Source organism: Gracilinanus agilis, chromosome 3, assembly GCF_016433145.1.
Source record: "Gracilinanus agilis isolate LMUSP501 chromosome 3, AgileGrace, whole genome shotgun sequence".
NCBI classification, from domain to species: Eukaryota; Metazoa; Chordata; class Mammalia; order Didelphimorphia; family Didelphidae; genus Gracilinanus; species Gracilinanus agilis.
The window spans coordinates 358,724,995-358,797,083 of record NC_058132.1 but is presented as its reverse complement, the minus strand read 5'-3'; the positions used below and the strand labels follow the sequence as shown (position 1 = coordinate 358,797,083).

Below are 72,089 nucleotides of genomic sequence, written 5' to 3'. Positions count from 1 at the left end.
TTTGGTAAATTTCTCATTGTCCCACTGTGTTCAGGCCTCAAATGATCTCCTTTTCCCCTCTCCTAGCACAATTCTCAATTGAAAGTTGATTGTATCCTCTTCTTGACCTTAGGATGCTCCTTTGGGATACTGGAGATTATGCAGTTTCAATCCTCCAGTGGGGATTTCCCAGAGTGGGATCCAGACCCTGAGTTGACCCTGCTTCACATAATGCTAAGAGAAATGCTTGACAAGATCCTCTTTTCTCATGTACTAATCTGGGTTAGTGGTTCTATCACCTGCTTATGTTGTTATAGACCAGGATTGAGATTTGACTTTAAGAACCCAATTATTATTTTTTCAGACTACTGACTGGCCTCAGGTCCATATGCAAGAGTTCATACCACTTCCTTCCTCATCCAGCCTCTGCTAGATTCTTTGTGCTTGCTTGGGTTCACGTTGTCATTACTAGCATGACTTCTAGGGTCTTGGCCTTGGCTGATTTAGTCTATTCTTGACTTGTAGATGGCTTCTCTAGTCCTATTTCTCTGTCTACCAACATCCACTTTCTTTTGATCCCATTTTTGTGGAGTTTTAAAATGACTGGACCATTTTTATTCTACTTTGTTTTGGATTGCTTAAGTATTTTGTCTTCCTGGAGGCATTTTCAACCATTTGTTGGAATTTATGGGGCAGATAGGACTTCTCTTTGACTTTTCTTTATGTCATCTTAACTAGAAGGCATGACCTTTTCTATTACACTATACTATACTTGTCTCTTTGAATATTCAGACAGGATTGAGTTACTTTTAAGGCATTTATTTCTTTTTACCCAATTATATGTGCTATACATATACTTATTTTTCAAGTGCTCTAAACATCTTAAAAAGAAAAACACAGAAGATACACACCCACGACAAGATGCACTTTTTGCAATTTTGTACAAGAAATCTGTATTAAATTCTGTTGTTTTTAATTTTTCCCCCAAATTAAAACCATCATGTAAAATACCACTTAATGTATCCAACTCAATCTGTTTGAAGACTGTCAGAACAACTCAGGTTTTGGTGCCAAAAAAGGGACATATTTCTCCAACACCTCTCTTCACTCAGTTAAAATGTTTTTAAAAAATCACATAGTTATGATATAGGTTTTGGGTGATCTTACTTAATAAAATTTATTGTTTTTATATTGTAGAGAGAACCTGCCTATGGCTTATTGCATATAAGTAATTTAACCCATTGTGAATAGTGTCCATTGTGCCATACTGGAGTAAGGAGAACAGGTTACAAATCTAGTCCAAGATATTTGCTAGCTATATGTTTGATCATTGCTCAATCATTTTTGTAGCTTCTCTTTTTTCATCTGTGAAATGGGGACAATCATACCTACTCCCCATCTCACAGGATTATTATAAAGAATTCACTTTGCATATCTTAAAGTGGCATGTGATTATGTAGCATCATTATCACTTGATACCTAGTAGTTTGGGTTGCAGAACAGATTTTTAATTTGGAAAATTTCTGGGATTTATGAGAGAAATATAACATGATCATTCTTAACTCTGATGGTAGATCCTAGCTGAAGTAATTTAAACTTAATTGCCTAGCCCTTGTCACTCTTCTGCCTTAGAAATTATATTAATACAGAAGGTAAGGGTTTAAAAAAACTTTGATTGTAGATAATGATGTATGTGTATGTGAGGGGATGGTTCCTTTTTTAAAAAAATGTTTAAAATTTTTTTCCAGATTACATATCATTAAAATTTTAAATAATCATTTTCTGACATTTTGTGATCCATGTTCTTGCCCTCTCTCTCATCCCTCCCTTTTCCCAAGACAACAGGTATTATGAATTATAGGTGGTACATGGATTATCATACAAGTCATACTTCCATGTTTGTCTTGTGAAAGAAGACACATATTGCTCATACTAGAGAAAAATTTATGGGGGAAATAAAGTGAAGAATAACAGGCTGCAATAGGCATTCAGACTTTGTTAGTTCCTTCTATAGTAGTGGAGAGCCTTTTTCATCATGTGTCACGTAACATTATCTTGGATTGCACTGTTGTGTTTGCTCCCCCCACCTCCCCATTATCCTTTAATAAAAATACACTTTGTGGGTAAATTCTTTTTTTTTTCTTTAAACCCTTACCTTCCTTCGTGGAGTCAGTACTTTGTATTGGCTCCAAGGCAGAAGAGTGGTAAGGGTAGGCAATGGGGGTCAAGTGACTTGCCCAGGGTCACACAGCTGGGAAGTGTCTGAGGTCAGATTTGAACCCAGGACCTCCTGTCTCTAGGCCTGGTTCTCTATCCACTGAGCTACCCAGCTGCCCCCTGTGGGTAAATTCTAAGTGCAACATGTGACTAGATTGAATGAATTGGCTGGTGCTTGCATTACCATCTATGGAAGTTATAGAGTTAGGTATGCCATATTATATTTATTTAACATAGAGGTTAAAGGTACAGTTTGACTGAGGCCATAGGGTTGATGACCTGCATCTTTGTATTCATTGCTTAAGCATTGTTGTTTGCTCAGTTCCAGATCTGGGGTGCCTGACTTCCCAATAGTGGAAATAGGCTCCCCATTCTTGCATTCATTGACTCATCACTTTGCACCCTGGAATCCTGTGGAAAGTTGCTAATTTTAGTAATATTATAACCCACCCAGGCTAAGAGGTTCCCAGAATTGGGGGCAGGAATAAATGTACCCTCCCAAAATGTGAGTCAGGTGGGTTTGGAACAAGCTAGTTATTCTCACAGAAAAAAGATAATGCCAGGAATAAAAGAATCATAGAATATATTATAAATGATTAGATTTGAATTCAGTAAGTTATTTCTGCCAATATAGTCAACATACATTAATTAAGCAGCTATTACATACCAGATACTTGTGAAGATGGGATTAACTCTATCCTGCCCAGTTTTAGATTTAATCACCAGAAGCAGGTATATACCCCATTTACATTTGAGTGGGGGAGGTCTGTAACCCATGTGTATGAAAGTGGGTGACGAATCAGAATCGACTGAGTGCCCCCTGGGAAGTCCTAAGCAAAGCTTTAGCTGTAATTGATACACATAAAATGGAAGAAAGGCACAGGAAGTGACAAAAGGAAGGGTCTTTAAAAGTGGCCAGAACTTCCTGGGACACTCTTTTTCGCCTCGAACTGGACCCTGGAGGAGTTCTGGCTGAGGACCTTGGACTGCTTTCCTTTTGAACTACCACGTGTGTGAGTGAAAAAGGCTGACTCCTTCCTGGATTTTCTGAAGGAACTATCTTCAGGAGAGGCCTCTCCTCTTGGGAGAGGCTTCATGGCTGAACCCCTTACTTTATTCATCACCAAGCCTTCAGCTCAAGGCTGAGACCCCTCCAACTGAGGACTCATTAGCCATGCCTGGGTTGAGCCAGCGGCTGGAGCAAAATACTTAATGTGTTAGGTTAGATATCTTGCCCTATCCTCTCTCTGATTTTCTTACTTTCATTCTCTCTTCCTATTTGTAAATAAATGACTATAAAACTCATTCTGACTTGAGTCTTTCATTTGGAATTAAGTACTTAATTTCTGGTAACCCTACTCTCTTAAATAATTTAGTCCAGTCATAATTTTACCCTTTAGACACTGTGTCAACCATGCGACATTGAGTTGAGATTAATATTCAAGTATTTTTGGCATAACAGTTCTCTTGTAGGTCTGATAATTAGCTATGTTATATTCCATCTCAGTTGGCATTGTCCAATTCAACAGCTACATGTGTTCTTTCTGGTGGCCTCTGTTGGTACCTGAGCTTCTTTGGCATTCTCTCATTCCTGATGCTCAGCTACTAGGAGAAGAAAAAATCTTAGATGTCATTGCTGAAATCTGTTCTCATCTTTAAATGTTTACAAAGTCAATGATAATGGAAGGAAGCACATGAGGAGAAAAGATAGCCAGGTGCCATGTTGCAAACCTGGATTACTGAGGTTGTGCTTAGTGTAGGCAGTGGTGGTCCTTATTACCTTTATTTTTGGAGTAGCAAAGGACCATCCTTCCACAGCATTCTGTGAAATTAAAATGATAAAAGTGCCACCAGAAGTCATCAGGAAACCACCTTTTCTTTTACTCAGTGTGACACTCTGAAACATTAGATCTCCTACCTAGCTTATAAGCTAATTAAAAGATTTAGAGGGCGAATTATAGATGGCTAGAAGCTGGCCTCCAAAGTTTCCTTATTTTGACCCACTCTGGGGAGTAGAAAGTGGAACTAGAAGAAGGAGGTCATAGAAGGGTCCCATTGAACAGAGTTAATATTTAAATAAATAAGAGTTAGAGTATTAAAAAGCTAAAAACAGCTTTAATGAATGTTCTATCTTTGAACTTTAAAATGAACACTTAAAAGGCTTAACAGAGTACTTGGCTCTATGAAGAACATGGTAAATTAGATATTCATATCTAGGAATATAGAGGTAAAAAACTGTAGATGTCTTCATGAACTATTCATAGGATTATAGATTCAGAGCTATAAGGGATCTCAGAGACCTACCCATGTTCTCATAGGGGAAAAGTTGCAGAGCTAAGGAGTCTTGGATAGAATTTCTCTTACTCAGAATCCAGCATACTTTCTAATATGCCATGCTGCCTTCACAATCTCTGTTATCTTTATTGAAGCTGATTACATGAAATCAAAGGACAACAATGAAAACATTATTGGGCATGTGTCTTGTTACAGAATATGTTTTTGAATTAATAGTTCAAAAGTCTATTGAGTAAAAATTTTCAGTGTTTTCCTATTGTTTGCTAAATAATGGCCAAGTTCCCTAGCTTTTCATCCAAAGCCCTCCATCAAATGCTCTCCTATCTTTATAGTTTTCTTTTATATTTCTTTCTTCCACACACTCTATGAAACAGATTACTTTATGTTCCAAACATCCTATACTCTCCCGCTTCCACATCTTTGCTCAAACTCTTCTACAACTACTTAGACAGCCTTGACTCTAGCTTTCTTTCTTCAGAATCCAACTCAAATGCCACCTTCTCCAGACAGTCATCCTTGACTTTCTATACTGCAAATTATTAACCACCTCTCCTTCGGACGTCACCATTGCCCTTTTGTTTAAAATTCTCAAATACTTTCTATCTGTATCTCCATTCATCCATCTATCTATCTATCTATCTATCTATCTATCTATCTATCTGTCTCTCATCTCTCTCATCTCTCTCTCTCTTTCTCTCTCTCTCTCTCTCTCACTCTCGCTCTCTCTCTTTCTCTCTCTCTTTTTGCAGAGATGAAGTGGCTAACCCAAGATCACAAATCTAGATTTGAACTCGGCTCTTTCTTACTATAGACTCATAATTGTAGCCAGTGAGCCACCTGGCTGCCTCCAACTAAATATTTTTCTTTTTAAATGAATATTATATAAAATGCATATATTTTATATAAGTATATAAAATTATAAAACAAGTATATTTATAGAAATACAAATAAATATAACATATAAACATGTATAAGCACATTACATATCTATATCTATATATGTATATGTATATATCACATATACGCATTAAAAACTGTGCTTATTTCTTAGAGGTTCTTAGATCTAGAGCTGGAAAGTATCTGGAAAGTAGTAAGTAGTAGTCAAGATTTGAATTCAGTTTTCCTATAGATTCATTGTTCTTTTCATAATCCTACCACTAATACATGGTTTCTTAAGGTTTTTGTGCTATTGATCATCCTCTGACATAGCCAATGAATCTTTTCTTATAATGTTTTTAAATTTCATAACAATATAACAGATTGTTGAGGAAATCAACCTTATTGAAATAAAGATGTAATTTTCTCATGCAAGTCCACAAAAATCTGTTAATAGTTCTCTCAGATATTCATGGACTCTAGGTAAAGAACCCCTGAACTAGACAAACTCAATAAGAATAAAGACTATATCTTATCTAAATATCTAAACTTTGTATTTTCTTCAGCATCTAATACAATGTTCTTAATATGCACTTAATAAATTTTTGATTGGTTGATAGGAACTTTTGGCATTTTAAAAATAAGAAGAGACAGAGATAGACATATAACATTCTCGGAAAAGTACCTCTTGGTAGGCATTATGAGAATTTCCTCAATCTATTCTGTTGGTGAAATTCAACTTTGTATTGACACAGATTAATTTCAAGAGCTCTGAAATCAAAGCCCTAAGTCAGAAGATTTGGATTAAGATCATGATTAAAGAATTTCCTAAGTGTGATTTATGGGCATGAAATTTCTTTATCTGTAAAATGGGAATGAAATGTAAAATTATTCATATTATCTGCCTCATAGAGTTGCATGAAAGAAAGAAACATATACATGGTAATGATACTTATGGGGGTGACATAGTTAATCTGCCTTTTTCTGAGCATCATTTAGCACTTCTTTTTGTATAACCGATAAGTTCTTAAATGGAGCTCAAATTTCTAGTGAGCTCACTTAAATAGAAGGTGGCTCAAAAGATAGAAATAAGTTAAAAATATATGAAAAGAAGTCTGTAGATATTGCAATAACTATCACAAACCACTTAAAACTATTTACCCTTATCTTACACTCAATTTTAACATTCTAATTTATTGAATTTTCTTGCTAATTCACAAATTAGAATAACAGATTTAACTGCTGCAGCACTTTTCAAATTCTTATTACGGTAGACTATTTAGAGTAGAACCAAACAATCCTAGAGCAGAATCAAACAGACCTAAATACTTCAATATCTCCTTAAAACATTATAATATATATGACTAATATTGATTGATTGTATTCATAGTGTTGCTGCAGTCATCAGGAAAAAATGTGTTCAGCATAAATGAAAAAGGTAACAATAGATATAGCATATTTTAGAAAGAATTCCATATAAATAACTAACATTTAAAAACTAAAAAAAAATTGGTTGGAGGCAGCCAAGTGGCTCCTCGAGTAGAGTTCTGGGTCTACAGTAAGGAAGATCTGAGGTTTAAATCCAGCTGTGTGACTTTGGGTTAATCACTTCATCTCTGTTTGCCATAGTTTCCTCACCTGCAAAATGAGATCAATCTTTGCACCTGCCCCCTAGGGTTGTTGTGGGGACCAAACACAATGCAGTGTCTAGCACATAGTAGGTGCTTAATAAAAGCTTGTTCCCTAGTTTAAATTATTTGAAAAAATCACTTTAATGAAATCAATCATTCTCCATTGGTTTAGAGAGTTGAGGTACTATCTCTATGTATCTGTGAGTAGTGAAGCTTGTAGGGAGAAAAATCATAGTAAAAATATTTGCTTTTTTCCCCTTTCCATTATATTTACAGGATTTTTGCAAGTGATGCTTTTTCCTTTTCCCTGACAGAGGGAATGGAAAATGCCACAGGAGTCTATTCCAAAGACTTGCATATATTCTGTGTAAATGTGGATGAGTAGAGAACCAAGACTTGGATTCAAATCCTGCTTTTAGCAAATCCTTGCTGTATATCCCTGCCAAATACAGTATTTGAAAGCAATTTCTATGTAACATCTAGAACATATTTCTGGAGGTTTTAAGCAATTGTATTAGGTAAGTAAACTGGGCAAGTTATTTAACTCCCTGTGATGCCCTAAGCAGCTCTCTAAGATTATGAATTGCAGAAAAGTTACAAACAATTTAGTTGAGGGATTTTCCTTATCATAGAGCTCCCTATGCCAATGAAATCATAGCTCTAGTCTCCATACTCTTTATGAATTTTGGTGCCATATACATATACATAAATATCTGTATATATATGTATATATATATATACACAGATATATATATATACCTATAATAAAATCCAGGACTTGTAAATTTAATCCTATCACTTATCCTGCTTCATGCACATTTGTTTTGGTATCTCTTTCTTATGAGGGAGTTAAAGATATTTATATTTCTTTCAACCAGGTGAACATTTGTTGGACTACAAGAATTACCCACTAAGTTTTGAGTGGAAAAACAAACCCACCTTTGAACTCTGCCTCTCCTGGTTTACAGGTAGAGATATTCCAGATTGCTATCCAAGTTTTTCTCTAGTCAAATGCATTTTAAGTATGTAGGCTATGAATTAAAAAGAAGCTTGACTAAATTTTAAAAAAATCTGTATTCAAAGGATGTATGTATGAGATATATAGCAACAAAGAAAGAATGTCTTCTCACTTGGAAGGAAGCCTAGGGAGCAATGTTCTTTGTCAGTTGTTACTTTACTTTTTTCAACAATAAAATCCTTCAAAACACACAGCGTATCAATTCTTTTTTTAAAATTAATTAATTAATTAAATTTAGAATATTTTCCCATGGTTACATGATTCATGTTCTTTCCCTCTCCTCAAACTCCCCCTATCTCCCCCCACCCGTAGCCTACATGCAATTCCACTAGGCTTTACATGCATCATTGATTAAGACCAATTTCCATATTATTGATAGTTGCACTACGATAATTGTTTAGCGTCTACATCCCCAATAATATCCCCCTCAACCCATGTGTTCAAGCAGTTGTTTTTCCTCTTTGTTTCTACTCCCAAAGTTCTCCCTCTAGATGTAGATAGTTTTCTTTCTCATAAGTCCCTCAGAGTTGTTCTGGATCATTGCATTGATGCTAGTACAGAAGTACATTACATTCGATTTTACCACAGTGTATCAGTCTCTGTGTACAATGTTCTCCTAGTTCTGCTCCTTCCACTCTGCATCAATTCCTGGAGGTCATTCCAGTTCACATGGAATTCCTCCAGTTCTTTATTCCTTTTAGCACAATAGTATTCCATCACCAGCAGATACCACAATTTGTTCAGCCATTCCCCAATTGACAGGCAAACCCTTGTTTTCCAGTTTTTGCCCCTATGAAGAGTGCAGCTATGAATATTTTTGTACATGTCTTTTTCCTTATGATCTCTTTTGGATATAATCCCAGCAGTAGTATGGCTGGATCAAAGGGCAAACAATCTTTTTAAGCCAATTGGGCATAGTTTTAAATTGCCATCCAGAATGGTTGGATTAATTAACAAATCCCCCAGCAATGTTTCAATGTCCCAATTTTGCCACATCTCCTCCAACATTCGCTACTTTCCTTTGCTGTCATGTTAGCCAATCTACTAAGTATAAGGTGGTACCTCAGAGTTGTTTTGATTTGCATTTCTCTAATTATGAGATTTAGAACACTTTCTCATGTGCTTATTGATAGTTTTGATTTCTTTATCTGAAAATTGCCTATTCATGTCCCTTACCCATTTGACAATCGGGGAATGGCTTAATGTTTTGTACAATTGATTTAGCTCCTTATATATTTTAGTAAATAGACCTTTGTCAGAGTTTTTTGTTATAAAGATTTTTTCCCAATTTGTTGATTTCCTTCTAATTTTGGTTGCATTCATTTTGTTTGTATAAACCCTTTTAAATTTAATGTAATCAAAATTAATTTTTTTACATGTTGTAATTTTTTCTAACCCTTGCTTGGTTTTAAAATCTTTCCTTTCCCAGAGATCTGACAAGTACACTAGTCTGTCTTCACCTAATTTAATTATAGTTTCCTTCTTTATATTCAAGGCATTCACCCATTCTGAATTTTCTTTGTGTAGGGTGTGAGATGTTGGTCTAAACCTAATCTCTCCCTTATTGTTTTCCAATTTTCCCAGCAGTTTTTGTCAAATAGAGGATTTTTGTCTGAAACGCTGGGCTCTTTGGGTTTATCATAGACTGTCTTGCTGATGTCACTTACCCCAAGTCTATTCCACTGATCCTCCCTTCTGTCTCTTAACCAGTACCATATTGTTTTGATGACCACTGCTTCATAGTACAGTTTAATATCTGGTACTGCTAGGCCACCTTCCTTCATGTTTTTTTTTTCATTATTTCCCTTCATTCTTCCAAATGAACTTTGTTATAGTTTTTTTTTTAATTTAGTAAAAAAAATTCTTGGTAGTTTGATAGGTATGGGACTAAAGAAGTAAATTAATTTGGCTAGAAAATGTCATTTTTATTATGTTAGCTCATCATACCAATGAGCAATCAATGTTTTTCCAATTGTTTAGATCTAGTTTTAATTGTGTGCAAAGGGTTTTGTAGTTGTGTTCATATAATTCTTGTGTTTGTTTTGGTAGATAGATTCCCAAGTATTTTATATTGTCTAGGGTGGTTTTGAATGGTATTTCTCTTTCTAACTCTTGCTGCTGAGATGTGTTGCAAATATATAGAAATGATGATGATTTATGTCCATTTATTTTGTATCCTGCAACTTTACTAAAGTTGTTGATTATTTCCACTAGTTTTTTAATTGATTCTCTAGGATTTTTTAAGTAGACCATCATATCACCTGCAAAGGGTGATAGCTTGGTATCCTCATTGCCTATTTTAATATCTTCAGTTTCTTTTTCTTCTCTAACTGCAATTGCTACTGTTTCTAGTACAATATTAAATAATAGAGGTGATAAAGGGCATCCTTCTTTCACTCCTGATCTTATTGGGAGTGCTTCTAATTTGTCCCCATTGCATATGATGCTTATTGATGGTTTAAGATATATACTGTTTATTATTTTTAGGAGAGGCCCTTCTATTCTTATACTTTCTAGTATTTTCAATAGGAATGGATGTCATATTTTGACAAAGGCTTTTCAGCATCTATTGAGATAATCATGTGATTTTTGTTTGTTAGCTTGTTGATATGGTTAATTATTTGGATGGTTTTCCTAATATTGAACCATCCTTTCATTTTCCTGGTATAAATCACACCTGATCATAATGAAGAACCCTTGTGATCACTTGCTAGAGTCTTTTTGCTAGTATAGTATTCAAAATTTTTGCATCTATTAAGGAAATTGGTCTATAGTTTTCTTTCTCTGTTTTTGATCTCCCTGGTTTTGGAATCAGTACCATATTTGTGTCATAAAAGGAATTTGGTAGAACTCCTTCTTTGCTTATTATGTCAAATAATTTGTATAGTATTGGGATTAGTTGTTCTTTGAATGTCTGATAGAATTCACTTGTGAATCCATCTGGTCCTGGGGATTTTTTCTTAGGGAGTTCTTTAATGGTTTGTTCAATTTTTTTCTGATATAGGATTATTTAAGTATTCTATTTATTTTGCTGTTAATCTAGGCAATTTATATTTTTGTAAATATTCATCCATATCACCTAGATTGCTATATTTATTGGCATATAATTGGGCAAAATAGTTTTTAATAATTGCCTTAATTTCCTCTTCATTAGAGATGAGGTCTCTCTTTTAATCTTTTATTTTAATCTTCTTTTTCCCTTTTTTTTATTAGATTGACCAGTACTTTGTAAATTTTATTTGTTTTTTCAAAGTACCAGCTTCTGGTCTTATTTATTAATTCAATAGTTCTTTTACTTTTGATTTTGTTAATTCCTCCTTTAATTTTTATCATCTCTAATTTAGTTTTAATCTGTGGATTTTTAATTTGTTTGCTTTCCAGTTTTTTATATGTATGCTCAATTGATTGACCTCTGCCCTCCCTAATCTGTTAATATATTCACTTAATGATTTAAATTTCCCCCTAAGTACTGCTATGGCTGCATCTCACTGATTTTGGTAGGATGTTTCATCATTGTCATTCTCCTCAATGAAATTATTAATTGTTTCTATGATTTGTTCTTTAATAACTGATTTTGGAGAGTCATATTATTCAAATTCCAATTAATTTTTGATTTATCTTTCCACATGCCCTTACTAATTATTATTTTTATTGCATTATGATCTGAAAAGGTTGCATTTATTATTTCTGCTTTTTTGCATTTGTTTGCCATATTTCTATATCCTAGTGCATGGCCAATCTTTCAGAATGTACCATGTGCTATTGAAAAGAAGATGTATTACTTTTTGTTCCTATTTATTTTTCTCCACATATTTATTAATTCTAATTTTTCTAGGATTTTATTCACCTCTCTTACCTCTTTCTTATTTATTTTTTTGTTTGATTAATCTAGATCTGATAGAGGAAAGTTTAGGACTCCCACTTGCATAGTTTTACTATCGATTACCTCCTTGAGCTCCGTCGGTTTCTTCTTCTTCTTTTTTTTTTTTTTTAGACCCTTAACTTCAGTGTATTGTCTCATAGGTGGAAGAGTGGTAAGGGTGGGCAATGGGGGTCAAGTGACTTGCCCAGCGTCACACAGCTGGGAAGTGGCTGAGGCCGGGTTTGAACCTAGGACCTCCTGTCTCTAGGCCTGACTCTCACTCCACTGAGCTACCCAGCTGCCCCCCCTGCCAGTTTCTTCTTTAGAAATTTGGATGCTATACCTTTTGGTGCATATATGCTAAGTACTGATATTTCCTCATTGTCTATATTGCCTTTTATCAGGATGTAATTACCTTCCCTATCTCTTTTGGTTAGATCTATTTTTACTTTGGCTTCATCAGTCATCAAGATTGCAACCCCTACCTTCTTTTTCTCAGTTGAAGCCCAATAGATTTTGTTCCATCCTTTCACCTTCACCTTGTGTGTGTCTGCCTGCCTCATGTATGTTTCTTGTAGACAACATATGGTAGATTTTTGGTTCTAATCCACTCTGCGATTTGCTTTCATGTTATGGTAGAGTTCATCCTATTCACATTCAGAGTTATGATTGTCATCTGTTCATACCCCAACATTTTGAAATCCTCTCCTAATTCTGCCTTTTCTTCTCTTGCTATTTTCTTTTAAACCAGTGGTTTTCTTTTTTTTTTTTTTTAATATTTTTAAACCCTTAACCTCTGTGTATTAGTTCCTTGGTGGAAGAGTGGTAAGGGTAGGCAATGGGGGTCAAGTAACTTGTCCAAGGTCACACAGCTGGGAAGTGTCTGAGGCCAGATTTGAACCTAGGACCTCCTGTCTCTAGGCCTGGCTCTCAATCCACTGAGCTACCCAGCTGCCCTGAGTGGTTTGCTTTTAATCAGTTCCACCCTTATTTTACTTCACTTTTAGCCCCCTCCCTTTTTGTTCCCCTCTTGTTATTTTTTTTAGGGTCAATTAGATTCCCTCCCCCATCTCTTTCCCTCTTTTTATATACTCACTGCCCCACTCCCCTCCTTGGTTTTTCCCATCTGATTTTCCCCATAGTATAAGATAGAGTTTGTTACCCCAAAGGATCTAGCTGTTCTTTGCCCTCAGAACTGATTCCTCTGAGAGTAAGGTTTAAGTATTACCTATTAACACCCTCTTCCTCTCCTTCTAATTATAGTATTCTTCCCCTCCTCTTCCTATACTCCTTTTTGTGTGATATAGATTATCCTATTTTTCTTCTTCCTTTAAGTTTCTTTTGGTGCCATCTTCTATTCCCCTACCTCTTTTCTTTCTTTTATTTTTTGTGTATTATCTTAGACCACTTAGTACCCCAATCTTTCCCTATGTATAGTTCTTCTAATTACTATAATAGTGAATACAATTTTTGAGAATTACAAATAACATTTTTCCATAAAGGAATATAAGTAATTTGATCTAATTGAAGCCCTTAAAGAAGAACCTTTAATTTTTTTCTTTCCCCTCTTTTTCGTATTTACCTTTTCAAGTTTTTCTTGGTTTTTGTGTTTAGATATCAAAACTTTCTGTTTAGTTATGGTCTTTTCTTTCCAAATATTTGGAAATCTTCTATTTTTTTTTGAATGCTCATATTTTCCCCTGGAAGTATATAGTCAGTTTTGATGGGTAGGTAATCCTTGGTTGCAGACCCAATTCTCTTGCCTTTCAGAGTATCATATTCAAAGCCTTGAAGACATGTAGTGTGGAAGTTGCCAGATTCTGTGTGTTCCTGATTGGTGCCCCTTGATATCTGAATTGTCTCTTTCTGGCTTTTTGTAATATTTTTTCTTTTACTTGGTAGCTCTTGAATTTGGCTATTATATTCCTGTGGGTTGCCTTTTCAGGGTTTAGTGTAGAGGGTGATCTATCCTTTCAATGTCTATATTGCCCTCTTGTTGTAGAACTTCATGGCAGTTTTGCTGAAAATTTTCTTTTAGTATGGAGTCCAAATTTCTATTAATTTCAGCTTTTTCAGGAAGACCAATGATTCTCAAATTGTCTCTTCTAGACCTGTTTTCTTGATCTTTCATCTTCTCATTGAGATATTTCATGTTTCCTTTTATTTTGTCAGTTTTTTTACTTTGCTTTATTAATTCTTACTGTCTTGGGAGATCATTGGCATCTACTTGCCCACTTCTAGGCTTTAAAGACTGGTTTTTGTCTATAATATTTTTTTTTCATTCTGGTCTATCTGCCTCTTCATGGCTTCCAGCTGGTCATTTCTGGTCTTCAATTTGCTTAAGATTTCATTTGATTTCTGAACCTCAATTTCCAATTGTGAATTTTTGAACTATTTCCCACTTTTCTTGCCAAATCTCTTCTACCTTTCTCATGATCTCAGATTGTAACTCTTCAAGAGCTTGTGACTAATTTTCATTTTTTTGGGAGGGTTTGGATTTGTTTACTTGTTTGTCCTCCTCTGCTGTCTATTCTGTGGTCTGGATTTTTCATATGTAAAAATTATCTAGTTAGTGCTTTTTTCTTATTTCTTTTGTTGGTTTGTTTTTCTTGAGCACTGCTAGCCATTTCTCTGATGTTTCTTGCTTCCCTTAGAAGTGTGGATGAAGAGGGCAGGCTCCCTGTGTATGGAGCTACAGAGTGGTTATTGCCTGAGGCTACTTTTTGAGTCTGCATGTGTTTTCTGCTGTATGCCACCCTACTCCTGCTCTATTCTCCTCACCTAAGGTGCACACTCTTCAGCCTCCTGGAGTTTCACATCTAGCTGCTCTCAGGGGTGCTCTTGATCTGCTGCCAAGAACTTAGAGGTTGTTCCCCACTGCTTTAATTCTAGCATGCTAGCCATGCATCCTGCCCTTTAGGTGGGGTGGAGGAGGGTTTGATCATCTTGAATTTTGGTGGGAGCTAATTTACCCCCTTAGAGCATGGAAATTCCCAAATCCCATGTACCTTCAATGCTGCACCCAATTGTGAGGTTCTTTTGCTCATCTGAACTTGCCCTTTTTGTTCCTTTGAGGTATCAAATAGGTCGGTGGTGGTGAGGGTAAAAGTTCTGCAACTACTCTGCATCCATCTTAACCCAGAACACAGTGTATCAATTCTAACAATAATTGGTGTGGAGGAGAGGCAGAATTGGTTCATACTCTTCATGGTTCCTATCACATTGGGAGGCTACACATTTCTGTTAGTGATGCTGAAGTTGCTCAAACCTTTCCCAAATTCTGCTTTGGAATTGCCTTCAAATACTGTATTATGTTTTTTCGAAGAGAGGGAGCATACATATTTTATCACACAGAAGTAAATGTGACCTTCTGATATTACTGAGGCTTGAAGATATGAGGTTCATGTCTAGACAGTAGCAATGGAAAGATAAATCTTGTGCAAGATGAAGAGAATAGATATAAGGGGAGGCAGGATATAATTATGCATCAAGATGATATTTGACTTCTTAATGAAAAATCCATTAACCTTCAGGCAGAAACTTTCTGGACAACACTTGTAGGGAAATCAAAGGAGGGAGAAACAGAGGTGATAGAGTGGGGACATGCAACAAGCTTCCAAACTAATTGGAGGATATGGATGGTAAGTTCCTATAGATTTCAATTCATTCCAGTTCAATTTTACAAACATTTAGTGAGCAACAATTTTGCATATGGTAGATGACATTGATATCACCTTCAAAGGAACCTGTCATTTCTATCGTTCCACTTTAGAGCTCATGAGAGATAAGAAGGAGAATGGTGGACATAACCTAGCATANTTCCACTTTAGAGCTCATGAGAGATAAGAAGGAGAATGGTGGACATAACCTAGCATATTCACTATAATATTGGAAAGTAAATTTGAAAAGATTTCTCTTATCTGTCCAATTGCTTTATTTCTTTCTCTTGCTGGATTTTTATCCAAGCTTGATGACTGACAATGGGTGTCCTCTGGGTTTCTCCCTATACTATCTATTTTGTTGATCTCATCATCTCCCTTGGACTCAATTAGAATCTATGCAGATGATTCCCAAATTAATAATAAGGAGCCATTGTCTCTTGAACTCTAACCTCAAATCAACAACTGATTTTGGAAATCTTGGGTTGAGTATTCCATTGGCTTTTCAAATTCAACATGATCAAAACTGAATTTGTTATTTTATCCTTCCAAACATTCTCCTCTCTTCAACTTGCCTCTATTATGGAGGTCCATCCTCTCAATCATCCTCAACTCCTTACTTGAACTCACCTCACCTATCTAATCTAGTTTCATGTCTTGTTGCTTCTACATTCACAAAATCTCATATTATATTTTCCCCCATGTTTCTACTTAGGCAGCCAGCCAGCACCCTGGTACAAGCTCTCATTACATCACTCTTTGACACACAAATACTCTTCTTGTTGGTTGTCTTGCTTTGTCCAACATATCCTCTATTCATCCACTAAAATGATCTTCCTAAAGTATGGATATTTCCATGATACTGCCTACTCAATAAATTCCAGGGTCTTTTTATTACCTCCTATCTCAAATATAAAATCCTTTGTTTAGCATTTAATGCCTTTCACAACTTGGCATCTTAATATATTTCCAATCTTCTTAAATTTTACTCTCCTCCACATCTTTTGCTATTGAGCTAAGCATATGCCACTTCATCTCCAAATTCTATGTCATTGTATTGTCTGTCCCCCTCAGAATGCTCTCCTTCCTCACTTCCTCCTCTTTGCTTCTCTTCTTTCTTTTAAGACTCAGCTCAAATATTACATTCCATAGAAGGATGCTTTTTTCAGTTTGGTTCTTCTCCCCCCATTGTGCTAATGCTTTTTCTCTGAGATTACTTTCCATTTACTCTGTATATATCATGGATGTTATTATTTTCATGCTATCTTTCCCATTTGAAGGTTAGTTCCCAGAGTGAAGGGATCATGGGGTTTTGGTTTTGACATTTCTTCATATCACTAGCTTTTAGCACAATTTCTGTCATATGAAAAGCTTTTTATAACCTGTGTTCACAATAAGCAATATTTTATAATGATCAACTTTGAATGACTTAGCTATTTTCAGCAATACAATGATGTGTGAGAGTTTACTAGTCTGAAACCCCTATTCTTTTGGGGTTGCAATTCAGCTCCATCCTTTGATTGAGTTAAGAACAAAGCTTGAGTTTTATCTGTATAAGGGGGATGACAGCAAAAGCCTTGACTCCCTGGCGTCCAGAACATGTTTCCCTCTTGCCCCATGTGACTCCTGGAATCTGAAATACTGGCCTCTGACTCTACCTGAGATAAGGTCCATCCAATCAGAGAGACCCAGAAAAGTGATTTCATGGGGCATATAAGCCAGTCCCAGCAGTGATATACTCAATTTTGTGCTGAAGGAGAATGAAACCAGAGAAATGCCATGGTATTCCTTTTCCATCCAGGAACTCCAGAACTTCCTAACCATCGTGGAAAAAAGAACATGTCAAAATCTTGCAAGCACAAAGAAAATATGACAAGTTCAACCAAAGACTACAAGAAAATTTGAGAAATGTCCAGGGTGAACCTGGTTAACTCTGCTTGTCTACTCTACCTCCCTCATCCTGGAATGGCTCTAAAAGAGAATGAATTAGTATCCTTATTTTGCAATGACACTTTTCTAAGGACACATCTGGCTAGACACTCTTGTATTCACCCCCAGGTTGTTCTAGATGTGACAGTAACTTTTATGATGTGTTTTGCCCTGGGATTTTTTTCTCTCTCCCCTTCTTGTGTCACCCCTTGATCCATAGAGACACTGCTGTAGAAACAGTACCTGAGTTCTAAGAGAATCTTTCTTTTGCTCTATCAAAATACAGATCTTTCAGAAATCCAATAGAAGTTTGACACATCCTAAATGCAGGACCCATCATTCTGGTTTGCAAAATAAGACAGGAAAAACAAAGGAAAATGATTTAAAAGGGGTGAATATTTCTTCATAGATCTTTGTTATGTCTTAGTCCCTCTTCCTATGCTTCTCTTATTGAACAGCTCTATTTATTGAGTCATATAATAAAAGAGCTGAATGTTCAAACAAAAACAAAACCAAACAAAAAATAAAGTATAGGATTAGAGTTCTAAATCAGTGAGATTGTTCCTGGGCAAAATCTGAAATCTCCTCTTAGCATTTTTTTCCCCACATGTGCTCTCCACTCCAGTGAAAACCAAAAACTATATTGATAGTGTATAAACTCATTTCTGCCTAAGTTTGCCTCACTTCCAGACTCTATCAAACATGTGAGACTTAAAGGTAAAGAGTATTCTCCATCTCAGTTAACCATATTTACATCCCAAGATTTGTATGCTTATAATAACTGCCAGTTATTGCTTTCATGGACTCTTTTGTACCCTTCTAGTCACAAGGTAGGCAAAACTTCTGTTGGAAACCTCATGGGACAGAGACTATCTTACTGTCTTCTTCCTAGGCTTCTAGCTTCTTTCTCTGATGTCTTTATTTTCATAATGCCTTATAACTCTCTTTTTAAATGTCCCCTTGGTAACATGACATTTGAAGGACCTCAGACACTCCCTTTACATTATGTGCCCTAAAGCCTTCCTAGTCCTCCATTTCCTATTCTTTTTTTGTGCCTGAGATATCTAAGAAACTAGAGTGGGAAAACAACTTTCTTCTAAACCATAGGCTACTTCAAATAGGGGTTAAAAAAACAAGTTTAATTTGAGTTTGAGGACTAACAGGGATCCTGGGATTTGTAATTCAGGGGGGAAAGTATTCTCTTTCATCCCTACCAGAGAATGATTAGGAATTATTATGATCTTCAAGCCCAAAGGTGTACTTGAATCATAACCAGGCAATTTTATTTTTCAACTTAATTAAAATTTTCAATTAACAATATCATTTACTCTCATTTCTTTATACCCCCCATTGGAAAAAAAGAAAAACAAAAACTTTGTAATAAATATGTATAGCTCAGCAAAACAAATTCCCACATTGATCATGCCCCCAAAGTGTCACATACTATATATACCCTGAGTCCATTACTTCTCTCAGGAGGTGGCTAGTATGTTTTAACATCATCTGGAATTATAGTTGATCATTGTGTTCTCTTGATCATTGTGAACTACCAAGGGTCATGCAACAGTGCCGGGGAGGTGGCATCCACTGCTCTGCCCAGGAATTAATGAGCCAAAGTGGGAAGAATCAGTGGTTTACAGACAATAACCAGAAGGGGGAACAAAAAAGAAATCAGTAGGTAAAAACAAAAGTAGTACAGAATTATGGTAGAGGAGATAGAGATGGAATTGGACTAGTTGGCCCTACAGGCATGTTGGAATTGGGGACTTGGCTTGAATCTATTTTATTCACCTCATTAAGGACTAAGAGAAATTCCCCAAAGATCCGTTGTGACCTTAACTTTCCATTTCCTGTGCCTGTCCAGTAATAGAAACTGTAAGATACTGTTTCTTTATCTTAAATGTTATTTGAATCCTGAATTGTTTTTTCCTCAAACATAAAAAGGCCAGTGGTTAGCTAGAGATATACAAACTTTACATTATATAGGACCAACCTTTGTTTGAATGTTAGGATTTTTCTTAGCGTCAGGAAAGCTCTAGTTAGAATCCTGCATCAGACATTTATTAGCTACATGACCCTGGGCAGATTGTTTAACCTTTCTCCCTCTCAGTTTCCTTATCAGTAAAATGAAGTAGTTGAATTTGATGACTCCTAATATCCCTTCCAACTCTAAATCTATGATTCTATGATAATCCCTTCTCTAGGGGTGCTTTTTTTCTTCTCTGGGTTTTTATGAGCCTCTTTTATTATAGTTTTCTATCATGAGAATTAACATGACCCTGTACCTCTCTTTCCTTTTAAAAAGGAAAGTTTCATTTTGAATTAGGAAATCCATTTTAGTCTCACCCCCACTCTTTGATTAGTTTAAAAACAAGGCCTGAGGCTTTTTTGGGGGACACATGCATATTTTGGGAGGATGCCAGAAGTCTCATGGCTCTCTGGTATCCTGGAAGATGCTTGTCTCTTTTTCCAAGTGACTCTCGGCGTCCAGAAGATCAGCCTCAAACTGAATTGAAGCCAAGTCTACCCAATCAGGGACAGCCTGACTGCTAAACATGTACTAGTACAGCCCTGTATTGCTCCACAAACATGGCTTGATCTCAGCAGGAACATAGTGAAAGGCTCAGGAAATGAAGTCATCATCAGATTGGAGTTTGGTGACGGAATGATAATAATGATATACAATTAGCATTTATATATATATATATATATATAAGCACTTTAAGGCTTACATAGTACTATAAATCCATTATCTATCTATTTCTCTTTCCTTTTTCTCTGTCATCAATACCATATGATTGAACTAAGATCTCCTTGTGGATGACTCCAATACACATGTTCTCTCTTCCCCTCTCTCCTTCTCCCCCTTCCCTCTCTTCCTTTCTCTCTCTTTTTCTCTTTCTCTCTCTCACACACACACACATGAAAACTCATCTGTCTCCACCTATTATTTCAGAGTCATTTCAAATGCAAAATATCTCAAACAAATATTTAATTTTCCCATCAAACATATTAATTTATTTTTTTCTGTATAGAACTCTATCATTTTTTTTCAGTTATCTGCATTCATAAGTTAGGGGTCATGTTCAATGCTTCATCGTCACCCAGTGCCATGACTCCTCCTCCTTATCTACTCAGTTGCCAAGTCTTACCAATTCTATCTCCTTAACATTTCTCACATCCATCTCTTTTCTTTACTCAGACTACCACTACTCTTGTTCAACCTCTTATGACATCTACTTGGGCTGTTGTAATAGGTTTCTACTTGGATTCCCCCATTCAATCTCTCTTTATTTTTTTCCTTCACAGAACTGCCAAATGGACATTTCCAAAGAAGCTTCAGTGGCTCCCAGTGACTTCAAATATAAAGTAAAAATTTATCTGTTTAGCATTTAAAGATCTTCATAGTTTTAGCTCAGACTGAATGTATATCACTACAATTCCATGAATTTTGTGTTCCAATCATACTGATTCTAGAATTCCCTATATGGGGCTTTTCACTTACTAGCTCTGTGCTGTTTCCTATAGACTGTCCCATTTGTCTTGAATGATAATTTTCCTTATATCTGCCTCTTAGAAATCCTATCTTCATTCAAGGTTTAATTTAAGTACAAGCTGATCAAAGAAATAATTATTTATTCCCTTATTGTTAGCCACTTCTGAAATCATCTGTGTATGTGTGTGTATGTTTAAGTGTTATGATTAAAATTCTCTGGAGACTGTATCTTATTTAATAATTACCTATTAAATAATAATAAGCAGGCTGGATATAGAGCACTGACCACATTGGGTCAACAGTTCCCTTAGCAGCCTCTTCTGAGAGCCTGGCAGAGAGCAGGGAGAACCTGGAGCTAGCCCTGAGCACACCTTCTCCCTCTGCATTGGCAGCCAAAAAGTCCCACTCCTCCAGCTACTCCAACTTATGCTCTTTGTGACATCCCTTTCCAAAGCTCCTCCAATTGGAAGACTCTGACCTGACTCTGAACAAGAGGTAGGTCTTCTGGACCCCAGAAGTCAGGAGATTTTTAGAATGGCTGCAGAGTGCCCATGGCCCACTTTCTCTATTCACTTTCTTTTCTCCAGCCCTCTATTTTAAGTTTGCATTCTTATTCAACCTGAGGGTAGGGTAAGAAGTAAGGTGGTAACTTCCATCCTAATAGTAAACCTTTTTCCCATTTTAAATTCCAAAATTTGTTCTGGGGTGCCAAAGAAAGGGTACAGGTTAGTGTTAAATTTTCATACATGTATATATACACATAAATATAATCTTGACTTTACATATATATGTATATATTCTTCTGTGTGTGTATATATATATACACACATATATAAATATAATCTTGCATTTACTAATTTGTTTGCATGTTGTATTCCCTCCTCCTCCTTCTATCCTGTGGCAGAATGTAAGTTTGTTGAGGGCAGGGATTATCATTTTTATATTTGAAGCTCTAGCAGTGAATTTTGAGGTGGTGAGCTTCCCAGCACTAGAAATATCTGAGTAGAGTATAAAGAAGTACCTGTGATTCATTGTATTATATATGATATATGAAATATCAGACATAATGTATGACACATACACACACAAAAATGCATACATATACACATCTTAGCTACACCTATTAGATTTTGAACTCATTAGTGGCAGGATACATCTTTTAATTACCTTTGAATCCCCTCCAGAATGTGAGATGGTATATTACACATGATTAATACTTAATCAATACCCTGAGTAAGGGATTGGGCAAGATGACATCTTGAATCAGTGGGGTTGAGAGGCTCAAATGATATAATGGATGCAAAGCACCTTGTAAACCTTAAAGTGCTACAAATAAATGCTAATTATATTGCTATTATTATCATTAAGTCATCAAACCTCCAGTCTGGTGATGACTTCATTCCCTGAGCCTTCTGCTATGCTCCTGTTGAGTTCAAGCATTGCTTATAGAGCAATAAAGGATTGTGTTGGTAAATGTTTAAAAACAAGGCTCTCCAGAAAAAATTACACAAACACACACACACACACATATACATATATATCTGTACACACAAACATATATATAATTCAAAATATTATTTACTTTTTTACTTTAAAATAATCAGTTAATTCCATTCCTCCCTTCCCCCCCCAGTAGAGAAGACATTATTTGACAAAAGATCTATGCACATATAAAGTTATGTCTCACCTATTCCTATTTATCAGTTCATTCTTTGGAGGTGGATATACATAAATGATTCTTCAAACAATATTTTTATACAATGTTCTCTTGTTTCTGCTCTCTTCACTCTGCATAATTTTATTTAGATCTCTCCATATTTTTCCAAAATTAACCTGTTCATCACTTTTTACAACATAATTGTAGTCTATCACAATCATACCACAGCTTATTAACACTTAACCTGCATTGTTATGAACATATTTTTAAGCATAGGCTATCAACAAATTAAGAAAAAAATCCTTGATTTGTGGCATTTGCCAGTTTCTGAGGTGTAAATAAATGCTCACACTGAAAATGTAAAAATGACCACCAGTGGGTCTGAGCTGGATCCAGCACTCTGCCATCTTAAATCCAACTGTGAAATCTTATGATTGTATGCTTGAAGAATATTGCAGAATAAAAGGAATAGCCCAAAATGATTAGTGAAACTACTCACCACATCTGCTTCAGGATTCTATTGGGACAGTTTTGGATGACTTTCTGACAACAGCAATGATTTATTTCTACATCAAAAAAACCTCCTCTGAAATCTCTTAACCAAAGGCTTTATATAGGATCCAAGGAATGTCAAAAATCATATAGTTCAACCTTCCTTACTCTACACACAAAGAAGCTAAGGACCAGTGAAATGAATGGAAAGGCCCAAGATCACAGATAACAAGAGGCAGCATTGAGAAAACAACCCAGGACCTCTGATTTCAACTTCCTTTCTCCTTCCCCTTTTCCATGCTGTCTCCCATTTCTTACACGATAATGTATAACTTTGTGAAGCTCCTTATTGGCAAAGGGGTCTGACAGGAAATAGCTAAGTGGTATAGGGGATAGAATTTTAGACTCAAGAAGACCTGATTTCAAATTTGATCTGTGTCATCCTGGGCAAGTTACCTCTGCCTCAGTTTCTTCCACTGTAAAATGAGGCTAAATAGCACTTATCTCTCACAGGGCTGTTGTGACAATAAAAATGAGCCAATATGTGTAAAGCACCTAGCACAATGTCTAGAACATCATAGGAATTTAGTGTTGTTTCCTTCCTTTTCTTCTATTCACTAGCAAGGAGAGGTTCAAAGACTGTTAAATAGGAAAGCTTTTCTGAGAGAGGGGAGCCTTTGGAGTCCTTGGAACTTTCAAGAGAAGGGAGTTGCTACCCTGAAATGATTATAATCATGAGCAACTGGAGTCTTGTCTGACTTTCTCAAATGACCTGCCTAGACAAAATTTGCTGCCACAGTGGCACCTGGTGAATTTATTTATCCCTCTCTGTACTTCATCCTTTATCCTGCTCATCATTGCCTAGAGAACTGGTGTCTCTTATCCTTAAATCCTGTTTATTTGCTGTCTGTACTTTTATGATGGGTTTTGTTTTTGGATAAAGAAGTAATGACTTTCATCACATCTGGTACTTGCTCTAAATGAACAGGCCACACAATGACACAATGACAAGGACAAAGGAAAACTTCTGGACGTATTACCCTAGACTTAAATTATTTTAACTCTCTCACTCTCCTCTAGCTCTCTCTCCCACCTTCTCTATTAACATAGAGGGATTTCCTTTGTAACCATTCCTGTATGAACATTTTCCTTCTCTAAATAAAACTTAAATTTTAAAAAGGGTCTTGGCTTCCCTTCCCTTCCCTTCCCTTCCCTTCCCTTCCCTTCCCTTCCCTTCCCTTCCCTTCCCTTCCCTTCCCTTCCCTTCCCTTCCCTTCCCTTCCCTTCCCTTCCCTTCCCTTCCCTTCCCTTCCCTTCCCTTCCCTTCCCTTCCCTTCCCTTCCCTTCCCTTCCCTTCCCTTCCCTTCCCTTCCCTTCCCTTCCCTTCCCTTCCCTTCCCTTCCCTTCCCTTCCCTTCCCTTCCCTTCCCTTCCCTTCCCTTCCCTTCCCTTCCCTTCCCTTCCCTTCCCTTCCCTTCCCTTCCCTTCCCTTCCCTTCCCTTCCCTTCCCTTCCCTTCCCTTCCCTTCCCTTCCCTTCCCTTCCCTTCCCTTCCCTTCCCTTCCCTTCCCTTCCCTTCCCTTCCCTTCCCTTCCCTTCCCTTCCCTTCCCTTCCCTTTCCTTTTCTTCTTTTTTTGTTCCTTTAAAAAATCTTTACACCATAGAGGAGATAGATAGAAATGCTGAGGCAGAATTTAGTTTTTGGCTTCCTTTCAATCCATAATCTTCTCTTTCTTCCTGTCATACCCTTCTTCTCACCCACATAGCACTCTTCTACTTTCCTAGTTTTCACAGGCCTTTGTTCTCATTTTCTCATGATAAAAATTGTCTAAGGTATTAGTTGACAATAGATTAAGGCATAATCCTGCTTCTAGTTTCCTTACCATATATTCTGAGGGACATTTTAATAGAAGATTTTTAAAGACAGAAAAACTTCAAGAGCTAAAGGAATTCATACCTAAGAGTGGAATGTTAGGTGGTAAAGTTGTTGCTTTGAGGTTTATCCTGCCCTCCCTCAAATCACACACACATAGTCAACCATATATTAAGAATAGGGCAATAATGCTAAGGACTAGTCGGCATGTTCCAGTGTTTAATCTGAAAGCTAGAGTGGAGAACTGGAGTTTGGGCACAAACCTAACTGATATTTGTAAACTTACAAGAGGATGAACTTTGCTGCTAAATCACCAGATTTTGCATCAACTCTTACATCATTAGGTTTTTGAAATTAAATCTCCATCAGTCAGTAAGCATTTTATTAAGCAACTACTGTATGCGAGGCATATAGCATTGATTGCTGGAGGAAAAAAAGAAAGTCAAAAGACATTCCCTGTGCTTCAGGAATTATAATCTAATGGGAGAAACAACATGCAAACAAATGTATACTGACAAGCTCTACTGAAGGTAAAAAGGAAATAACTAACAGAAGGAAGATAATGGAATTTTTAAAAACCTTACCTTCTGTCTGAGAATTGATATTAGGTATCAATTCCAAGTCATAAAAGCAGTAAGGGATAGGCTTTTGGGATTAAGTAACTTTTCTTGAATCACACAGTTAAGAAGTGTCTCGAGTCAAATTTGAACCCAGGACTTCTGGTCTCTCTATCCACTGAGCCCCTTAGCATTTCCAGAAAGGCATAAGAAGTAAGAGGTCTTGGGAAAAGCTTCCTGTTTGACATGGGATTTTAGCTGGCACTTGAAAGAAGTCAGAGAAGCCAGGAGGTGGAGATGAGGAGAGAGTATTCCATGTATGGGAGACAGTCATTGAAAATGTTCGGGGATGAGGTGTTTTGTTCAAAGAACAGTGAGGAAGCCACTTAGATCACTAAGATTGTCATTAGATCTTACACTATGGGGTGTAAGGTTCAACAAGTTTGGAAAGACAGGAGAAGATAAGGTTATCTGGACCTTTGAACCATATCCCTGGCTTTCTAGAGATTTCTAAAGTTTTCTTCTGGCTTTTAAAAATTTTCTTTCTACACATTATTTTTGGAGTTAATTATTTATTTCAACTTAAATGACTACCAAATTTCAAATTCCTAGCTCAGTGTCTCTTGAACTCCAGTTGTACACTTCCAGTGTTCTTTGGTTATTTTAAGCTGGACATCTCATAGACATCTTAAACTTATTATGTCCCAAATCGAATTCATTGTCCTTTCCTCCAAACCCACCCTTCTTCCAAATTTCCTCACTTCCTATTACCAACTTTTCAAGTAGTCAGGACTGGTAGTTATCCTTGGCTCACCCCTCTCTCCCTCATTCTCCACATCTGAATAATTTCTATTCTTGTCTTTCCTGCCTCCACGTCATCTCTCACATCTGTCCTCTTCTCTCTGGTCAAACAACCACGCCAAGTTCAGGCTCTCATTTCTTCTTGCCTGGAGGGTGGAAATACTTTAACAAATGGTTTTTCATGCTTCCATTTATTCATTTGCCTTATATTTGGTCTCCCTGTCAAGTCTTTCCTCTTCCCAATCCACTCTGTAAAATGGCTAACTTTTATATAGCATTTAAATAGCACCTACTATTTGTTAGGCACTATGCTAAGCACTTTACCAATATTACCTCATTTGATACTCGCATCACCCTCGAGAGGTAGTTATTATTTTTATCCCTACTTTACAGATGAGAAAACTGAGGCAAACAAAAACTAAAGAACTTACTTGCCCAGGGTCACCCAGTTAATTTAAGCATTAGGTCTTCCTGACCCCAGATCTGCCTTTCTATCCACTGAGCTAACTAGATAGTAGAAACCGAGGCAAAAATAAAATAATCTCTGCCTTCCATCCCTATGCCACATTCCTATTTTACATTCAGTACAGGAAGCCAAAGATGAGCCTATAAGTAAAGCCCCATTTAAGCAAATATAAAATATCCACATAAAGTAAACATAAAAGCATTTTTTTTGTGGAGATGGGGTGGTGGGTGATGCTATCATCCAGGGATGGAGAGTCAGAAGAAGCCCCATCTAAGAAGTAGAATGGCAGTTGAGATTTGGAAGCAGCTCAGGCAGGATTCTAAGAGACAGGATTCCTAAACCAAAGTCTAGGGTCAAATCCAAACCTTTTTCATGGAGGCATTTCTCCTTCTTTGCTCTATCTCTTTCCTAACCCACACCAAACCTACCATTATCTTTCCCTCAGCCTGGCTGGGAAGCACTAATCTAAACTATTGTTGTCTCTTTGCAACTTTGGTTTTCAATCACAATAAAACGCAAAGTGGTAGGATATTAAAGACAAAATGAGTAATGCTAAAAAATTACAGTTTAAGTTCTCATTTATCAACATAATTGAATGTTACTAGTAGGGTGTGCTGTGCCAGTGTTTATATCAGGGCAGGAGTAATCTATTTATTCGGGATAATTCAACCCTCTGAAGTTCTAATGAGGGCTGCTTAATTCAGGTTTTAATCAAACCTGACAAACCATCATTGAATGTGGCAAAGGGCTTGGTTTGCAGGTGCCATGTGCATACTCATCTGATGCTAATCAGGTTTATCTAGTTCTTTGTATTTTCTTTTTTAAAAAAGCATCTATTTTGGTAAACTGGAAGTGCAGTGTCCCTCAACACCTCAAACTGACAGACATTGCTGGTCAGTTTTTTTTCTGGTCAGTTCCATTAGTGGCAATTGTTTTTTTTAACCCTTACCATCTGTCTTAGAATTAATACTGTGTCTTGGTTCCTAAATAGAAAGTGGTAAAGGCTAGGTCATAAATGACTTGCCCACGTTCACACACAGGTAGGAAGTGTCTGAGGTGAGATTTTAACTCAGGACCTCTCATCTCCCGATCTGTCTCTCAATTCATCCAGCCACCTAGCTGCCTCTGCAACTGGTTTTTGATAAAGATAAGATCATAGAAGAAAGGAGGGAAATCCATTAATTTCACATAAGCAAATCTTTCTGGGTTTATAGAAGATATATAGAGCAGCTAGGTGGCATAATGGAGAGAGCACCAGATCAAGGAAGATTTATCTTCCTGAATTCAAATCTGGCTTCAGGCACTTTCTAGTTTTATGACCCTGGTTAAGTCACTTAAACCTGTTTGCCTGTTTCCTCATCTGTAAAATGATCTCGAGAAGGAAATGGAAAACCATTCCAGTATCTTTGCCAACAAAACCCCAAATATGGTCACAAAGAGTCAGACACAACTAAATGGCAGAACCAGAACAACATTTAAATATATGCTTTCGAGGCAGTTTTGCTCTCAAAATCTCCTCCCTTCCAATAAGCTTCTTCTCTTGGCTCAGATCCATCAGAAGATGACTGGTGGAGGGAGAAGCATATAATGTTCAGACATCTTTCTTCAGCCTGGGATGCTGAAACAAACAAAAAAAATTAAGCCTCATTTAAAAGCTAAACAAAGCCTTGCCTAGCAGTAAACAAACAATTTGAAGGATTTGTGAAGAATATATGAAAATAGTGGGTGTGAGAAGCACAGGAAGAAGGGGGACTTTTTGTTTTTTTATGTGTGAGGAAATGAAAACTTGGGCTTTAGGGATTTAGTATGAGAAAAGTAAACCCCAATCTTCAAATATTCAGCAATAGCATGGATCATGGTGGGGATATTTAGTTTATTAACTATTATTTCTCAGAACATTGTACCTTCCTCTCAAAAAATCACTGACCCAGTTTGCTTATTCAAATGACTCTCAATCCTAAGGGCTTTGGAAAATTCTTTATTGATACCCACCTTACTGCTAATCAAGTAAATGAGAAGAGCATCACCTGTTAGGATAGTGAAGATAATTTTATTTTGTAAGCTTCCCCTGTCTGTTGTGATGGCTATATGTATTCAGATCTATGCTAAAATTTTTGGTGTCTGGATCGTTCACAAAATGTTAGCATCAGTGAAGGTGCTCCTAAATAGTCTTTTTTTAATTCTCCTGAGATATGGAAAAGATACTATGACACAGAGCCCCATAAGGGAAGAAATATTGGGATTCCAGGGAAGAGAGACCTGGAGAGAAGAGGTCCTGTGTATGGCAATCCTGGGATGTTTGGGACTGCTCCTGGGAAGGCAGAGTCAAGGAAAGAAGGTTCATCCTTCTCATAGCTTCCTATTTTAGCAAGGTCCTAGGTTTAGTTGCTTCTGTTTTGCTAAAGTGTGAATGCTTTTGCTGCCCTAATTCAGTGGCCTGGACAAGAATCCAGTCTCCTAACCATAGTTAAGACTCTGTACAGGCAGATTCCTGAGAGGTCCTATGAATAATCATTGTCTGGTACTTCCTGTCTCCAGAGTATCTTTTGTCTTTTCATCAGACTCCAGAGAACATCTCTAAGGACAGAGATTTAAGGAAGAGACACTCAAATGCATTTCTATTTTGGGGGTGGGGTGGAGACAGGAGGACTAGTGGAAGTCGCCTTTTCCCAGCCTGGAATAAAAACCTGGGCAACCCAGTATTTTGGAATCAACACCCCATTTCTAACAATAATGACTATTCAACCTGTCAAAGAAAACATGGCTAATAGGGAGAAATATGCTAACTAGGTGGCATAGTAAATGGAGTGCTGGACCTAGACTCTTAAGACTTGAGTCCAAATCTTGCCTCAGATATTTACCAGTTGTATGATTTTGGACAAGTTCTTTAACTTTTGTCTGCCTCAGTTTCCTCATCTGTAACATGGGGATAATAGCTTCTACCTCTCAAGATTGTTATGTGGATAAAGTGAGAAAATGTTTGTAAAGCCATTTGTGAAACTTAAAGTTCTATATAAATGCAAATAACTTATTGTTATTAAATATAATTGCATCATATACTCTCCCGAACTGTATTCTCTCCTCCAAGTGAATCATAGCACCCCGATTCTCATAACCCCTTTCACTGAGATTTTACCCAGGTTAGTAACAGTCCTAAAAGGTTCCTTTCCCATTTGGGGTCCCTACCTTAGTGGCTTACTGCTCTCATTCCTTCAGTGTCTTTAAGAAGCAGTGCTTGCTGTCCAGCTAGCTACTTTTTCATATTGGCCTTTCTGATAGCCTCAGGAAGAGCTCTTGCCTGCTCTTAGCTGGTAAGTCCTTCCTCTTTCTAGCTTACTGTCACTGTTGTCCATTTATGAATGATGTATACAGGGTGAGGGAAATCATTTGGTGGACATTTGGGAACAAATTCTACCTGAATGCCCTTGACATTAACTGGGAAGAGAGGAAGGAGTTCTTCCTGAAGGTCCAACAACTGTCAACAAAACTCTAGGCTAGGGATTCCCCCTTACTATAGACAGCTCCATCCATGGGAGGACCTTAGGACTGCCTCTGAGATGCCCTCCATCCTCAAAGCTCTGTCCTTGAAGCTTTTGTCTTTCTTGATATTAATACATATTGTTGCATAGTCCTTTCCTCTCTCTGAAACTAGACATCATCATCCTTCTCCTTCCCTTCCTCCTCCTCTTCCTTCCTTCCATGTTACCACTGCTACAACCATCATCAACAACAATAATGAACATTTATATAGGGCTTTTAGGTTTGCAAAATGTTTCACAACTGTTATTGCATCTAGGACAAACCTGTGAAGTAGGAACTACAAGATATCATACCCATTCTCCAGAAGAAGAAACTGAAGTACAGGTAGATCAAAAGGCTTTCCTGTGGTTACATAGCTAGTAGGCATTTGGAAACAGGATTCAAAGAAAGATCTTTCTGGATCCAAGTGTTACCCTTTACCCATTATGCCATGTTGCTTCCCATCTTCTTGTTCTTCAACTAAATTTAAGTGAAAAAGCACACCAATTCTTTCTCATTTATTCACCTTAAATACATGAGTGGGTATATTAAAATCATCACAGGCTGTCAGTTATCAATATTAATCACCAACTCTGCCCAGTTGGGAGATTAAATCCATACCTTCTACTTCATCAATTTGAGAATGAGAAGATTGAAAAGATTTCTCCAAAATCTCTAAAAATCTAATTTATATTCTTAAAAACCAACCAACCAACCAGACAAGCAAACAAACAAAAAGTATGTCATAGAATTATAAAAGTATAAGAGATCTTAGAGATTGTGCTATCATCCAACCACCTCATTTAAAAATTGCAAGGGAAATTGAGGCTTAGAGAAATCACATGACTTCTTCAGGTCACTGAGTGTGTGCTAGGATCAAGACTAAAATCTAGGGTCAACACCATGCTCATTCAATGATGGCAGCTGCTACAATGGTTGTTTCAAAAGAAAAAATATCTCAACAAACATTTATTAAATGCCAATGCATTCCAAATGATTTGTTAGGCACTACATAAAAAAAAGAAAAAGAAGAAGTCAGTGAGAACATCTTTATTTGTGCCACTAGTTTGCAGTATAGTTGGTGATATGATAGTTTTAATAATAGTAATAAATAGTGAAAAATAAAAAAGTTAAAAAATAGTTAAAAATTTAAAAATGTTAATAAAAGTAAAAAATAATAAAATAATAGTAATAATTACTATCTACCCATTCATCTGTCCAACCATACATCCATCTATCCATCTTTCTATCTCTCTCTCTCTATCTTCTATCATCTTATCTTTCTATTTATAGCTCTCTTACTATTAATTAATCTTCTCTCTGTCTGTCTCTTTTCTATTTATATCCTATTTACATCCATATATATTTATCTCTTTCTATTTATCCTTATCTCTCTATGAAGGGACAATATTTTAAAGTCATACAAGTAAGTGCACATTTTAGTACAGACTTCAAATAATGAAGGGATGAAGAACAAAGGAATTATCCATGTGAGACAGGACTAAGACAAGAATAGATAGAATGATCCTGCTATAACTATATGGCCCCTCTCCTTACTTAAGTGCTGAACAAGGAGTTGGAAGGCCATGCTAGCCTTAGGGTTTCCTATGACTTTTAAAAATGACTACAAGGTTTTGTTTTGAACTTTCATTTTCTGGAATCAAAGATACTCTTTAGCCTGTGGAGGAAATGGAAATTCTAGCTAATTCCTCTGAACCAGAAAAAAAATTTCTTGTACAGGATAGATGTAGTCTGTGAGGCTGTCATCACAGAAGTGGCCTTTTTAAATAGAAGAAGCTTATCACCTGATGTTTGGTCACATGATGATTTTACATTTTTATTTGGCCTTGGCAGTGTGGAACAGACACAACCATAAAATGGTTCCAAGTTTTGTGAAGTTCCATTTCACTCTTGTGGAAATGGGAATGGGGGGCTCCCAGAGGATGACAAGGAGACCAAATTTTAATTCTATTGACAATCTTAGTTTAATTTTAAAAAAAGAAAATGTGGGTCTCCTGAAGATTATTCATTTGTGCTGGTAATTACAGAAATCAGGGAATTAGGGTAATTTTGATAATAATGAATCACATCCCATAGCAAGTCAAGTCAATAATTATTTACTGAGTTGTTACTATGTACTATCATTACACTATGCTAATCAACAGAAATAAATAATGAATAAAAGCAGAAAGTCCCTAACCTCAAAGAGCTTACATTCAAATGGAGAAAATTAATGAAAGGAAGCTGAAAATTGGGAATGGGAGAGGAGAGGGTACTCATAGAGACAAGAGAATGGTAAGAAAAGAAGTCTGGAGAACAAAGGGAGAAGCTGGGGAAAAAATGGAGGAGTTAATATATTGATGTGGACACTTCCTTAAAATGGAGATTTTGTGAGTAACTGACTAATTTGAGGAAGGGGTGGAATGATCTTCCAGATTGAGAAAGCCAAAGATATGTTAGGATTGCAAAGGAATTGTGGAAAGTCAGAGAATAAGTAGTAGAGTCAAGAGAAGAGTAAAGGTGTAAACAATATTTGAATATTGGTTCAAAAGGCAGTATTGGATCGGTTTTGGAGCTAATACAGACCATATGGATCTGAATTCAAGTCCTGCATCTAACACTAAAATACTTCATAGACTGCTTCTAAGATATCTTTCTAGCCAGATTTTACATTGCTTCCCCACCTTGCCCCCCATTCATTCGACATTTCCACCAAACTGGTCTTCTTGTTTTTTCTTGTACTGGTCATTATATTTGAACTCTAGTCTCTTGACTTTGCCCTGGGTTCCACTTCTCCTTCCCCTAACCAATACTTGGACTGTCCTTCCTTCTGTTCTCTGCTTTGTAAGATTCCCTAGTTCTATTTTAAGCAAACTGAGGTGGCAGTTCAAATAAGGAGACCTTCCTGATATTCCCGGTTATTACTGTTTTCTTGCCTAGAAATTATTTTATATTATTCTGTTACATATTTTATATATTCTTATCTTTGTACAAATTTCTCCCCATAAAATATAAGATCCTTAAATAAAGGAAGTGTCTTGTTTTTATCCTGTTATCCCCAGTGCCTAGCTTAGTGTATGGTATATAGTAGCCACTCAATAAATGCTTGTTGAATTAAATTGAATTTGTACCTTTTGACTTTAGCACCAAAAGCAAAATATTCCACCTCTTAGGGCTACAGAAAACTCTCTCAGACCATAATTTACAGATGAGTTTCACAGTCTGCATCAGTGGAAGGAGTTTCTATACTAAAAGTTCCCCATAGTATATGAAGTCACAAGAGTGCCTGGCCAATAATAACCTCCCCAGTCATAGTTCTTAGAGTGATTTGTCCACAAAATCCTATAAAGTAGGAATGTAGGCATTATTATCATATTCTTACAAATAAAGAAACAGACTTAGACAAGAAACTGCCTGGTTTTATTCAATCAGAAAGTGTCAGCACCTGAGCTAGAGCTGAAATCTTTTCAAGTGTTCTTTCCACTTCACTACAGTGAAGTACTGCCACCTCTATATTTTATGTGGAGAAATTGAGGCTCAAAGAGGGATTTTCCCAAAATTATATAGTTTCCTAGGAACAGAACTAAGATTGAAACCTAGGTTTCCTGAATCTAAGGGCAGTACTTTTTTTAGCTTCACACCAAGGCATACTATTGTAACTACAGTGAAAACCATAGTTGGCACTCAATAAACTTATTTGTTGTTCAGGCTTTTCATTTTGGGTCTGACTCTTTGGGATCTCATTAGGCATTTTCTTGGCAAAAATGCTGGAATGGTTTGCCATTTCCTTCTCTACCTCACTTTCAGATGAGGAATCTGAAGCAAATAGTGCTAAGTGATTTTCCAAGGGTCACACAGTAAGTGTTTGAAGCCAAATTTGAACTCAGGAAGACGAGTCTTCCCAACTTCAAGTTCATCACTCTATCCTCTGCACTACTTTGTCTCATAAATTTTTAGCTGAATTAAATTTCAGATGTACAATGAATCAAACAGAGACTTCACTTAGAAGATCATTGTATCTTAGACCTAGAAAAGGAGCTCAAATATTGCCTACTACAATATTCTCATTTTACAGATGAAGATCCTGAAACCTTTAGGACACAAATAACTTCTTCAAAATCGCCTAAATAGTACATCACAAATCTTGACTCACACCCTGATCACCTGACTGCACATCCTCTCCTGTTTCCATGATACCACACTGATTCTGACTTCAGTCTTTATCACAGCTGGGAAACTGCATCTCTGCTTTCAATGAATTTGAGCTGTGTAAAGCTGGAAAAGCCCATCATGCTAACCCTGATACTCTCCTATTGATACTATATGAATAGGAACAATAGAGCACTATCATCTCAGTAGAACATTCCTTTCAGGTAAGCCAAACAGAAATGGAAATAAAATTGTAGTTACAAATATTCTGTAGCTATAAGGATTTATACTGAAGGAATGACATGAAATTAACTGCAGAGAGTTTGGAAAAGAATGAGAGACAATGGGTGGATAATATAAGAGAGAATGTTTGGACTCTCAGATGAGAATAGGGAGCTCTCAAGCATATTAGGTAGATTCTCTATCTAGCACTTAAAAGAAAAACATAGACTTAAAGTTCCCAGGATGAAAAGAGATGAAGGGCATAAATCTGCACTGGTGGCAGGATTAGCCATACAATTGAAATCTAGTATTCATCAACATATTCCTGTTAACTCATTTTATACCTTATACTGACTAGAAAAAAAGAAATTGTCCTCCAGGTGGAATGCCTTTTGATCCACTCCCTCTTAACAAACTGACAACTGTCATTTTTCACTACAGAGAAAGAAGATGTAGAAAAAAGGTAAAGAGAGCTGTGGCACCTGGAAGTTTATTCTAAGCCTAGAATTTGCACATACTCTGCACCTAGGCCTCTTACTCTGATTGGAATCTCCTTCTAGATCCCCTTTTAAGGAGAATGTCTAGGCTAGTCTTGTGTTATTTCTCTTTAGGATACACTCTGGACTTTACCTTCTTGGTTTTTTTTTTTTCAGCTTGCTTTTGTGTGACATCCCTATAATGTAAATTCCTCGAGGGCAGGAATTATTTCACTGTTTGTATTTGTATTCTTAACACTTAGCACTTTCAAAATGATTGCTGACTGACTGAATTGGAATCATGACAAGTGTGGATTGTGCCAATAACCAGTTACGTACATGCTTCTTGGTGGTATGGTCTAGAGATTAGACTCCTTTGTATTTCATCTGCTTTTGAAGATATTTTTATTGATTACAGAATTAAACACATCATAAACTCAAGAGGTCATCTAAGGCTAATTCAATGCCTGTTGAACTAAGTTTTGATAATGTTGCTGGATATATCTCCTGGTGTATTTTGAGATCCTATGTCTGAGTTAAAGGGTTTAAACTATTCTCCATCCATTTTCATTAGCAGCTCCATCTGTCTCCCCAAACATCTCTTAATTGTTAAAAGTCTTGTCAGAGTTCATTAACTCAGATCTTTCACTCAAGGTCCTTATAGACACCTAAGATCTATGATGCTTTTAATGTAATAGGGCAGGAATAAGAGAAACTTTACATATTTTTAAAGAATAAAAGCCATTTTTCTTTTAATTCAAATTACTATTCGAAAACTAAAATGATAATTTATATACCACTTTTTGCAATGATGACATTGTCTTAGATTCAGAAGTCTTAAGTTTGGCTTCTGAAACCTTGATTTCCTAGCATTGGCCTTAGACAAATCATTTAACTTCTCTAAACTTGTTTCTTCACCCATCAAATTGGTATTCTGTTTTGGCAATTACTCAGAATTACTTTGAGCATCAAATGAGGTAATGTATAAAATATAGGTTCTTTGTAAATGTGGAAGTTGAATACATATTCAATATTTTATTGTTATTTTAAAATTATAGTTAATCATTTAAAGGAACCATTGCGGGCAATGACAAGAAAATTTAATAATAAATTTTTTTTTCTTGCTTGAGACAAAAAAAAAGAGGAAACATAAATCAGACACCTTCACAAAGCACAGAAAATGTTGTCATCAATGAGGTCCACCATCTATGCAGTAAGCTTTTTCTTAATTTTCTCAACAGGTTCTCAGCCTCCTATTTTTATACTGGAACAGAAATTGTGTATTTATTTCCAGTAAGGAAAGATTCAAGGCTTTATTTTGTGTGAGGATCACTAGTTTAACCTCTGCATAGCATTAATCACTATTCACTCATGAGTTTCATACTCATTATAGCAGTTTTCACATGCTCTGTTGGTTAGAAATGTGATTAAGTGTTGAGCTCTCTGTGGTTTCCAGAGAGTTGGTGACCTTCTGTGCCCATGTTCTGACTCTCACTGGGAGGCAGTTCCAACTCATTGTCCGGAGGTATGCAGATTTGAGAATGTACCTAAACAGAACTTAGCTCTGATCTCCTTTGACTTTGTGCATTTCTATGAGTCCTAGTGACCTGACCTTGGTAATAATGGAGCCATGCATAAAGAAGCATATACACATGTTTGGATATCAAGGAAGCATTTGTTCTTAGCATAAAATATTTATTTAAGGATATAAAATCTATCTCATAGCTAAAATTAAGTACATCACTCTTCTAGACCCCAGAGGTCTCCAAGACTGATATGGACACAGTTGTTCATGAAAATTTAAGGTTTGATCTATTCGGATGTTTCCATTACCATTATCTATGATCCTAGTCTCTTTCCTATGCTATGTCCCCACATTAAAAAATGCTTTGGGTACATCAACATTATATATCCTAAAGACATCTCAAAACCAACATATCAATGCCAAACAGAAGATTATGTATTTGATCCTAGAAGTTATAGAGAGTCACTGAAATTTATTGACTTGGGGAGGGGATAACAATGATCAGAGTCATACATTAGGGAAATCACTTCGGCAGCTGAGTAGATGATGGATTGGAGCGGAAAGAGATATGAGGTAAGGAGGTCAACTAGAAAGCTGTTGTAATGTCTGAGTGAGAGATGATAAAGACTTATAACCAGGGCATTGGCTGTGTAAGTGGAGAAAACAGGATTAATGAAAGATCTTGTGCAGTAGAAATAATAAGATTTGGCAACCAAATGGATATATGGGGTGAGTGTGAATGAAGAATCAAGAATGATACTGAGGTTGTGAGCTTCAGTTCTTGGGAGGTTTGTGATGACTTGTCAAAGGGAAAAATACAGAGCTTATTTTTGACATATTGACTTTGAGGTGTCTATGGGACATATAATAATGATATCTAAGAGACAGTTGATGACACAAGACAAGAGTCGAAGGGAAAGAATAGGGCTAGATACTGTATTAAGGGAAAAAGGGGTGATAGAAATAAAGGGGTGTGAGCAGAGACAAGAGCCAGAGCCCTAGCAGCCTGCCTATTCAAGCCCCAGCAAAAAGACCTCTCCCAGAATGGGATCTGCCTATTTATGCACAAACCCATACCAGGACATAAGAAAAGGGAACTCTGAAGTAGGGAATGCTGGGGAAGGTAGTCCCTGGGTTCAAAGTTCCATTTATACATTCTCCCCTGTGACCATTTGGGAGACTAGTCTCCTCAATGGATCATTTAAAACATAACCAACTTATAACTCTTAAGATCCTCAACCAAAGGTACATACAGCATTTCAGTCGCTAAGGGAAAGTTACAATAATTTGGGGATGAAAGGGAAATAAAAGGAAAAGAGGACAAAATCAATGATTGCTAGGCACATTGAAAAAATATCAATTAGGGGGCAGCCCCCTTTGGCATAAGTGTACATTCAAGTTCAATTCAACACATGCAAAAGTTTACTCAGGATCTTTTGGAGCAGCGTGTGGTCTCTGCATGCATCTTCATGGCATCTTCTGCAAGCAGTTCACTTTTTTGGATTCTGGGAGGTAGAAAGTCTCTTATTCTAAAATTACTCTCAAAAGAAATTAAAGTTTGCAAATAGGATAAACACACAATACATACATCTAGGAACTATTTATGTAGAAGTGATCATTTAACCCACAGGGATTGATGAAACTACCATATGAAAATAGTATATATATCCCAGTACAGAGAAAATAGTATATAAATCCCAGTACAGAGACTTGGGGAACACCTGCAGGTAATGTATATGTTCTGGAAAAGCTGCCAGAGGAGACAGTAAAGGAGTAGTGAGACAGGTAGAAGGACCAGGAAAAATGTTGCCACAAAAACCTAGAGAGAAAAGATTATTAAGATGGAGATGGTAATGTTAAAATCTGTAGAAAGTTCACAAAGAATGAGGATTGAAAAAAGGTCTTTGGATGTGGTAACTGGGAGGTCACTCATAAATGTAAAAATTGATTTCATCTGAACAATGAGATAGGAGCTGAGTTCTCTATGCTTTTGTACTGGCAGTCCCTCATTCCAGGAATGTCCTGCCTTATCACCTCTCTGTTAACTCCTTCAGCTTCCTTCAGGACTCTTCATAACAGCTTCTAATGTCTTCTTTTAAACTACCTACAATCTAGACTGGACTATCACTTAAGTAACTATTTATTTACACGTCATCTTCCAATTATATGTGAACTCATTGAGTCTAGAGATTATTTTTGACTTTCTTTGTAATGCCAGCACTTACTACAGTGCCTAGCATGCAGTAAATATTTAATAAATGCTTTTTGACTAACAAACAAATTTCTCAGGAAGGAATAAGGGAATGCTATAGAAATAGCTAGCAAAGTAGAATGAAGTCTGAATTTGAAGTTAGACAATCTAGTTTTGAATCTTGCTTCAGTCTTTAGAGAAGGAAAGAAAACTATCTCTAAGACTTAATTTGAGTGTCTTTAAAATGGGCATGATCATTCCTATAGCATGGCATAGAAGACAGAAGACTGGTCTTGGTGTCAGTAAGACAATGGTTCGGATCCTACTTCTCACACATGGTGTGTGACCCAGGTCAATTATTTCTTCAGTGCCTATACCTTATAGAGGAATTACAATCTACATTAATGTAGATAGTTTCTACACTCAAGAGTTCCTCACACCAATGAAATTAAGAATAAAAATGAAGCAATATAGGAGATCCTAAGTCTTAATACAGTTTTAAGCCTTAAGCTCTAATACCTTAAAATTCAATAAGACTTTTGGGATGTGCTGTAGAATCCTTTCAAGTCTGCTTTACAGGAATATAGGGAAAGTGTAGAATATAAACTAATTGAGAATAGCACAGTACTGTGAAAATAGTAGATCAAATAAATATTTGGCAATTGAATCAAAAACAGGTATCTGTAAAGATTTTTGCAAATCATAAATCACCATGTAAATGGCAGTTACTCTGAATGGATTTGCAGAAAGTGGATCTTAAAATTTTCACCCTAGCAGCAGGGCCAAACAAATAAACAGAATAAACCAAATGTATTCCATTGACTTTCTTCTGAGGACAAAGGGTCATGGAGTCTCTATAATTTGTGAAGACAGTAGTGATGGGTCTGAAGTCAGGGACATGGTGCCTTTACATAAGAGGCCTAAACATTCAAAAGCTTAATTTCAAAATCACTTGAATATTATAGTGTATTTTTATCCCCAGCTCACGTTAGCTCTTGACAAAAGCACCCAAGTGAACCTGAAGCAAAAAAAAAAAAAAAAAGATCTGACAATCCTTTTTAAAAAATTCCCTTGTTAAGAAAAGCTGAAATTAGACAAATTTACAAATTCCTCATATTTGTCCTTCTAGCAGTCTCCATCCTTTTGAAACTTACTGTCAAAATAACTTATAGATCTTGCTTTACAAGTAGAATGCTGCTCAGGAAATATAAAGACAATCTTCCCTTTCCTTCAAGAAACATGATACATCAAGAAATCTTACAATAGAAAAGGGATTCTTAACATATTGTTGACAGATTGAACTCAGGAGATCCATAACTTCAGTGGGAAAAATACATTTTCATTTTCACTAAATTCTAGCTGAATTTAACATTTTCTACAATTATTTTTGGATAATTTTGAATTATTAAATTGACAAGTATTTTTTAACAAATAAAACTAATGGAGATAAGACTAAAAGGAGAGTAATAGGGAAAATTTTATAGATGGTTTCTTAGATAAAGGTCTCATATCTAAAATACGTAGATAACTTTGTCAAATATATAAGAACATGAGCACATTCCCCAAGTGATAAATTGTCCAAAGATATGAATAGATAGCTTTTGGATGAAGAAACCAAAGCTATATACAATTATTTGAAAAAAATTCTAAATAATTATCGGTTAGAAAAATATAAATCAAAATAACTTAGTTATCTCATGCTGATTGGCTGAAATAATAAAAAAAAAGCAAAATGACAAATGTTGGAGGGGGTGTGAAAAGTAGAGACACTAACACAGATTTGGTAGAAACTGTTATCTAATTGAGAGCAATCTGGAATTATATTCAAAGAGTTACAAAATCATGTATACCTTTTGACCCAGCAAAACCACTACTAGGTTTATTTTCTAAGGTGATTGAAGAAAAGAAAAGAAAATATGTGTTATAAAATATTTATAGCAGCTCTTTTTGTGCTGGCAAAGAACTAGAAACTGAAGGGATATCTATCAATTGGGGAAAGGCTGAATAAGTTGTGTTACATGCTTGTAATGGAATACTATTGTGCCATAAGAAGTGACAAAAAAAGTATTTACAAAAACATCTGGAAGACCTGAAGTGATAGAAAGTGAAATGAATAGAACTAGGAGAACATTGAACAAAATAACAACAATAATATATGATGATTAACTATGAATGACAACTATTATCAACAAGACAATGATCAAGAACAACAATAAGGGACTCATAATGGGAAAATAATATCTACTACCACAGAAAGGAGCAGGTAGAGTCTGAATGCAGAAGGAGACATACCATTCTTCACCTTATTTCCTCCATGAATTTTTCTCTGGTGTAAGCAATATGTGTCTTGTTCCACAACATGATGAAAGGGAAATATGTATTGTATGATAATATATGTACCAGCTATATCATATTACCTGCCTCCCTTGGGGATGGGTAGGAGGGAGGGAGAAAATATGTTTTTCAAAAAGTCAGAAAACACAATTATTAAAAATTGTATCAAGGTTGCAGCTGGGTGGCTCCGTGGGTTGAGAGCTAGGCCTAGAGATGAGAGGTCCTAAGTTCAAATCTGGCCTCAGACACTTCCTAGTTGTGTGACCCTGAGCAAGTCACTTAACCTCCATTGCCTAGTCCTTAACCACTCTTCTGCCTTGGAACCAATATACAGTATTGATTCTAAGATGTAAGGTAAAGTTTTTTTTTAATTGTATCAAAGTGTAATCTGGAAGAAAATATTATAATGGCTTGTAGTTTTCACTTAGACTGTCAAGCAGTCAAAACACATTAAAGAATGTCTACTTTACAAAGTCTCAGGCCCATACTCATGAAATTGAGTCCTATCCACCTTTGGAACTCTTGAATTTTGAAATTTGGACTCAGATTTCATGCACGTTTGATTCTGCCATATATTCTGCAGGAAGTCCCTCACTGTCTTGGCAGATCTCTAATCTCTTGATTTGAGAAAGTTCACTTTGAGGATCTCTCTTTTCAAATGTCCAGAAAACCTATATTATACTGTCATATGCTTTTCTAGAAATTCTAACAGTTCTCCAAAATTTCACTCTCTTTTAGGTTGGAAAGGTCCACTCTCAGAATTGCAATTCTAGTCCTTGACCTTTGCCAAGAATTTGTGAGACTATACATGCAACTGCCAAGTGCTCCTTTCTTTAGTTAATCATTATTAGTTTCTAACAAGGGTAGGAACAGAGCAGAAGAGAAATCCTTGTCCCCATTTTGTTGTATTCCAGTAGAATGGCTCAAGGGAAAGGTGAAGAATGAATCTAAAAGAGAGAGAGTGAGCTACACTATTGGGTCCTCTTTACTGACATTAGAAAGGGGTAGATCTTACAAGAGTGTGCTGATCAAAGTCCCAATCATTCAATCAAGAGGTATTTCTTATGTCCTCACAGTAAGGTCCCAGGGAGGATGCACACATTCTATTGATTTTGCCTCTAAACAAAGGCACATACTTCATAATCTTGTTAACTGACTAACTCCTCAGTTTGATCAGAGGCTTTCTTGATAAAATCTACCATGCATAAGGAAGGGAAAGGATAAAAGAAATAAACAATAAAATGGCAGAAATCATGTCTATAACAGTTTTTATTTGATATCCACATTATAATTATTCCCACCATTCCAGCCCATTTTTTACCCTTTCAACCCATCCCATTGAATGTAAGCTTTTCAAGGGCAAGGAATTTTATTCATTATATTTGTTCCTTATCCCCACACTTTGCCCAGTGTTGAATGGAGTGGGTGTTCACAAAGCGCCTATTAACCAAATTATAGCAGTACAAGTACATCTTGATGAAAGATGCAAAAAAGATCTCTTCACCTTAGACTAGGTCTTTATCCTCCCACACTTTGCAGTAAGATTATGTAAAAGTAATGACTAATTGAAAAGTTGTTCTTGGTGCTCCCAGAATCTGGGAAAGCATCCAAACTGTTTGGCCTATTGGCATGATGGCTGTGAGATTCAGGAATCAACACTTGCTGAAATGAATAGTTTAGTTTATTCTCTTCTCTCTTTTCCTACCTGGTCACTTATGAGGGCAGTAGTGAGCTAAGAAACACCTCGATGACCAGCACAGCAGGAGAAAGGCTCAGAAGACACAGGGTATTGCAGTACTCCAGAATTTTAGAGCTGAAAGAGAATTTAGACAACTTCAATTCTACTTATAGTGGAACAAAATTTCTCTCTAAAACACAACCGATAAGTGGTCATCCAGTTTTTGCTTAAAGAACCTCAGAGAAGAGAATCTCACTAGGTTACCAAGCAGTTCTTTCTACAACTCTGATTTTTAGAAAGCTATTTCTTACATCAAGCCACAGTTTTACTCTTTGCAACTTCCATAAACTGCTTCTAGTTCTGCCTTCCAGGTCTAAGGAGAATAAGTTTAATTCTTCTTTCATCTCACAGACTGAGAGTACTTAAAGCCAGCTATCATCATTTCCCACCGGCCTCCCTACTCATATCTTTTCTTTTTTAAAACTGAACATCGCTATCCCCTTTAACTTTACCTTTGCCATGTGATCTTTAGGTGCTTAACCATCATGGTTAATCTCCTCTGGATTCTCTCCAGTTTATTAATGTTTATCCTAAAAGGAATGCCCAAATGTAGTCTGACCAAGGCGCAATATGCTGCCACTACCACCATCCTAGTCTTGGATATCAAGTCTCTCTTAATGAAGCAAAGGATCACATTAGCTTTTTTGGTTGCTATACCACAAATTGAAGAATCAGTGCCCAAATAATTGAGATTTCCATGGGGTTAATAATGGAAAGAATGATCTTTGGGGAGAAGAAGAAATTGAATAATGTAACATCTTTGTAAGCTCTATAACTATGAAAAACTTATACTTTGTTAGAAAAAGAAACAAATGACTAGAGTTGGCTGTGCTTCTGTTTTGCTGAAGATATCCCTGAAAGTTCAGGTCTCATGCCTGGCAGATTCTTGAACTCACCTCACCTGTGAGCACAACAGTTCATATGCAGTCCTTTGTAAACATTTGTCCTGTGGCTACCAGAATATTCCCAACAAGAGTGACTTAAGAATATGAAAATCACCAAAGTTTGTTGTTTCATCTTTCCCTCCTAAAATGAGTTGGAGAAATCTTTTGTTATGGTCATTTCCCCTTATGTACTGGGATGGGTTTGTAGAAGCAGAAACTATCACTGGAAATATCAAGAGTCTGGGTCATTTGGGGCCTAGGAAAGAGAAAAGATATCACACACACACACACACACACACACACACACACTCTGATATCACACACACACACACACACACACGCACACACATACACACACACACACACACACACACACACACACACTCTGCATTCATTGCCAAGAAGATGAGTTCAAATCTGGTCTCTGATTCTTATTAATCATGCAACTTTGGCAAGTCACGTAGTCTCTGCTTTCTTCAGATTTCTCATATGAAAAGTGGGGATAATAATAGTTTTTATCTCCCAGGGAAAAGAGGATCAACAGAGATAACAATGGTAAAGTGCTTAGCATAATCCCTGGCACATAGTCAACACTATATAAATGTTAGTTATCATTGTTATTTTTCACAAATTTTGTTCCATGAATATCTCCTTACTGAAAAGGAGATCAACTAATTATGTCACTATATGCAAAGGGTTATTTGGGGGGTTGGTATTTTCTAGTTCTCTCCAAATTTAATAGTATTTGTTACTGATATGAATAGTTGGTAGAGTCAGAATTGAACATTATTTGGTTTGGGGAATAGAGAATATTCTAGTTGTTGTGAACAGATTATTCGGCAAAAGGCTGAAGAGAGTGTAGGAGAAGATCAGCAGGCTAGAAGGTAAAGGTTGGTATGCCCACAAAGAAATCCCTGGTTTTCCTCCATTTATGATTTTTGTGTATTAAGTATTCATGAGAACCAGCTCATGCCCTTTTAGTGCCCACACAGTGTGTACCAACAGGGGCAGCAAGCGGTGATAAAGTTGTAAAATCACACCTCGCCTACCACTTTCTTGTAAAATTGTACCAATTGAGCTTGTTTCTAGTTCCTACTCCTGCAGTGGGCATTTATAACTCAAGCAACAGAGAAGCAGACACTTGGACAATCACAACAATTCATTGTCTTTCTATTGGTGAGACTGGTGCTACTTTATAGGATTTAAGTTCTTGCTAGTGTGAGCGTTCCCATGTTTACAGATCTCAAGCTCTTCATTCCTTGTTATTTCTTGTGCTACTAGTTTTCCCTAGAGAGAGGACCCAAACACAATACAGGAGGCATTTGTCTAGTTCTTTTAATATGAGGAAATAAGTGGAAAAAGGCATAGTAACTTGCTCAAATGAGAGTAATTATTCAAAAAGTCTTTATTAGGTGTTTTCTGTTTGCTAGGCACTGTGATAAGTGGAGAGGACACCAAGAAAGAATGAAAACATTACCTGACTTGAAGGAACTTACCTTCCAATAGAGGAAACAACACACGTTTAAATAGGAATATGCTACCTAGTTACTGAAAGGATATAAGATAAATTTTTGGGCTGAAGGCACTAACCCTTTCGGTGATTAGGAAGGACTAAATGAAGAAACTTATGTAATTCTGATTTAAGGATCAGCCTTACGACCTATTTGCCTTCTTACAACAGGAGTGCTCTGGAACAACCCATAAATATAGTAGCTATGGAACCTGATTTTGATTGAAACAAAGTTTCAGAGAAACAAGTTTCTCTGCTGTAGCCTCAGACCCCAGGATGTATATATGCTGAGGCTTAACTGTCCCAAAGATGAAAGATTGTCTTTCTCCCAGACACCTTTTTTTTGTGGTAGTTATAATTAAGTTTTCTGGGACCTTGCTTTTCAATTCTTATTAAATAATTCAGAGAATACCTTCTTTTAAGTTGTCTAAATGCTTTGTCTCAGTAATGAAGAAATTACCTAAGAGTGTCATGTCCTCTCTGTTTAGAATGCTCTATAAATTTGAGCCATGAGTGGCTTGTAAGGTGAGGAGCTAGGAGAAGACTTCAATTGGATTGTTCATACTCTGCCCATGGAGTGGCAATGGAAACTCCATACTAGCACTTTTCCCATTGGCATTTATTCTGCTACCATGACTGCCAACCCTGCCCTGTGTGGCAATATTGCTCAGTATTTTTCATATACATAAAATACTCTGTGTATTCAGAGGAATTCAAAGAATTCTGTGTCACAATTTGAGACCTCAAGGAACTTATAATTTTAAGGAGACAAGATGAGTACACAAGAAACATTTGAAGAGTAGTCCTAACAAACTTTGTAGTAAATGCTAAATTTGGTGGTAGAATATAGCTGTAGGTATTTAGAATGACTAAGCTCTGTCTGTGTTAGCTAAAGAGACTGAGGAAGTAGAAGTTGTGTTGAGACTTAAAGGATGAATAGGATTTAAATAGGCAAAAAGGAAGTAGGATGACCATAAGCAAGATTGTAAAGATGACAATGGGTACAATGCATTTGGAGATGGAAGAGACTGGCTTCTCCCAATCCTAGAGAAGACTCCAGGACCTTTAGTTTGACTAACACAGGATAGTAAACAATTTTTGCCATTTCTATTCTGTGTAGAATCTTTTGTTTTATCTGACCCCTTTGTGAACCACTAGATATAGCTGTTGGTTCTGTTGGAGGGGAACCAATTATCATCCATTCAATATTATCTCTTAGTCCCATTCAACACTATTTTCCTCTAGTGAAAAAAACAACAGTCCTTCAATAAAGCTCACTTCATTTAATATCAACATGTCCCATATGATCATCATATTCAGATAAGCTATGTCTGAAGCTTGCTTTCTAAAAGTTGCATTCCAGAATCTGTTTTCAGGGATACTCTTTTCCCCAAAGAGTGAAATAATTGGGTTCTAAGAAATGACAAACCCACACATTGTCAATTTAATTAAGTATGCTGCTGCCAGACCTAGACAAGGCTCAGTTTCTGACTGAGTCCCTGGATGCCAGCCAACAACATCTTTCTTACTTATTTATTTATAATCATCACTTAGGAAAGCTTGATGAGGCTTCTTGAATCCCAGGCGATTGTCTGCTGATTGAGACTTCCACAGTTCTTTGTAAATATTCCAAGTGTTAGATCACACTTATTTAACACAACCCCTGGCCTCTTGCAGGACTTTCTCAGTTGGATGAGAGTCTGTTCCATTATTAAAGTCCTCTAGAAAAGAGAATTTCATACCTTATTTCTGGACCCCATTGCAGTGATAGATACTGATTTCATGACATTTGACTTAGGGGATGGGACTGGGAAATTCACTTGGAAATCTCTTCCTTTCAACAGTCTTATGAAAGTTGATCAACAATTCTTATTTTCATCTACAAATGAGGAAACTGAGGCCAAGAGAGTTCAATGATCCAATTAAAGTTGCATAGCTAATAATTAATAGAAACAAAATGTAAACACCAATATTTTGATTTATACTCCAGTGCTCTTTTATGCCATGCGTAGTGGATAGAGTTTATGAGTTTGTCAATAGGAAGACCTGGGCTAGAATTCTACCTAACTGACTATGTGACTATGGCCAAGTCACTTTAACCTTTCTATGCCTTACTTTTCTCATCTATAAGTTGGGAATAATAGTATCTGTAGTTCCTGCTTCATGGAGTTGTTATAAGGCTCAAATGAGATAATGCAGAGTGGTCCAAAAGTCTCAATGAAGTTTTATTCTTTAGTGGCTCAAAGGCTAAGGACAATGTATATGTAAAGTACTTTGCAAACCTGATGGCAAGATGTGTCAATCAATAAGCATTTCTTAAATGTTTACTTTGTGCCAGTCACTGTGCTAAACATTAAGGATTCCAATAAAGACAAAATATGGTTGCTATTCATAAGAAGTTCAGTGTAAAGGGGTAGGCAAAATGCAAGCATGTACAAATAAGATGCATGCAGAAGAGACAGAAGGAAGGCTCCAGCAAAGGAGGTGGAGGAAATAGGATTGGGAAAGTCCTTCAGCAGCAATTAGAATTTGGGCTGAATCTTGGGGGAAACCAAGGAACCAAGTAAGCAGAGATGAGGAGGGAGAGTATTCCAGGTATGGAGGACAGATAGTGAAAAGGCAAGGTCTATCATCTGCATGAAACAGCTAAAAGGTCAATGTTATTAGATTGCAGAATATGTGGAGGGGATTAAAGCACAGACAGGAATGGTAAAAAAAAAAGGGACCAGGTAATGAAGGTCTTTAAATGCCAAACAGAATATTTTCTATTTGATCCAGGAGGTAATAGGGATACTGGAGGTCATACAGATGACATGTTCAGACTTAAGCTCTAGTAAAATTACTTTGTCAGCTTAGTGAAGGATATATTGGAATGAAGGAGAATTGAGGCAGGACTAACCAGTGTTATGAGTGGTATGTTGATCTCCATCTTTTTCTCAGAAGGCTATGATAATTCTCTTGAGGCCAATAGTCTAGAACCTGCAAAAGCATGGTGACCAAGTACATGGAGAGAAGGCAATGGTAGAAATGATAAGACTTGACAAAACATTGGACATACAGAGTGACTGAGAAAAGAGTCAAGGTTGTCCCCAAGATTGCAAACCTCAGTAAGTAGGAGGATGCTGTTAACCTCAATGGTAATGAGGAAGTTTTGAAGATATGAGTGTTTAGGGTGAAAGATAATGAGTAAAGCAGATATTTACATCACAAGGAATTTTATCTTGTTTCATTTGATCCTTAGAATAGTCTTGTGAGGGAGGTTTCATTATAATCCTCTAATACAACTAAAGAAATTGAAATTGAGAGAGTTTAAATAATTTACTTGTGGTCAGACAAATAATGTAGATTTGAGTCAAAAGTTGAACTAAGGCCTACCTGATTCCAAAGTTGACACTTTAAATTACCCTATTATATACTGCCAGATGTTACTATAAAAATGTCTTTCACATACTACATAGCTTATAATCATGAAGCAGGTGAAATTTATCTTTGTTTTTCCTTCATTCCTCATTCCATTCCTTTGTCTTCATTTAGTCATATCTCCCAAGCATCCCAGTATCCTTAGTTGTTCCTGATCCTTACAAGAATTCTCAGAGAGACTTTAAAAGACAGAACCAGAGTAGGAGACACAAAAAGATGAAGGATTTCATGGAGAAGAGGTGAGAGCATTTGCAATCTGCCTTCTCCCTCTCCCTGGAGATTATAGGATTCCAGAAATGACAATAACAGAACATTGAAGATTTTCTTGGCTAATCCATGAATGTCAGAAAATGAACTATTAGCAATGGAATGGCAATGACAAAATAGCAGAGGAATTCCTAGATCAGGAGTCTGATATACAGTCAAAAAGTTCCTGTGACAAAAGAGAACCATAACTGAGGAAGAATAAGAGATAATTTTATTGGATAAACAAACTAAGGTACTGTGAGTTATGTGGACTGTGAGGGTCCAGACAAAAGGATTATCTTGGTATGCTCTCTCCTTGAGAGTGACTCCCACCCAGTGAAGCATTATAAAACTGAAGGATTATACCAATTTTTGGACAAGTTCAAGATTTAAGAGAAAATGGAGAGTTGTCTTAACTATTTATAAATTCAAATTTGAATCCTCTGTGTATACATGCATATCTGTTTATATTCATAATTGTTTTTGTCCTCTGTAGTCAATGTCTTGTTATTTTGAGTCCTTATGTGGAAGTTCATCACTCTTCCTTTCTTTTTTTTTTTGTAGAGACCTAGACATAATGCAAACTTATTTTTTAAAAAAATATACTTGTTTATTTTTAATGTTCATTAAAATTGTTTTGAATTCTTACTTATTGTTCTTCCTCCAATCTCTTCCACACCCTTTGAGAAGGCAAGCAATTTCATATAAATTATACATGTGAAATCATGCAAAATATTTTCATGTTAGACACATAGAAAAATGTAAGAAAAATGAAGAAAGTGAAAAAAATTATCTTTCAATTTGGGCTCTCTCTCTGGACCTGGATAACATTTTCATAAAAGACTTTCAGAATTGTTTTGGACCACTGTGTTGTTCAGAGTATCTAAGTCATTCAAAGTTAATCACTGTTAACAGTATTGTTACTTTGTATGGTGTTTTCCTCACTTAATTCTGTATTCGTTCACATAGGTTTTCTCAGGTCTTTCTAAGATAATAATATTCCTATGTGAAACTAAAAAAAATTATTTTTGGCCCATTTCCAGACCCATATGGAGAAGAACTGTCTGCAGTGTGCCCAAAAAGTAGACTTCTGGTGGGTCCATTCTGGAGTTGTCTTTGTGACCTTAGTCTTGCTGAAGTGGCACATCCAGGAGTGGCACTGACAGGTTTTCCACAAGTGTGCATTTTGTCCTGTGACCTTCAAATCTACTAGTGGCACTGCTGCCCAGCACCCTGCCCAGGCACCGAAGGCCTCTCAATTGATCTATAAGTGTTCTTGTGAACTTTCTTCAACAAGGAGAAGTAGATGCAGCCACACTTTTTTCAGAACACCAACAAACTGATGGTGGGAGTTTTCAAGTGCTCTTATTGTCAACTTGTGTTCCTACAGAAGCAAATTCTAATGCACCAAATCATAGGGGGCAGCTGGGTAGTTCAGTGGATTGAGAGCCAAGCCTTGTGAGGTGAGGTGCTGGGTTCAAATCTGACCTCAGTCACTGCCTAACTATATGACCCTGGGCAAGTCACTTAACCCCCATTGCTTAGCCTTTATTGCTCTTCTGCCTTGGAATCAATTCATAATATTGATTCTAAGATGGAAGGAGTTTTAGGGGGGGGGGAAAGAGTGCCCATGGTGTTCCCTGAAATGTGGAAGAGCTCTCCAGCCTATTTTTACTACTGAGATACCCTCTGGCCATCCAGGTCCTAGGAGCCCTGTAGAGCCCTCAGCCACTAGTACTGCTGGACAGAATGGAGCCCAGACCTTGGTCCTCTGAGATAGGCCTTGGGAATACCTTGCTGAAGTCTAGAAGAAGGCTGAGATGAGGTCCAGATTGCAGAGCAGTGGCTTGATCTTCCAGGATTGCCATAAGTGGCTTTCTGATTGCAGGAGTTACATGTCTCATATGAAGAAGAGCCATAGCTGGATAATGAAGCACTAGCCTTGTTGGCTCCCTCCATACTATCATTAACCTTTGACGACATATCTGAAATAACCAAGATATAGCCAAGAAGGTTTATACTTGTTTGGTATTGCATGGTGGACAAGCCCAGCTTCCCTCAGCTCTTCCTGTTGGATGGAGAACCATGTCACCCTTATGCATGGCATCAAAAATCTAGACGAGGCAGTTGTCCAAAGATGTCCTGCTGGAAAGGCCTCTCAGGTGAATGATCTGAAGAGACTGACTGCTGGAGTTGGAGGTGCCCCAGGCTTTACCAACAGAGCAGCTGTTCCCACCAGTGGGCAAAGTGCAGCTTTGCCACAGAGTTTCAGTCATATACTTTAGCACCAGCAGACAGCTCCACAGTCAGCTCCACAGTCTGGTGTCTGTTCTGTGGCTTGTGTTACACCTCAGCAAACTCCCTCAACTGGAACCTCTTCATTGTTCACAAAGTGAGGCTCAGAGGAGGCAGAAGAGGGGGAGTGAGAAAGTCCTTGGAAAAGAACTCCCATGAAAACTAATGAGAATGGGTATGAAGACTTTCATGGGGAGTCTGCCTTGGCTGGGTTGGAAGAAAGCCAGTGGAGGAAGGGTTAAGCCTCCAAGGAGGACTATGAGTAGGACTCAGCAGGCCACTCAGGACCAGAATAGCTACATGACATCTCCTGGGGTGAAACAAATAGCTTTGAAATGTGTGAGGGTAAAGGAGGGCCATGCTGTCCAAGTACCTGCCTTGTAGAGAAGAAGAAATTAAAAAAAAAAACTCTGCCCCCACCCCATTTCTTATAGTACAATAATATTCCATTTTAGTCAACTCCAAATGATGGTTATCCCTTCAATTTCCAAGTCTAGTTGCCACAAAATGAGCTGTCACAAACATATATAGCTATAGATAGTACATATAGGTCCTTTTCCCTTTTTTATTTTTATTTTTTGGGGATACAGAACTAATAGAGGTATTTCTGGGTCAAAGCCTTTCGAGCACATAAAATTCCAAAATGTTCTTTAGAATAGTTGTACCAGTTTACAACTTCACAACAGTGCATTATTAATGTTTTAATTTTTTCACATCCTTTGGAGCATTTGTCATTTTCCATAAGGCAAATTCTGATATTCTCCCAAGAATCTCTGGGCAAGATATGAAACAATGAGTTTTTTCTATAGTACCTTTCTCTTCTCCAAATAAAATTTAGTCCATGTAAACCCAGAATTTAAGTTCTGAGTCAGAGGTCACATGAAAAATTATTTAATAACTACATCAACAGGTCTATTTTCTGGTCAGCAGCATGTTAGGTATTTATTTATAAAATATGATCTGTGCCATGAGGAATTTACAATCCAGTTGGAGGCAGAATAACCATATGTGTGTTAGTTGAAAAACAATGAACAGTGAATTTGTGACTTAACCAGGGACAATGCAGAAGCTATCCTAATAGAAGAAGAGAGCTTTGCTGGAGAATAGGAAAGGAAGAATAGAAAGAGGATGTGGGGAGGGGCTTAAAAGTCATGAAGAAGATCATAAGACTTATCACTGCAAGGGATTTTAGTAGAGTTCATATATAGGAGAAAATGCACCATTAAAAAATGTCATCAGTATAAGTATGATGAAGCAGCTTTTTCATTCATATTAGTTCATCTCCTAATTTAGAGATTTAGAAACTGAGTTTGAGAGGTCATAAAGGTAGTACATAACAAAATTTGGATTTGAACCTAGTTCTTCTGACTCAATTAATTGTTCTTTCTACTAAACCAGTGATGGGCAAACTTTCTAAAGAGGGGGCCAAAGGAAAGGAAATGCTCATCTTGTCAGTTAGTTTCTAAGGCAACCCTTTCGAGGTTTCATTGTATTGTATCCTACTCATTGTGTTCCTCAGATTAGAAATAATGTCATGCTGTTGGATTGGGGAGATAAGACTCAACAATGGGGAGCAATTACAAATTCTTTAGCAAGGAAGGGCCATGATGAGATTATTATTTTGGGGATATTTATCTAAAAACATTAATCTTTCACATTGAAACTTTTGTTTTTTGAATTTGTCTTCCATGGAAATTCAGCATATCCCATCATTATTCTTTATATGGCAACCTAATTTTTTTATGAGAATAAAAATTAAAAAAATAAATCCCTCACTTAGTTTTCTTTTCTTTCCTCAATTTTTTCATTCTTTTCATCTTTTAATGATTTTTAAACATTTATTAATATTTATTTTTTAGAAAAGTTAACATGGTTACATAATTTATGCTCTTACTTTCCCCTTCACCCCCCCCCCCAGATCCTCCCAAGGCTGATGCACATTTCCACTGGCTTTAACATGTGTCATTGATCAAGACCTATTTCCAAATTGTTGATAGTTGCATTGGTGTGGTAGTTTCAAGTCTACATCCCCAATCATGTCCTCCTCAACCCATGTGTTCAAGCAGTTGTTTTTCTTCGGTTTCCACTCCTGTAGTTCTTCCTCTGAATGTGGGTAGCATTCTTTTCCATAAATCCCTCAGAATTTTCCTGGGTCATTGCATTGCTGCTAGTACCGAAGTCCATTACATTCTATTTTACCACAGTGTATTGGTCTCTGTGTACAATGTTCTTCTGGCTCTGCTCCTTTCACTCTGCATCAGGTCCTGGAGGTCTTTCCTGTTCACCTGGAACTCCTCCTGTTTATTATTCCTTTGAGCACAATACTATTCCATCACCAGCATATACCACAGTTTGTTCAGCCATTCCCCAATTGAAGGACATCCCCTTATTTTCCAGTTTTTTTGCCACCACAAAAAGCGCAGCTATAAATATTTTCATACAAGTCTGTTTATCTATTATCTCTTTGGGGTACACACCCAACAATGGCATGGCTGGATCAAAGGGCAGGCATTCTTTTATAGCCCTTTGAGAATAGTTCCAAATTGCCAGACAGAATGGTTGGATCAGTTCACAACTCCACCAGCAATGCATTAATGTCCCAATTTTGCCACATCCCCTCCAGCATTCATTACTCTCCCCTTCTTTCATTTTAGCCAATCTTCTAGGTGTGAGGTGAAACCTCAGAGTTGTTTTGATTTGCATTTCTCTAATTATTAGAGATTTAGAACACTTTCTCCTGTGCTTGTTGATACTTTTGATTTCTTTTTCTGAAAATTGCCTATTCATGTCTTTTGCCTATTTATCAATTGGAGAATGGTTTGATTTTTTATACAATTGATTTAACTCCTTGTATATTTGAGTAATCAGACCCCTGTCAGAGTTTTTGTTATAAAGATTTTTTCTCAATTTGTTGTTTCCCTTCTGATTTTGACTACATTGTTTTTGTTTGTACAAAAGCTTTTTAGTTTGATATAATCAAAATCATTTATTTTACATTTTGTAATTTTCTCTAACTTTTGCTTGATTTTAGAATCTTTCCTTTCCCAGAGATCTGACAAGTAAACTATTCCATGTTCACTTAACTTATTTATAGTTTCCCTCTTTACATTCAAGTCATTCACCCATTCTGAATTTGTCTTGGTGTAGGGTGTGAGATGTTGACCTAAACCTAATCTCTCCCATATTGTTTTCCAAATTTCCCAGCAGTTTTTGTCAAATAGTGGATTTTTGTCCCCAAAATTGGGCTCTTTGGGTTTATCATACACTGTCTTGGTGATGTCACTTACCCCAAATCTATTCCACTGATCCTCCCTTCTGTCTCTTAGCCAGTACCATACCATTTTGATGACTCTTTAGGCTCCTGAGGTCTCAGGTCTCTTTGTTCTCAAGGTCAAGCCTCCTGGTGGTCCCCTTGCTTGTTCCTCTGCCCGAGGCTCCTTTCACAGTCTCAGGGAGCTGTTTCCACAGTCGTGCACTCCTCTGCACTGGGTCCCCACTCAAGGTCTGCGCCTGCACTCAGGATCTGAGTCCTCACGTGCGCTCAGGATCCATGTCTGCGCTTTTGTCCGCGCCTGTACTTGTGCCTGCGCTCAGGGTCAGTGTTCAAAGTCTGCACATTCTTTAGCCTCTTGGGGTCTTAAGTGTTGCTGCTCTTAGGAGCAGGCCCTGGTGACCCCAGGTAGCTGCCAAGGACTTAATGGGTGCCCCAAACTTACTCTAACTCTTGTGCACTGGCTTTGGTACTGTAGGTGGGGTGGGGTGGGGGAGGGGGTTGCTCAGCCCGCGTTTTAGTGAGAGCTGTTTCACCCCTTAATAGCATGGAAATGCCCTGATTCCACGTACCTCCAATGCTGCACCCTGTTGTGGGGTCCCTTCATTCCTCTGGATTTATTTTTATGTCTTCTTGAGGAGTCCTATATGTTTCAGTTAGGAGAGGTTAAGCAGCTGCTTTTTACTCTGCTGCCATCTTAACCAAGAAGTCCTTCCTCAGCACCTTTTAATGATTTTAAAGCTTTTTCCCTGAACTCTTTTGAAGTCATCAAGACCAGAAGTGGTTCAGGTGCAGATGAAGTTTCCACCTTGGTATCCATGCTCGATTCAGGACACAGTGTTCTAATAAGAAAGAGTAAGAGGTCTGTCTCCAAGTATTTATGAGCTAGTGCTAGTCATATATTTGGAACTGTGCAGTCTATTCCCTGTAGCTGATTGCAAGTGCAATATTTTACTAATTAACTAAGACCAAGTAAATTGATTTAACTTATTGAATTACTCAATAAATCTTACTGTTTTTTACATCTTACAAGGCTTTTAATATGCATTATGTCACATGTTTTATATAATTTGGCTTTGAGTTCAAAAGATCCTGACATGCTATTTTGTTAGTTTTCATAAAATGATAACTTATAACATTGGACATTGTGATGAATATTCCATTTTCTCAAGTATAACCTTGATGAGAACCATAGATTTTTCAAAGGGAGTTTAGATGAGGTAAGTTCCCTGGCATGTTTGTCTGTGTTTGTTGAATAATTTTTTTCAAACTTTCATGACACATGTCATAGTACATGGTCATGGTGCAGTATTCCATCTATATCTGGTAATTTCTATAATGATGGAACAATTCTACTTCTCATTATATCAACATACTTTCAATGGGAACATGACATCCAGGCCCACTGAAAATGAAAAACAAAATAAAAAAAAAAATTTAGAGGTAGATATTTTACCCTGTGGTAAGATAAACCTGGACTCCTTAGTTTTGGTATAACCTTGAATAAAAATAAATTATTGCATTTTCCCAATATTTAACATTCTATTCTTTTATTATCTTTTCTGACAAATTATTTTTATTGAAATTGCTACCAACTTAAAGCAGTGCTGTTAAATAGTTAAATAACCCAATTAGCCCTTTGAAAATAAACAAAGGCAGTAAAAGAGACCTGGAAATTGGAGGGATTATCATTTCTTTCATACTATAGTTTAGACTTTTTGAAGTTAGAAGAGTAGTGAGAAAAACAGTAAATACTGGTTTGTCTGTACTTGATTTTTTAGTTTTTGACCATACTTTCCTTTGCCTTTCATTGCTACTAATTTTGTTTCATTGTAAGTTTGAATGATTCTTGAAATACTTGACTTTCCAAAAATAGCCACTGCCATATCTCTAATAGTCATTGAAGTGTGCTCTTTAAAAGCTATAATCTTTTCATGTTTCTTTGGAATGATAGCCATTAATTTATACAGAATTAAAAAAATAATTAAAGAGAATAATAAAACTTATGTATAGGATGAAATACAGTATTCAAAATTCAATGTTATAAGTATCTGTTCATGCAAGCTGAAAAACATGTCAGCATGTTTTGAACTGAATGCTAAATTGGCTAAATATAGCATTAAAAAAACCCTTACCTTCTGTCTTAGAATTGATATTTAGTATCAATTCCAAAACAGAAGAATGGTAAAGTCTTGACATTGGATAAGTGTCTTGACCAAGGTCACACAGGAAAGATGTGCCCAAAGCCAGTTTTGACCCCAGGACTTCCCATCTAAGTAACTAAAGGGCACAAAACCTAAATAATTTTCATCTAGGTAAGGTTCTGATTCATGTTAGTGTCCATAAAAGCATGCATGTAAACCCATTATTGTTTTCTTAATTGTTTGTCTCAAAGAAGGCTAAGAGAATGAAATCAATATAAGGAGGTCATTATTTTTATCCAACTCATGTTAATGAGAAAGACCCCCAAATGATAAGATTCTTTTTGGGTTTGGCTGGTAGGGATCAGTGGTTTCACTGGTTTAAGGATAAAGCTGATGAGAAACTCTATCTGCCAATACAGATTGTTACCTACCATAGATTTTATAGCCTTACTTACATTTGGTGTATGTGAGCAGTGGAGCTTTCCTGAATCTGAGACCAGTCCTATATTCATTGAGTCATGATGTTTCTTAATAACATCTCATATCAGAAAAATGGCAGAGTCTAAGCCTAGTGCCAATTCTCTTAAGACCCTAAGAACACCATAGTCATAGCTTGCAGCCCCCAGTGGAACGGTTTTGACAGGGGCCAAAGCTTCACACCGAAGATGAATTCCCAACTGCAACTGCAGCTACGGTCTCAGTTGACACCAGGGGTCTCTATTTCTGCCCTCATCTGGGGCTTCATATCCTGGGGCTCAGCTGCCTTCTCCTATTTTTAGCCATTGACCTTCAGCCCAAGCACAGATTAGCCCTACACTTGGGCTAGACCCAGAATAGAATCTGAATCTGCAGCAACAGCAGCTCTAGGTTCCCTTTTGGAAACAGGTTGCCCCAGGTGCTACCATCACCAAAGGCATTTGTACCTCACATCTCACAAAGTCTTTCCTTCTTACCAAAGCTTTCCAAGGGAGAGGAGACCTGGTAGGCAAAAATCACTGCACCCAAAGGTTTTAATTATCTGAATAAATTTGGCCTATGAATCCCTCCCTAACCACCAAAAAAATTAACCAAACAAAAGGTCTTATAAATGTGTATGAAACACTTCATAACTGATCCTGAGATACCACCAGACTACTACATGATTCCCTTTGAAAAAGGATTGTTTTCCATCTCTTTGGCAGCTGAGGGGACAAGGAAGAGGGGTAGCCTATTCTTAGAAGAACTCTCCCTACCCCATTTTATAAAATTCAGTTTCTTTCCTTTGAACTTCCTGAATAGAGTACAACAAAAGCAGTAAGGTGGCACAATGGATGGAGTGCTAAGGTTGAAGTCAAGAAGACCAGAGTTCAAATGTGGCCTCAGACACTGTCTAGCTGTGTGACTCTGGATAAATTACTTAACTTCTATCTGCCTCAGTTTCTTATGCTATAAAATGGGGATTAAAATAATAGCTACCTCCCTGAGTTGTTGTGATATATAGCATAATATTATATATACATATTATATAATACAATTATAGAACATAATAATATAATACTGTGTATTGATTCTAAGACAGAAGAGTGGTAAAGGCTAGGCAATGGGGGTTGTGACTTACCCAGGGTCACACAGCTAGGAAGTGTCTGAGGCCAGATTTAAACCAGATTTAAACCATCTCTATGCCTGACTCTCATTCCACAGAGCTACCCAGCTGCCCTCACATAGTGCTCTTTTTATTCCTTCTATTCAACAGAGAGTATGGGGAAAGGATTTCTTCCTCTTCTTTCTACAACTCATGAGAATAAAATAGCAACATTTTTTGAGATTAAGATGAAGAGGTTGAGAGAATAATTCCTGAAACTCTCATTCCAGTTCTCCACCTGCTTTTGTTTGCTCATCTGAGCATAGATCAGAGAATGAATTCCTGAAGCAATGTTGTAGACCTGGGGGCCTCTAGGTGACTCAGTGGATTGAGAGCTGAGCCTAGAAACAGGAGGTCCAGTGTTCAAATCTTGCTTCAGACACTTCCTAACTTTGTGACCCTGGGCAAGTTTAACTCCCATTGCTTAGTCCTTCTCTTTCTTTTGCCTTGAAACCAATACACAGTACTGATTTTAAAATGAAAGGGAAAGGCTTAAACAGTGCTACATATTTGAGGAAATCCTTAATCAAATTGAGGCATTTTTTCCAGAGTCTATTTTCATAAATTATAATGATTTTTTTCCAGATTACATGTCAATGTAATTTTTCAATATTGTTTTCTGATATTTTATAATCCAAGTTCTTTTTCCTTCCCTCTGCCTTTCTCCAAGAAAGAAGGCAATATGATATAGACTATACATATGTTATTATATAATACATATTTCCATTTGTCATATTATGAAACAAAATATATATTACTTTCACTAAAGAAAAATTCATGGAGGAAATAAAGTAAAGAATAATATGTTTCAGTTTGTGTTTGGACTTGTTCTGTTGTTTCTGTGGTCATTACTATCCTTTTTCCTGAGTGTCTTGGAGGTGCCCTGGATCCTTGCTTTGTTGACAATAGTTATGTCATTAGCTGGTCATCATACATTATTGTAATGAAATTGAGGCATTTTAGTAAATAATCTCAACAGAGTTTTCCTAAGAAACCTGAAATCAGAAGAAAGTGTGGACCATTTTTAGCTGTTTAGGTGTTTGTTAACTATCTTAAAGAATTTGATAGGCCATCAGGGATTTTGCAGAGTAGAGATTTGAGTTGCTTATATATATATATATATATATATATATATATGTATATATATATATATATATGCAACTCATATATATATAGGAACATCCTTTCCTTTGGCTCCCTTGGGTATGATAATTGACCATTTCCCCTTTTGATAGAGCCTATACTTGTGGGGCTGCCCATCCCACAGTCTTCTTACTATGTTGCTTTCAGCTAATTGTGCTCTCTGGCTAACAACTGAAAGGTAAATACATCTATTAGGACTCAATATCTATAGTTCTGGAGCAGAAAACAATAGAGTACTTTGAAGATGGGGAAACCATCTGAAGGGAACCTACACACAACTGGGAGGATAGTCCAAAGGGGTTATACAGTGAAAATGGATTTTCTCTGCCTCAAAGAGTACTTTATGGGTAATGCTTAGTTCAATAGTTCCCAAGATTGAGTGTCAGTGCAACAGACCTCCTAGAAGGATGTTTCTTTAATGGAGAAAGAACAACACCACAGTCTTTGAAGCTGGAGAACTGGAGCCAAAGTCAACTCTTCTTGTATTGCATTGGGTTGCTAAGACAAGTGAGTTTCAAGTTGACAGGAGAGCTCCCAAATTGTTTTTGCCTTTCTCAGGGAGTCTAATGGGCTATGTGAGTGATTAATATTTTGGTACTTATTCATGGGCTTCTATGAGGGTTTCACATCAGAAATATTGATGTGGAGTGAAATAAATATTTTCTCTTATCCCTTACTCATATTGCACATTGAGAGCTTATGCAAGGATTTATGTCCTGCTACTCAGTTTGGAGAAATCTAGACATGAGATATTTTTGTTGTTAAGTTGTTTTATTCCTGACTGAATCTTTTTGAGCCCATTTGGGGTTTTCTTGGCAAAGATACTGAAGTGGTTTGCCATTTCCTTCTTCAGCTCATTTTACAGATGAAGAAATGGAAGCAAATAAAGCCAAGTGACTTGCCCAGAATCACACAACTAATAAGTGCCTGAGGCTAGATTTGAATTCAGAATCTTCTTAATATTGGGTCTGGCACTTTGTCCCTTGCATCATCTAACTACCCCCAACATAAATCATACCTAAACTTTTCCTTTTTTTTTTTTTTTTTTTTTGGAGATTTCCTTAGATAAAACTTTGGGTTGGAATTGTTAGGAAAAGAGGGGGAAAATGTCCCTTTGGGCAATATCATATCTAGTGTGTCAGTGAAGGGTATTTGGTAGCTTAAGGTCACAGATAATAGGACTCACAATGGAAAGGAGTTAATAAATGGCCCTTTTTTATTATTGACTTTCTTTGTCCACTGTTTACTTATACTTTTGTGTATCTGCCATTGAACTTGGTTTCAAATTCTAAGTTCTTTTTTTAAACCCTTACCTTAGAATCAATATTATGTATTGCTTCCAAGGCAGAAGAGTGGTTAGGGGTTGAGTGAACTTGCCCAGGGTCACACAGCTAGGAAGTGTCTGAGATCACATTTGAACCTACGACTTTCCGTCTCTAGGCTGGGCTCTCAATCCACCAAACTACCCAGCTGCCCCGCTAAGTTTCTTCTCTGATAGGATTCAGAAGTGTATTTCCCCCTCTCTGCAATTTTTGGGGGGAATATCTTAAGATTAGTTTAATAATTAAAAGCAAAACAAAATATAATTTGGTAGAAAGACTACTAGATCTCAATTAAATGATCTTGGTTTGGTTTCTCTCCTTGTCAGTTACTAGATGTGTCATGCTGAACTTGATTTGAGCCTCAATTTCCTCTCCTGTTAAGTGGGAATAATATAACAGAGTTGTTGTGACTATCAAATAAATTATGCAAGTGAAAAGCTACAAATGCTATAAAACATGAGTTATTTTATTCATGTACTCAGATACAATATTAAAAAGACATGAGAAAAATGAAAGACAAAAAAATGGGTTCATATTGTAACAGGAGAGATGGATGGTATGAAATTTTTCAGGGACTATCACATGCTTGAGTTTATGCAGTTCAAGTACTGATTTTAACTGTAGTTGACATTTACTTTAAAGATCCTGAAAAGTTCCTCATTGCCAGACTGGTAGAATGGATAGAATATTGGGCCTGAGTTCAAACCCCACCTCAGACACTAGCTGTGTGATTCTGGCAAGTCATTTTGCTTCTTTGGGCCTCAGTTTCCTCATTTGTAAAATGAGAAAGTTGGATTTGATGATTTTTGATGTCTTTCTCAACTCTGAATATATGACTATGATTTTCCATATAACAGGGATTCTGCCTCTGCAGTTCAATGGGAGTAGGTGTCAGGGTCACCAAGATTAATATCTCTATTTCCAGGGCTAGGTAAAACCTCTGTCTGCCTGTATTCTATACCTGCAGGTCAGTCAAATGTTCACCAGCTTCTGAACAAAACAAAATAATACATTTTCGCAATTCTATTACTCTGTTTTTGATTTAATATGCTTAGCTGTTTTTCTGCAATGCAGAGATTTCTGGAGCTGGCAATGCTAGAATCCGGCCACCCAATTCCAGATCCTGACTCTTTTGCCTTGGGGACTATAATCTGGACTTTCTGTTTCCTTCTAGATTCAGCTTCCTTCTTGTGATTGACTTTGTTGCTTCCTAGTCCATTCTATAGTCCATTGTATTACTTTTGATAGCCTTCTGAGGGGTCAGATACTGCTAAAGGTTCACCCTTGTCACTTCAGGACCCTCTGGGATTTTATTTCACTCAAAACTTCAGGGTAGATCCCAGGAATTCCCAAGGAGATGGGGCTCGAGTGAGACAGGCATATAATTTCATCATCTATATAAGACCAATTGGCAAGACCCTCTGTTCATTCTTGTTGAAGTATTCAGATGACAGTCTCCCCAAAACAAATGTACGAAGAAAAGTCACCTGAGGTTAGTAAGGGATTGTTTTTCCTGCTCCTTTCAGAATAATGAGATCATAAGATTTAGAGATAGAAGAAACTTAAGAGAAAGATAGGTAGAAAATAAGATCTGAAGTCAGGATGCCCTCTGTTCAAATCCAGTTTCTGGTAAGAGGAATATCAACCAAAATCTCCCATCAGGTAGTTTGGGCTCATTAAAAAAAAGCTATTAAAAACTTAATTTTGGAATAAATTGGCTTAAGAGACCAAAGGCTTTGACTGTCTACAGGGGAGCTCTAGGTACTACCTGATGTTTGACCAACAGACCAACTATGGGCAGCTCTAGGATAAAAGTTTCACTTAGATTAACCAACACACACTGTTCTCCCTGTAGCTCTTTGTTAAATAGCCTTACCCTGATACATGTAAGAGTTCTTTGTTAAACACTTTCCTTCCATCTTAGAATCAATACTGTGTATTGGCTCCAAGGCAGAAGAGTGGTAAGGGCTAGGCAATAGGGGTTAACTTGCCCAGGTTCAGACAGCTAGGAAGTGTTCGAGGCCAGTTTTGAACTCAGGTCTCCCTGACTCCAGACCCAGCACAATATCCACTGAGCCAGCTAATTGCCTCTTAGGTATACAGAATTCCTCCTGCTTGTCATTTCTTATAACACAATGATATCCCATAACTGTCATGTATCACAACTTGTTCAGCCATTCCCCAATTGATGGACAACCACTAAATCAACTGAAAAACCTTAAAATAGGCAAGGATATATTTTTGGTACCTTTCTCTGTTCCATTTTCTCTCCTTTCCCCCTCTTTTTTCATTTCTATTCTGTGCTCCCTCCAGAGGTTCATTTTCTTCTCTTTCCCTTCCTCCTTGTCAAAACCTGCCTTCAGAAAGGTATCCAATAAATTAATCCACACTGTGGAGTAACCGATTGATATAAGTTAATGTATTATGGGGGTAGAAGTAAAGAATTTTAACATGAGTCATTATTTTTAAATGAAAGGCAAGAAACTAATTCAACAAATTTAAATTCAACAATGAATTTGAATAAAAGAAAACGAGGTACCTATTATCTTTGGAGTATTTTCTAAGAGTGCTAATACAAAAGTAAAATAAAATACAGAACTCGCCTTCATGATGTTTACAATTTAGTTAGTGAGAAGATAATAAATTAGCAACATATAAAACATTATAAAAATGTTGTTTTGTTTTATTTAGAGAAGTAGTAGAGGACAGTGGGGTCTGAGGACCAACCTTTGTATCTGGACTCTTATACCTACTACTTATAGATAAATTATTTATCCTTTCTTGTTCTCAGTTTATTTTATTATATTTCATTTTGTTTTTTAAAATTAATTTGTTTCTTTATTATGTTAAAGTTCTCAGGTATCTCCCTTCCTTACTTCTCTCTCCACAATAGAGAAGGCATCACTTGATAAAAATATATATGTATATTAAAAAAAAAACCATTGTCGATTTCTATTTATCTGTTCTTTCTCTGGATGTGGACACAAAACTTATCCTTCTGACAATTTTCTCTTGCTGTTTATGATGTTCTCTTGGTTCTATTTATTTCACTCTTTATAATTTCTCATAGGTCTTTCCATGCTTGTTTTTTAATTAACTTGTTCATCATTTCTTATGGTGCTATAGTATTCCATCACAATCATATGCTACAACTTGTTCAGCCATTCCTCAAATGATGCACAAACTCCATTTCCAGTTATTTGCCACCACAAAGAGAGTTGCTATAAATATTTTAGAATAGAAAATTTCTTTCCATATATAAAAGCAATGATCCATATATAATCGGGTAATCTCTTAGATTTTTCACAGATCCTATGATCCCAAGTATAGTACGGAGGTACAAAGGAATTGTGAAGTCCAAAGAAGTAAATGTTATGCTGAATGATGGCAGAGGGAACAGATTATGAAGGAGGTAACTATCATTTGAACAGGATCTGAAGGGATGACTCAGATTTTAATTGTCTGCTTGTGCTAGAAAAAGACATTGTTAGGAGTCAGAAGTCAAAGCTTGATGACCTAAAAACTGAAAGGATTTGTTTGGGACATATGAGTAACCCATCAATTAATCAACAAACATTCAAGGAGTGTTTTTCTTTCATGGATGAATTTTGTGTATGTGGCGGAAAGCAGTGTGAGATAAGAGAGGTAAGTAGGTGGCAGAATAGAGCATTCGGAATTCCAGGTAAAGTAATCTGGACTTCATTTGGTAGGTTATAGGGAGCCATTGAAGGCTTTTGTGCAGGGATTAATAGTCAGTTACAAATAGGAAAAATTAATCTTCAGTGTCAATGAGAGAGGGCTATAGAACACCTGATTCAAGAGTCTTCCTGATGCTTTTATTATCATACAAAATGGGCAGCTGTCTGCTTCTTGCTAAGGATGGCCCCAGCCAAACTTGCTTCTTGCTAAGGTTGGCCCTAGCCAAACCCGCATGCTTCATTCTTTCAGACTGCCAGTCTGGCACAAACTCAAAAATAAAAATCACTTTTGCAATTGAATTGTCTAAAGGTCAATAGCATAAAATCTGCAGAAAGTACAATCAGATAACTAAAGGAACCAGACTTTTTGCAGCTCAATCAATGAAGTCTGAAAAGTTAAGTTAACCTCATGTCATCTAGTAGAATAAACCCAGGACAATTTTTTGCATTTGTGGTAGGAAGTATATCTCCCTCTTTGTTTAGTGAAAAGCTAAGTAAGATTGATGGATAATTTGTCGCATGCCACTGGGAGATGCCTTGGTTGGTATTTCTGGTCACCTATAGAAGGTGGTCATGTTTTAACATGCCTTTTTTCGTATCTCATTGCCTGCTCAGGGCACCAGCTATTCCTGTCTATTTAGGTGGAGTATATCTAGATGATCATTATTCCTGTATCTTTGCATTTGTATTCTGTAGACTATTTGGTTCAAGGAGCAATTGATAAATGGAAGACCTGATTGTGAGTGTCATAAGCCTGTGCCTGCAAATCCTTTTAAAACTGAGAATATTAGAGAAGCAATCACGTATGTGGAATCTTTGTCCAGTCTAGTCCCACATTGTTAGGTCTTTGGGGAATGGGGGCAGGTTGGATGATTTCATCATATTTTAATGTATAGGCAAAAGATGAAACTGATATAAAAGGAGGAAGGTAAGAAAGAATAAAAAAGAAATGAAAGAAGGAAGGAGAGAAGGAAGGAAGAAAGGAAGGAGGGAAGAAAGGAAGGAGGGAAGGAAGGAGAGAAGAAAGGAAGGAAAGAAGAGAAATGAAATTTACAAGGTAGTATTTATCCAAGTCAAGTTATTTTACTTCAAATTCAGTGTTATCCTGTTCCACTTAATATCATTATAAGTAACTTCATCTCCAAGGTTGTTGTTAAACTATGTTTTCCAGAATTCCTTGCTTACTTCAAGACACCTCCCAGGAAAATTTATTTTTGTTCATGACTGACAGCTCCTGGCTTTGAAAATGGGAATACTATTCTTTAAATTTACTTGTCAGCTTCTTTATATACCAGTAGTGTCAGTCTTAAAACAGAGAGTTGGAATTTTCTTTGGGGCTCTGAACAGAATGCTGCCTTGCTTTTTAAATGGTCCCAACAACATTAAAAGAAATAATGAAACCAATCTTATCTTTGGTAGCTTCTAATTGGTTTTATGTCCTCCTAGTCAGATATAGTCAACACTGTTCTACTTTGACTGAAGCTACACTCTCTGTCATATTTTTAGGTAGATCTGTTTGGTCCCTGCATATCGTGAACAACAGCAGTCTGAAGAGATTAAAAAAGCACCGAGTGAGTGAATTTAAAGCTTGGAATGAGCAAACTAGCATGTCAGAAGCTTTTGGGCAAATGCATGCCTTTGGCTAAATTTTGTAATAGATAGGAGAAAATTCTCAGCATAAAATTTTTAGTCTGGATAGTTCAAAACTAATGTTACAAGGAACCTCACAGAGCACTAAAAATGTATAGGTGGGGAAAATGCAGAAGTTATTCAGGAATTTGATAGAATTTTTGCCCCCAAGATGTAAATATATCAGTTTTTGAAGGCTGAAATTTTTGTTAAAATTTAGTCTCACACTAAAATAACAACACAGTTACATTCAATAATGGAAACTCTGGACATCACATAGCATCCTTTTCCTAATGTGACAGGAACACCAAACAAACAAAAGCTTCCTCTTAGGAAGTTATTGAAGAGAGAATGGCAAGGTATCATAAAGAATTTGCCTTATTATTTTATACATGGAAAACAAGAGAGTCTTATATTAAGCTCTAATTCTTTTGAAACAGTAGAAATGATCTATTGCTTCTTTAATCACTTTGTATCCTATTGACTTCAAATAGCTTAGATATAAGAATACTGAACAGTATGTATAGCTTAATGAAATAACTCAGAAAAGTGAATTTGATCCATTTATATAAAATAAACAATATGAACCTTGGAATGAGAAGACTGGGGTTCAGAATATTTCTTAGATACTAGTTCAATGATTATAAGTCTCTCTGAGCCTTAATTTTCCCATTTTTAAATGGGAATCAATAATAATTGAACTTCTTTTCTCTTAGGATTGTTGTAAGGAAATAACATAGTAAAACAACTGATATGTAAACTATTGTTACTATTATTGTGTTACAGAAACACATGGAACCTAACTAGATTTATACATAAACTCATGCACAGAGTAGATGTTTCAAAAGAGAATTATTTAAGGTAAAAGCCCTTAACCCTTTTGTGTCAAAGATGACTTTTGCCTTCTATTATGGCACCTTTCTTGGAATATCATTTTTATTTTTAAAAATTTTTTTGTATCAAAATTCTTATTTATTTATTTTAACATCCTTTTCTTTTTAAATGTTGAGTTCCAAATTCTCTCTCTGTTCTACCCTCTATACTCACTGAGAAGTCATGCAATATGATATCAGTTATACATATATATATGTATATATATATGAGTTCAGAAATCATGCAAAACTTATTTCCACATTAGTCATACTTTTTAAAAAAAAAGAAAAAAAAAGAGAAAAGTACACTTTAATTTTCACTCTGGGTTCATCAGTTCTTTCTCTGAAAGTGGATAGTATTTTTTCATCATGAGTCCTTTGGAATTGTCTTAGATGATTGTATTGATCAGAGTAGCCATGTCTTTCACAGCTAATCATCATTACAATATTGCTGTTGCTGTGCACAATGATATTTAGATTCTTCTCACTTTGATTTGCCTCAGTTTATAGAAGTCTGGACAATTTTTTTTTCTGAAACCACTCCCTTCATCATTTTTCATACCATAATGGTACTTTACTGCAAACATATGCCACAATTATTCAATCATTCCCCAATTGATGAGCATCAACTGAATTTCTGATTCTTCACCACCACAAAAAGAACTTCTATAAATGTTTTTGTACATATCAGTCTTTTTCTTTTTCCTTTGATCTCTTTGTGGTACAGACTGGCTAGTGGTATTACTAGGTCAGAGGGTATCCATAGTTTTATAGCACTTTGGGCATAGATCCAGCTTCATCTCTAAAATGGTTAGACCACTTCATTATTCCACCAACAGTTCATTAATGTGCCCATTTTCCCTCATTCCCTCTAAGTATTTTTTATTTCTGGTAGGTTTCAGGTGGTGTTTCAGAGTTTTAAAATGTGTATTTCTCTACTTAATAGTGATTTAGAGAATTTTTCAAATGATTATAGCTAACTTTTATTTCTTTTTCTGAAAATTGCCTGTTCATATTCTTTGACCATTTATCAGTTGGGTATTGGCCCTTAGAATAATATTTTTAAATTCATAAAATGCAATACATAGGATAATAAAGAAACAATAATATTGAAATGTAGTTATTAACACACATAAATTTATATATACATATACACTAGTATATATATATTCAGGTTATAAACCTTAGCTTTTAGCACTCTAGGGCTTTCAAATAATCCAAGGAAAAGCCTAGCATTTCAAATAGGACAAAGTAGAATTCAATTTGATTGTTTAGTTAGAAATTATTAACTAAAATGTTTAGTATAATACTGAACTAGGAATGAGCTTGGGATCTCAGAAGACTTTTTTTTTAGGACCTAAGCTTCAGATTTTATTTTAAAAAGAAAAGCCTTAATGCAAGCATGTAGCAAGGTCCACAGTGTAATGAGATCTTTATTTCACTTTGGAAAAGAATGACAATAATTTTCAGCCTGAACATTGTAAAAACATAATGCTGATTTGAATTTGCTTGGTTTGATTAAAGATAATTAAGAATGCTCTGATCTCTGAAAATCAAACTTGCAACATATCAGAGAAGAAGATGGAAGAACATTTTAACACTTCAAATCAGCAAACAGCTGGAAGTTGAGATTAAGAAAGATACTTCATACAATTTTTCATTAATTCAAAAAAAATTGAGAGGAAAAATAGTATAGTGGCATACCACCCCCTAAAAAGGTTTTTAGTAGTTTTTAGTAGTCAGATCTACTAACCTCACTATACCTAAGTTTCATCATCTGGAAAACAGGGATAATAATAATTAAAGTTATAAAAAGTTTTTATAAGATTTTAACCCTTTAGGTTATTTGACCAAGATGGAGGACTGTTGTTTTACAATCCCCACAACCTCTCAAATACCTCTAAAATATAAATCATATATAAGAAACAAAGTAATTTCAATTGTATCAAAATCTTAACACACCAAAAAATCCAAAAAAAGGTGAAAAAAATTGATGAACTAATGAGAAAAATAATCTCTATATGGACTCACTCAACATGCCTTGCCTCCGTACCCATCAAACTCTCAGAAAAGAGAGAAAATTGGAACAGAACACTCACATGATGGACTATCTATATATTTCACTACAAAGAATGAGCAAAAAACCATAGCATCTAGCTGAGGCCAGTTTCTCCCCCCCCCTCCCCCAAAGTCAGATGGGTAGAGACTTAGGTTGGTGAGTTTTAAGTTGCTCTAAATGGAAGGATACTGAGCCAGCTCTGAGATAAACTTATAAACTTACTTATAAACTTTCATCAAAGGGGAAAGAGTCAAGAACTGAGGGAAAGAGGAGAAATACTGTCTATGCCCATTCCTAGCTCGATATTTCTCTAAACTTTTTAGTTATTAATTTTTAACTAAATAATCAAATAGAATGTTTCCTTCATACTATTTGAAATGCTAGGTTTTTTCTTAGAACGTTCAAAAGATGTAGAGCCTTTAAAGGTGAAATATTAACTATATTGTGTATTAACAGATAAACCAACATGAAAGATGTTAATAATGAAGGAAAATTGGCCTTTAGAATTGGGAAAATATTTCAGGGAATCTATAAATAAATAAGTAGTACAAGACAAAGGGAAAATGAATTAGTACCTGATCAGACAGATGATCCTGTGGATTCCCAAAAGCACATAGAGCTACAACAGTACTTTCCTGAATGCAATAAAAGAGAAATAAGAATTATGAAAGCAAAATTTATTATTAATACAATAGGAATATTTGACAGAATAGAAAAATATTTTATTCAAAGTGTCAATTCTCACAAAAGGAAATAAAAAGAGAGGATAACTGATGGGGAATGCAAATATATATATATATATATACATATATATATATATGTATATATATATATATATATATGTAAATAACAATCTGGGTAAAGAGTAGGAAAAAACAAAACAATGACACTGGGGGAAAAACAACAGTGTGATTTCCATATAATCAAAACATAATGAGTTTGAAGACATGATGTATACAACAACCAAGATATACAATAAGAAACAAAACACAAAGATACCATTAAGAAATTTCTAAATGTATATGAGGAGATATGGATGAAAACAGAGTTAAAATAGAAATGATGGTAAAGAAAGGACTTTTTAAAAAACAGGGCTAAATTATAGGATGGCAGGATGCATAAAAAAGGCAATGATAGATGAAAACATGTGTTGTGGCTTAATAAAATCAAAAGCTAACAATGATGGGAAAACTAACTTCTGTAATTTTCCAAGAAGAACATTTAAGAATTCTATTTCATTTTCTATTAATGTGGGCAATTTATATTTGATTTCTATTTCATATATTCCACTTAGATTAATAAATTTATTGTCATATAAATGGGCAAAATATGTCTTAATTATTGCTTTTATGTCCTCTTCCCTAATTATTATTTTGACCTTTTCATTTTTAATAGTGGTACTTTTATTTTCTTTTTTTGATCAAATTAATCAATTATATTTTTATGAATAGGGATGTGTTTTTTTGTTTGTTTAAGAATAGGAATAGGAGAATAGGAAAAGTTAAACATTAAAAAAGGAGGTAAGGCAATTAATAACCTCATTAAAGAGAATGTCAACAAAGAGACAATGTACCAAAAAATTTAGGGTGCAGTCAAAGCAGTACTTGGGGGAAATAGAATAGGGAAAGAGCAGATCAATGATTTGGGTTTGCAATTAAAAAACTAGGAAAAGAACACTATATTAAACATCAAATTAGAAATCCTAAAAATCAAAGGAGAGATTAATAAAATTGAAAGAAAGAAAACCATTGAACTAATAAGACAAGAAATTGATTTTAAAAAAAACAATAAAATAGATAAAATATTGCTTAATTTGGTTAAAAAAAGAATAAAATAAAACCAAAGTACTATTATTAAAATAAAAAGGTTGAAATTACAACCAATGAAGAGGAAATTAAAGCAATTATTAGGAGTTGTTTTGCCCATTTATATGACAATAAATTTCATAATCTAAGTGAAATAGATGAAATAGAAATTAAATATAAATTGTCTTGGTTGATAGAAAATGAAACATAATACTTAAATAATACCATCTCAGAAAAGAAATTGAACAATCTATCAATGAATTCCCTAAGAAAAAAACCCCAGGTGAATTTACAAGTGAATTCTATCAAGCATTTAAAGAACAATTAATTCCAATACTATTTAAATGATTTGAAAAAAACAGCTGAGAAAGAAACTACTAAATTCCTTTTATGAGGCAAATATGGTATTGGTTCCTAAGTCAAAAAGAACAAAAACAGAGAAAGAAAGCTCACAATTCCTAATGAACACTGTAGCAAAAATCTTAAACAATATGCTAGCAAAGAGGTTATAGCAATATATCACAAGGAGCATACACTATGGCCAGGCGGGTTTTATACCACAAATGCAGAAATAGTTCTTTATTTGGAAAACTATCAGCATAATTGACTATATCAATAACAAAATTAATAGATACAGAAAAAGCTTTTGACAAATACAATACCTATTCCTATTAATAACACTAGAAAAAAAACTAGAAAACATTGGAATAAATGGAACATTTCTCAAAAAGATAAATAACATCTATTGAGAACTATCAGCAATCATTAACAGTAATGGGAATAAGTTATAAGCCTTCTCAATAAGATCAGGAGTGGAACAAGGATGCCTATCATCACCATTACTATTCAATATTATAATAAAATGCTAGTGATGGTAATAAGAGAAAAAAATTGAAGGAATTAGAATAAATATAGGAAATAAAGCTATCAAACTTTGCAGATGATGTAATAGTATATTTAGAGAATCCTAAAGAATCAACCAAAAAAAATTGAAATAATTAACAATTGAAGCAAAGCTGCAGGACAGAAAATAAATCTGCAGAAATCATCAGTATTTCTCTTTACTGCCAATATCGTCCAGCAACAAGAGATAGAAAGAGAAATCCCCTTTAAAATAATTATAGACAGCATAAAGTTCTTGGGAGTGTAGCTGCTGCCAAGATAAATCCAGGAACTATATCATGACAATTATAAAACACTTTCACACAAA

At 36.2% G+C, this 72,089-nt stretch overlaps 1 pseudogene; it reads left to right on the top strand.

Moving 5' to 3' along the window:
- The first annotated feature begins 50,048 nt into the window (after window positions 1–50,048).
- Window positions 50,049–51,699, top strand: LOC123241571 (annotated as a pseudogene).
- Window positions 51,700–72,089: the final 20,390 nt, after the last annotated feature.